This window comes from Cyrtonyx montezumae, unplaced genomic scaffold, assembly GCF_038088225.1.
Source record: "Cyrtonyx montezumae isolate F1298 unplaced genomic scaffold, pur_monq_1.0 scaffold_0, whole genome shotgun sequence".
Classification (NCBI taxonomy): domain Eukaryota; kingdom Metazoa; phylum Chordata; class Aves; order Galliformes; family Odontophoridae; genus Cyrtonyx; species Cyrtonyx montezumae.
The window spans coordinates 13683234-13755322 of NW_027071824.1; the positions used below are offsets into that span (position 1 = coordinate 13683234).

The 72089-nt window shown below is 41.0% G+C and overlaps 1 protein-coding gene across 1 annotated transcript; it reads right to left on the reverse strand.

Moving 5' to 3' along the window:
• Positions 1–14976: 14976 nt before the first annotated feature.
• PPP1CB (protein phosphatase 1 catalytic subunit beta) lies at positions 14977–45321 on the reverse strand. Its single transcript, XM_065754922.1, has 8 exons — positions 45015–45321; positions 32648–32779; positions 29747–29977; positions 29296–29400; positions 21883–21954; positions 18491–18642; positions 17274–17408; positions 14977–16742 (listed from the first exon to the last, which is right to left on the reverse strand). Exons 1-8 carry the CDS (start codon positions 45064–45066, stop codon positions 16638–16640), a joined length of 984 nt encoding a protein of 327 aa, XP_065610994.1. The 5' UTR covers positions 45067–45321; the 3' UTR covers positions 14977–16637.
• Positions 45322–72089: the final 26768 nt, after the last annotated feature.

Consider the following 72089-nt stretch of genomic DNA (forward strand, 5'->3'; position numbering starts at 1 on the left):
ATTCAGTTACAATGCAGGTCTCAAACCCATGAATGTTCTTCCAGCTGTTGAAAGAGGGGCTGTGGAAAAAAGAAATCATCTCAGAATTATTTACCTACACAGGCTGCCATGGCTGGCTGCACTAACTTGAACAGCTACAGCGTTCCTTGTAGCTGCTAGAGGATGTCCCAGACACTGCCTGCTTGCAGCAGTAGTGTCTCCAGTGAGGTAAACTCTCATCTGAAATAGGAAAAATCTGTACTCAGTCCCAAAGCAGCCAGTGGATGAGCAGGCTAGACTTACCTCTGTGAAATTACATGATAAATTCATCATTGGAGCACCATTCTGTTCCACAATGATTTCTATTTTTTCTTCTCTTTCTTGGGAGTTGAAAGAAAGGAATTAATAGGAATTCAGTTGATCTTCTGTTGTTTAAGGCTGAATCTTACTTGTTTTGTTCATACAAGGTGGTACAGAACTAAGCAGACATCTAACCTAGACAGGCAGGCTTTTATGTTATGTAAAGCATAAGCAGATTTCAAAGAAAAGCTACTATTAACCTCTAATTTCTTCTAAAAAAGACTTTTTAAAGAATTTGAAAGCAGGACAAAGTGAAGGCTGTATTTCAGAATAAGGCCTGTTAAATAAAGGCCAGTGAGATAATACAGGACTTAAGCATACTGCAATGCTTCCTTTGTCTATCTTTTCCATCGAGTTTGAACTTCTCTGCATAGAGCGCTCCCTCTTGTACTATGTACTGCACACCCTGAAATAGTGAACTCTCAATCTCTGGAGTGCCCGGGTATTTATGTAATAGCAACAATCATAACTGTTCTGAGATAGCGTGGGGTGTTACTCCAGGAAAGATTAGAGCATGATGTAGACCTTGAGTTTACTACTTAGTTGGAGAAACATTTATTGAATATAAAGAAGCAATTGAACTACTCTCTTCTTCCTTAATCATGTACTACAAGCTTCTTAGGGACATTCAAGTGATCTTGCACGACAAAATACTTTTGCTTGTATACTTTTTCTTTTTCTACAGTCATGCTGCCATTGTAATGTTACTAGCAGGATTTGTGACATTTCAGCATCCTGCCAGGAGCAGACCAGAGCAAACTAGGACAGACAGTTCAGTCCCTGAACAACGAGTGACACAGATACTGAACCCAAATTCCTCTTAGTTCCTGCCCAATGTGAGGAATCAGGTAAACACTCCAGCTCCTCCCATTGCTTCATCACTCACCACCCTGAAGAGGGCTGAGTATGGAACTCAGACAATGAAAACCAGAAGATAATGAAGCAGCCCTCCCCTTTAACAAGGATGGCAGCATTATTTCTAGATTACTGTATTCTGAGCATATACAGTGAAGCTGACACCATTGTATTATCCAGTCCTCAACAGTTGGATGCTATACTGCTACACTTTTCAGTGTGTTTGGATAAATCCTATCTTTCTTGAATCCTTTTCGTTTCTTCCCTCAAATATGTGTATCAAGGACATGATTAAAACACAATGCTTCCATAACATGGGGAATTCCAACCATGATGAAGCCCCAAGACCCTTACACTAGGATTCGTGTTTCTAAACAGTCTCCAGTTCCATATCAGCTTCAGGTAGGCACATTAAAGTAGCTCTCCCTTTAAAAATCTGAACAAGGTTAGACCTGCAGGGTGATGCCTCGGGGTGAATATTCGTGTCTCTACACTCTAACTCCCGCATTCTAACTCCTCCACCAAACTAAGTAGGGTGCTGACCTCACATTTGCAAAAGATGACGACCAACTCCAGGTATGACATTTCAAAAAAGGCTTTTAAACCTCTCTGGAAGAAGTCAAAATGCTCAAATTTATATCTGTAAACAATAAATGGCAAAAAATATTGATATTACCTTTCAAAGTGCTTTTTTTTCCTCTGGTATATACTACATAAAAAACATGTAAGATCATAATTGGAATGAAATGCTTTTGGCTTGCCAAAATAAAAACATTAAAAAGCTTTCCTTTGCATTTTAAATAGTGTCTGCTCATGTGAAATTATTCCATTTTACTCAATCAGCAATTTACAGCCCCAAACCACTTCACCTAAACATTCTGATTTCTTTTTCTTTAGTATTTTTGCTTGTCCTCTCAAGCAGCTGATGATTATTTTCCTCATTTTCTGTTGACAAGTAGGACTTAAGCATGAACAAAATACCACTGCACAAGAGAGGAACTGGCCTACTGGGTACCACACAGAATATACATGGTGCTCTGAACTGGATAGTGTGGATTACTTTTTGCTCCACGGTTCTAGTGATTCCCTTAAAAAGGCAGAGAAACAGCAAATATTCACCTAAAAAAGCTATATTGATAAAACAACGTTCAAAATTAAATTTAAAATTTCCCTTCAAATCAGCTCTGCCTTTTGTCTTTGCAATCCCAGTACGCTTACATGATGAATCATTCAGTCTACTGCTGACCTACAGAAGAAAATAGCCTTGACACCCATCCGCCCAGCAGGCTGGGCTGAGAACAGAGGTTCATTTCAAAATGCATTCTTCTCATTTCACGGTGAAACTGTGATAATATACCATGCAAAGCACATTTAAGGACTTCTTAGAAACTTCATGGGTCTGTTATATTCCATTTGCTGTTTGCTCACATACAAGCCATTTCCCATCATTTATCAGTGTTTCAGGTTAACTGGGGCGATCCCAGACAACTGGAGACTTGCCAGCATGATGCACACCTACAGGAAGGGTCAGAAGGAAGATCCAGGGCACAACAGGCCTGTCAGCCTGACCTTGGTATTGAGAAAGGCCATAGAGCAGATAATATTGAATGCGATCACACAGCATGCTGGGGACAACCCAGGGGCCAGGCCCAGCCAGAACAGATTCATGAAAGGCAAGCCTTGCTCAATGAACCCGGCCTCCTTCCATGAGCAGGTGACTCGCCTACTGGGTGAGAGAAAGGCTGGTGACATAGTCTAACCAGACTTTGCCAAAGCCCTTGACACTGTCTCCCACAGCACTCTCCTATCGAAGGTGGCAGCTCATGGTCTGGATGGGTACACTCTTTGCTAAGTAAAGAACAGGCTGGGGTGCCAGGCCCAGAACAGTGGTGAATTGAGTTAAATTCAGCTGCTAAACAGTCATGAGTGGTGCTCCCCAGGAGTCAGTATTGGGGGCTGTCCTGTTCAACATCTTTATTGAAGGATCTGGATGAAGGCATTGAGCGCACCCTCAGTAAGTTTGCAGATGACATCAAGTTGCAAGGAAAAATTAATCTGCCTGCAGGAAGCAAAGTTCAACAAGACCAAGTGCCAGGTCCTGCACATCAGTTACAACCACCCCAGACAATGGACAGAGTGTCTGGAAAGCTGCACAAAGAAAAAGGATCTGGGGGGTATTAGTCAACAGCCAGCTGAACATGAGCCAGCAGTGTGCCCAGGTGGCCAAGAAAGCCTGTGGCATCCAAGTGGCATCCTGGCTTGTATCGGAAATAGAGTTGCCAGAAGGAGCAGGGAGGTGATCATCCCTTTGTATTCGGCTCTGGCAAGGCTGCATCTTGAGTACTCTATTCAGTTCTGGTCCCTCACTACAAGAAATGCATTGAGGCCCTGGAACCGGTCCAGAGAAGGGTAACAAATCTGTGATGGGTCTGGAGCACAGGTCTTACAGGGAGAGGCTGAGGGAATTGGGATTGTTCATTCTGGAGAAGGCTCACGGGAGACCTTATTGCACTCTACAACTGGCAGAGAGACTTCAGTGAGGTGGAGGGGGTTGGGGGGGGGGGGGGAGGGGTCAGCTTCTTCTCCCAGGTAACTAGGACAATGGCCTAGAGTTACACCAGGAGAAGTTCAGACTCGTTATTAGGAAGAATTTCTTTTCAGAAAGAGTGGTGAGGCTCTGGCACAGGCTACCCAGGGAGGTGATGAAATCACTGTCCCTGGAGGCTTTCAAGGAAAGGGAAGATTTGGCACTGAGGAACATGGTAAGTGGGCAGAGTGGTGATGTGTTGACAGCTGAGCAGATGATCTTAGAGGTCTCTTCCAATCTTAATGATTTAATGAATTATAAAATTCAGGCTTAAATGTACCTTTGGCACACACCTGTCTGTCTACACAGTTACATTCTATTTTTTTTTTAATCACTAACTTGCTTCCTATCTTATGATCACATCACTGATTGGTCAAGGGGTCAATTTAGAGGCCTATAAATTATTAGCAAAACCATAGATAATAAATTGATCTTCATAGTTACACACAATGATACTGGTTTCTAAAAGGAATTTTGTAGGAATATTTAGCTTTGAAAACATAGCCCAGACAGGCACATATTCTCAGCACAGTACCCAGTGAGCAGTTCTGCATCAGAGCATCCTGGCCTCAGAGAAGCAGGCAAACATTCAAGTGTTCCCTGACCCCAGGAGCACAATGGCAGGGCACAAAGGAAGGGGTCAGCTGAACACAGAGAGCCGCAACAATGTCATGCTGGAGTTATGGCATGCTGGAGTTATGACAGTGTGACAAGCTACAGATATTACAGAAGTAAAAGCTTAAAGAATTCATTCCCCACGCTCCCCCCTGGAGCTTGAGTCTGTTGTCTGCCCAAAACAGGACTTGGCATGTGTTTAACTTGGAAAAGAGAAATGCCATAATGAGAAATATAGGGCTTTTGGAAGTTGCAGCTCACCTTTACTTCTTGCATTTTCCACCCTTGAATAGCTCTGAGCAAACGTACAGAACGGCCTCCTTTGTCCTTTTGTACACAGGGCCTCAGGAACACCCTGCTTCGCAAATCATTCCACTACGTGGGCCCTGAACTCAGCATCTCTTTTACAAGCATACAGGTAAGCAAAGAAAGGAAATAAATAAGATAAAGGAAAAAACAGACCGTCTAGCAACACCTCAGTTTGACAAATATACCCACAGAAGCTAGGAGCTTCTTACAGACAGCCACGTCCATAGCACCCCTATGCACAGCCCATGCAATTGGCATTATGCTTTATCTTTCTGCAACATCGGCAGTACACATCCTACAGTTATCAAAGAGAAGTTGAAAACACATCCTAGGCGCAGCAAAACCTAAGACAGATCCTCACCAGTAACCAGGACATGAGTAAATCCCCCATTCTTCTGAACAGTTCTTCACAGTGACAGCTCCCTCCTTCCCACACGCACACTCGCCCGCCCAAGGAAGCAGGGGGCGGGGGAAAGCTGAGCTTTGCGATGTTGTCTGGAAGCTCATCAGACCCAGGCTACTTCCTAGCAGAGAGGGGAGCAAGGACCAAAGGCTCTGCCGAGCTCTGCCAGCTGTGAACCGGCACTACACTCGGAGATGACCGCACGCACTGCCGAGGCTGAACCAGAGAAGAGGGTCCCTCGTCAGGAAATAAAGACAGGACGGGAGGGAATCCCCAGACCTGCTGAGATGGCTTGCAGCACTGGAACGCTAATTTGAACCGACAGGAGGCAGTGACAAGCAAGGCCAAGTGAAGCGCTGCGGCTCCTGAGCACTGCCAAGATGCTGGGGGTGAGCACAGAATACAGAGAGGAGATGCACAGAGCGGAGGTAACCCCGGCACTGCTGACGTCGCCGTGATGAACAGTGCCCAGATGAAGCTGCTTTGCAGCACTGCTTTTTCTTCCTTAAATGAATGAACTTACCAAGTCTGGTGTGACCCTAGTTACCGTGAAAGAACGGTCTTTTGGTAGAGACTTCAGCAACAAGCAGGAGAACATGGTGCAGGATAAAGCGTACAGTTTGTCACTTCAATTCCCTTCTAGGGTTACAGGATTCTGCGCAGAAATAGAAGACACCTAGTTTCAGCTATCAGTTTGGGCCTGAATTCATTGCAGCATACACTGAATCAACAGAATCAGCTCGATGACTAGAAATGGATCCATAAGCACAGACCTCACATCCACTAGCACTGTGACAGCAGTTGTGGCAGCCCCCTCTATCGGCCTTACCTAGCCGCTGGGTGTCACCACAGAGGGAGGAGAAAAACACATTCTCATGCTTGTGATACAGAACAACTGCAAGTTCCTACTGCCCCCTGGTGCAACATGCTTATAAAACTTCTGAGCTGATCCTAAAACCAATGGAAAAATATTGGGATGAATGAGGATGTCAAAGCACTCTGCTTCTAACTGCAACCATATAATTTTATGGAGGCCAAAGAACACTGGAGGAAACAGCCAACAGTTTGTTTTAAAGACAGATGTGTGGAATGTTGACAAAGCACTGCTTTGCGTGACTCCAGTGGACCGACAAGCTTTTCAAGAAAGCTTCAGGCAGGCACAGGCTCAAGTTACCGACTGGAGAGCATGCACAAACAGAAAAAGATGAGAAACAGGTAGAAGATGAGGACTAACATGAATGTATTTTGCTGCCATGTCAAAGAATCTCTATTTATGATACTGATTTGATTAAGTGGCTGAACACTTCAGTATGCAAATAATCCTCACGATAGAAAGGGACCACTTTCATGCTTAAAATTCAGTACACACTTCAGTGTTCCACTCAGTCAGTGCTTAAAAGGATTAAGCTCTGCTAATCCATTTAAAAACTCCCCTCTACCTTAACTACCTGAAGCCTCTACCTTAACTACCTGAAGTATGCAATCTAATTGATCTAGAAGATGAATCTACCACTGTTCTACACCGAAAGCAATGCAACACCAGCCTGAACCTGAACATAAGAGCTACTGCTTTAAAAGCAGTAGGGAAATTACAGGATGGTAGTACTGCTTACTGTTAGTTTCTGGTTTCACTTCCATCTCCAGTTAGTTCAAACATCTGTGCAAGCCTCCTGTGATATCTATTCTAGCATACAGAGAAGAATCAATGTATAGCAAAACATTTCGAATTTTAGATTACATGCTATTCCTCTCAGCACACAACTATATCACAGAAGTTGATTTCCCAAGTGAAAATCTTGACCCCTTCCTTCTACAATCTAATCCATTTGAATAAACGCTCCTCTGAAACTGATAGCTACTAAGTCCACACATGGAAAAGGCTACAACGCTTCTCCATCAACAATTATAAAGTTCCCACATCCTGACGGGTGAAACGCTGATGAAAGATTCTGCTCTCTTCAGCATGAAGAATAGCTTAGTGGGACAGCACTGCAACTTGAAGGTAGCCAGGCTTATCTTAAGGCTTCCTTCCTCTTCTTTATAGAACAGTCTCACAGGAGGGTAGCCAGCTGCCTGCTTGAGTAAGAATTCAGCTTCTCAAGGTTGTGTTGAGACTAAGCCCATGTGGCCATAGTCATCTTCCTCTTCCTCATTTACCTTACAGAGGTTCCAACAACTAATACAGTCCCTCAGAATGTGATAAGCTTATCTCAGATGCTTTCAAACCATTTTACTGACAAGTAAGAAAGCAGAGACTGCTCATGCCACAAAAGGGTAACAATACCACGTCCACACTCTATAAAAGCAGTTCCTACTTCACTAGCTCAGGCCTATTACTGATCAGCTCTACTGGGTGCCACCCTGCCAATGGACATTTCCAGTTTAAAAGAAACCCCTCTGCCTCAGGAGGATGCACCTAGTTGTTATCTCATTAGTAATCATCTCAAGACAAACCCAGATTTATATTCAGGTTGTTGAGGTTTCCAGGTAACCTTTTTCTCTGAAGTACAGGATTAGGCTTTGGGGCACCTTTCCTAGAATTCATCATGTACAGCCATTAGATGCAGAACAAAATGATTACAGTACAAGGAACAATCAAGTCCCTGCTGACAGTGAGTTGCATAGGTCACAACACGCACCTTCCTTCTAAAAGCATTAATCTTGCAGGCCTCCCAGCCACGGCCACTTTGGTATCTGAAGACAAGCAGAGAATGGAGCCAAACATTACCATACACAGCTGCTGCTACTCAACTTTTAGCACACACCTTGACACAGTCTATGTAAGCCAAAAAGCTATTTATCAGACATCTATATGCATCCTTTACACAACACAAGAGAGATTTTGCTATGTACAAAAAGTCACATGACAGGAGTCCCACAGGGCAGACTCCTCTGGGAAAGGGCTCAGCTGGCACAGGCTGAGCAAGACATCTCAGCTGAAGCCAGCCAGACCCTATTTCTCTTCAGCAGAAGTTCCAGGTGCTTTCAGAAATCCCAAGGATAAAGTATAAGCCAAAAGAAAGAAATTCAGAGTTTATCTTTTTTTTTTTTTTCCAAACAAACAACTGTCATCCTTTTATTTGTTGCTTTCTTTGCCATTATCCATTAGAAAAAGTTGTTTTGCAAGCTTCAGTGAATACACAACCTTTTTTGGTTGTGATTCAATAGAAGTTTGCAGATACTAATTATCAGACGAGCTTTAAATGATATTAAGTCCAGAAAAGTTCAGTAAAAAGTTGATTCCATGCTGCTGTGGATAAGCCTAAAGCCAAATAGATGGCTTTGCCCTTCTGTTATTTTGCATACCATTATGTTTATGACCCAGCGGGTATTCTGGCCATAAAGTTGACTCATTAATCTGACCTGCCTCAAAATATGACCATCAAAGTACTGAAAGCTTCATGCTGGGAACACTTAACATTGCAAATAAACATTTTTCAGCGCCCAGGGCACTTTGTGCATCATTCATTTCTGTTTAGCTACTTGAAAGCTTCCCACATCCATTCAATGATACACTTGCTACGATGGTAGGGACAGAGAAGAACTCAAGATGTATTGTTTTGCCATTCCTTCTCATGGAAACGAGAGCAGTTCATAGCAGCAAGGCTGCTGTGCCTTGGTTTTCCAACTCCTTAAAAAGTAATTACAGCGATCAACAGAAGCTCTTCGCTTTTTAAGGAATAACCTTTACATTTATTAATGAAATGCCACTTGGAAAGAATTGATAACTACAGAAATATACCGGTTCTGGATACAGCTATAGCGACTACATGAAAGCTTCACTACTCTGAAACCAGAATGCCTGGCAAATTAACAGATTCCTGCTCTGAAATACCTGCTAAGTAAACAGGCTGAGTTACAGCAGCATGCGATACAGGACAATCACCTCATGCAAGCTATCACTTGCTTAAAAGTCAGTACACATGCTTGTCAAATCATGGTTAAATTTATCATAGATGAAACAGTGACAGGATAAACAGGAACACGCTTGTGTGCCCAAGCAGCAATAGATGGATGATGCGTGACTGCCGTTAAGTCTGGCATCACCCAACATCAGAAACAGGGTGTAAAGTATCACAACGGAAGTATGAAGTGATAACATCTTAAACTACAGCTACAGCCATTGAAAGAGGAAGTCAGGAAGTTCAGAACTAAAGTACTAGGTCAGGGTACATAGACTGAATATTCAAGCTTTTACACCTGTTGTTCAAAACCTCTTCTCACTGCAGCATCCCAATGTTTTCATAGGAAAAATAACTCCAACAGGATGAAAAGTGTTTGGTACACAGGCCATCAGGCACTGAGAACACCTTGGTTTTTAGTGTTTCCTGAAGGTTTTTTTTTTTAATACAAATTACTGTTTCTGCAGGATACTGAACTACTGGGAAACACAATCTGGTGAAACAGTGACATCTTCTGTTAACACTCGAAGTCTCTCTTTCTGGTCAGCGTGGAAAAAACAGTCTTGATATAAGTGGTATCAGGTAGCAATATATCTTTGATACAGACCGCAGAGCTCAACTGATGAATTCCTTTTAAGCAGCAACAGAAGTTTCTACATGCTATTTTCCTAAATCACTGCAGCTCAGATAAGCTAAGGCACATCCTTCTACCTCTTCATATTAAAGCTCACGTTATCCACTTCTTTTGCCAGAATGCACAGCATCACATTTCAAAGACATTTGTTCTTGGCATGGTTCACTCTGCTGTATTGTTTTATAAACAATACCAATCATCACCTCTTGCTGAAGAGCTGTAAAACTGTAGCTTGGATACCAGTAAAACATTTGCTAAAGCACTACAGAACATGGAAACATCTCAGCAGGATAAACTGCCTTTAGCTTACATTACTGCATTTAAACCACACAATACATTGTTTTTTAAGAAGCTTGGGTGTTTAGTGAGATCCAGGGATGACTGATTCCCCAACAGCCACCTCAATTTTCCCCCCAAAGACCTACTTGCAAATTGTGTCTGTACACATACATTGCACGTTGAGGATAGCAGCAGCAGCTACAAAACAATAAACACAGAGCAGAGGTAACAGAAATAAACCTGACTTTTCAGGATGGAGGAAGGTGCATAAAAATAAAAAACATGACAAAGTGGGTAAGGAACTACCCAAGCAGCTTACTTCCCACCAGGCCTACAAAGCATAGCACTCCCAAAACAGAAATACTAAAGCTGGCTGAAGTCATACAGCTAACTTCCTGCAAAGAGAAGTCAGTCATACTGAAACAAGAAGTAAGCACCAGGTGCACCACACCACTTTCATTTTCCCTATAGGGAAAATTCTGAAGACAGTGAACTTCCAAATGTTATTTCAAAGAAGAATGTTGAGCATAAAAGCTAGCAGCAGGCTCAGATGGAAGGAGAAGGGAAGGGAATCTAGGCTGAAACAGACTGAGCAAGAATCAAGTTCTGGAGGAATTCAGAGCAAAAAAAGTAATGGAAAGTTTTATTAGGAAATTATGGCCACTGCTGCCCATATTGCATACAAGTCATATTGACTGCTATCTTTAAGTAGGCAAAATTAATCCTAACTTCAGGCCTGAGACAGAAACTCACATTTCCATTCTAATCCTCACAAACACTTTGTCAGCCCTTTGCTATTTCTGCTTTCTATTGTGACACTTACCTACTGCAAGAGTGTGATTGCACTTAAGTGATTGTTGGTTACAGGCCAGTCTGACATGAGAAGGAAGTAGGACTACGTTATATCTGCAGAGAGCAAACAATTCTTACTTGTAAAGCATTATCAGTGATATCAGCACCCAATTTTTCTTCTGTTTAAAAATTAGAACACAAAAAAAAGACTGGGAAGGTAAGTGAACTATAAAAATCCTATGTACATAAATCATAATCACAAACACAGTTTGAGTAAAAATGAAAATTCATGTCCAACCATCCTAAAAAAAATTCTGACTATAATTATCTGCTTACTAGCTCTTGAATTAGGGGATTTGCATAAAAACACTGCACTTCACCTAATGAACAGACACGGGTCACTAAGCAAGCACTGCAAAAAATGTTGACAGCAAACCCTGCCTCCTTCAAGTGGTATTTGCCTGATGCACAAGTACTTTTCTTGTGTGCTACATGGGTGCCACCTCCTGGCCATTTTGATACTTAAACTATCGAGTACTCAATCAGAGTATTTTCCATAGAGGCAGCTGTAAATCTACAAGCTGAAGGATTTTATTCCTTAGAAGTTCTCTGTCAGCAACTATAAAAAAAGAATATGCAGTACTGCACAAGTACTTCATGCCTGACAGGTATGTGACAGACAAGGTCTTCCACATTTATCAGAAGTGTCTGAAGTACACCCAACTCTGTCTCTGAAGCTTGGCTACAAGCTTCAGAATTAATTTCCTTCCAGTCTGCTTCACTACCTCAGGTCAGCACGTCAGAACCCTGAGAACACAAGCCATTACTCAACCTCAACTACCAGATATGACCACAAGAAATGAACACATCTTATAACAGACATGCTACACATCCCACGCAGATGTTTAGATATATTTCAGCAGATTTAAACATCCATTAATTCTAAGCCTAGCCTTTTGCTGAAGAACTTTTTTGAGAGTTACTCTATCCTTCTAGCTTTACACGTACCTTGTAGTTTGTGCTCTAGAAAAGTACATATCAGGGAGTCAAGTGAAGACCCCGAGTCTCTGTGGTCAGAACACTTGACTTGAACAGGAACGGCTCACCAACTGTCCAAACTAAGTTGTGTTTCCTGTGAAGTGGCCCACAGCCCATACAGAGATTAGCAGAGACAGAGCCTCTAGGAAGTCAATGGGACCTATTATCCTTAGGGGTAGGAAAGAGATAGGAGTGAGCTGAAACTACTCGAAAGTTTCTAGTAGTTCAACATGGCCTACTAAGAACTAAAAATCCAAAGTTACCACTGTGGTCTAACCAAAGGGGTGAGAATTACACTCAGTTCTCAGGGAGACCAGAAAATTAGTCAGGATCGTGTACAAAAGAAGCCTTCACATAGTAAGCATCATTCTTTTCTATGATTTCCAGGGCAGCTTGGATTTTTTTTTTCCTTAAGAATCCTCAGATTAAGGAAAAAGAACTGAGCAGACTTCACGAAGTCCACCAAATATATGGGAATTAAATCTCTCCTTCTTGCCAAACAAAGCCTTTTTTCAAGGCAGCAAGCTCCAAGTTATTACAAAGCCATGCACTGTGGAAATATTCCAGTAGTGAAAGAGAAAAGGTTTTCACATCAAGTATAGATATGCAATAAAATACCAGTTCTGCAGTAATAGCTTTTCACCCGCTGGCCTTCAACCACTAGATGGCATCTGCACTACATCAATTTTAGCAAACAAATACATCAACAGGATTGGCTCCATTTTATAACTGCTTTTATGTTCTCATACAGCATTAGTATAGACATTCTTTTTCTTGAATCTAGTTTTTCAACCCTGGACGGTAAAGGCCAGACAACCAGTTCCAGAAATCCATGGCAGATGAGAGTCTAGCAGACATGTATCACAGTTGCCCTCATTTATGGCTTATCTTGTTATTTACTGTCCCAACACTGACAGCCATGTGGTTTTACAGCGTTCAGTCCAATATGGATTGAGGTTCCTTCAGCACTGATCATCAGACACAAGCTGTAAGAGTGCTTGATTATAAACTAAGAGTTAAATGCAGCCATGTGGTTAAGAAACTGCCATCAAAACCCTTTGGTCAGCTCTTGGAATAAAGCAAACAAAATCAGTTTATAAGATGCACTGAGAGTACGTTTGAAAATTGCTACTGCTAATTAACAGCAGAGAAAGAGGTATCCAGGACTCTGCCTTGATATTTCAAGCTTGGCACTGATTCTCTGAGCTGCTTTTTTCCCTACTGATAAACAGGACTGTACGTTCAGTATTTGGTTCTCCTAATAGCCTGGGCTCTTCACAAATGCACAAAGAACTGGAATTTCAGCATGCCCGAAAACATGAACTTTAGTTCTCCTATGTGAATCAGAATTGAGCTGCACTTCCCTCTAAAGCATATTAGCCCACATTGACTCAAACATCCAACACATTGTGCTGTAGTCACCTCTGTTCCAAAATAAGATGCTCCCTGGTCCTTGCCTTCTCACTAGTCTATTTGAAGCCAAATGCTCATATTTGTCCTCATAAAAATCAGACACACCAACCACAAGTTTAAATCCAAACAATCTGAAAGCAACACAGTACTGACCGTACCATTTTGCTTCTGTGCTTTGCTAAGCTGTAATGCTTCCTGTCAAGTTTATATAAGATGTCTTCCTCTTCCACAAACTGGACAGCAAGGAACATTCCAGACAGACCAGCCACAGATGTAACACTAACAGTTTGTGAAGCAGAAATGAAACACCAGAATAAAGGCCAGGCTTTTACAGCTCTACAGAGGATAGAGCTTTTTTTGTTAACCTTAGAGCTTTACACCAAAGGCCAAGCAAAGGATGTTCATGTTCAAAATATATATTTTTTTTCTATAAATTCCAGCTATCCAAAATTGAGCTGTTTTGGTTTCAGTTTAATTGTATTTGATAGCAGTAAAGCCTTTTATATATTTCCATTATTATGGAGACAAAAATAAGTTTATCAGTTTTTAAGTACCCACTGGCTCCAGTAATTTCAGCTCACAGTATGACAGCAATATCCTCACGGACTTGCCAAAAGGTAAACCACAAACAGGATCTCTTCCTATAAAGAGTATCTCACTGCACATCAGCTCCCATTACTATTGTTTGGCAGTGTGGCAGAAATGCAGCAACTTGCTGCCTGTTCTATACCTGAAAAGCTCCATATGACCCAAAAATAAGATATCACTGACACTTCATGACAGTTCACAGTAAGAAGTTCTCATTATGTGGTTACAGGTACCAACGCTATCACAGCATCCATGTTTTCCATTATAGGGTCTTCCCTGTAACAAGAATTACACTATTAGTCTACACACTTGTGTATACAACATGAGTGTGTCAGCATTAAGTAGCACCAGTATTCCATTCACCTTTTTTTGGACTTTCAATGGGATTATAAAACTAAGATCCACATTTGTCCAGTGCTATCATTTTATTCTGATATTCCTGACTTGTTTTCAATACAGAAATTTCAGTTCTATTTGTAGGAATAAAGATTTTAAATCCAATCTTTTCTCCCCGCATAGACTGAAAGCTGCCAGCAGACATCCCAGCCATTTGGTGTGGAAAAAGCACTCATACTCTTTGCCAGTCATTGCTGCCATATGAAGCAAGCAATTCTTCCAGGATAATACCCTGAGATATGGTAAGAAATCATTTGTTAAACTGTTACTTCATTAGGCTACTTAAGAAAGTCTGAAAATTATAGGTGCTGCTGCATGAAGGATAAGTGAGCATGTCAGGTACTCACATAAATGGAGCCTTATACTGAAGACTTTTCATTATACAGATGACATTATTCCAGGAATGAAGGAAAATGACAGAAAAGTTAATTCAGTTGATTGGTAATGTTCTGGCAAAAAAACCAAACAAACAGCATTTTCAAAACTTGTACACCTAAACCTCCAGTAAGCAGTGACTTCAGAGCATGAAGTTACCTCACTGAGGCTTAGAGAACAGATTTCAATTACCCCATCACACACCAACACTGCTCTCACTCACCCTCCTGCCATCACTAACAATCAAAAGAAGAATCTGAGCAGTACAGCAAGTAATGTACCTCGATATTTTACATTGTATTAAACTGGTGCTTGCTTCAAGACACAGCAACTTAAACCACTGTTCAAAAACAGACCAGTCTGATATACATCAGCAATACATATGCTGTATTATAAAAGACAAATTCCACACTTAAAAGCAAATAGCAGTAAAATAACCAGACAGAGTTCGTTCAAATGAATTAGACAACTTTTACTAAATGAAAAAACTACATTTAAAATATGCATTTAAAACAAAAATGGAATTAGAAAAGACTTTAATCCATTTTGAAGAACTTGCTCACTGTGTCAGAAATCAATATAACTCTTGCATTATATAATGTGCCAGTTCATAAAATGCAAGTTACCAGAATTCTCAATTTAACGTTTTCAAAGACGATACTGAAGTCGAGATTTCCACATCTACTGATGCACACTTAGAACGGTATAAATCTGAAGCCTTCCCCCAAAGAATCTTACAAATTCAACAATATTCAGTAAAAGCTTTTTGTATTTATATCCAATAAGTATTGCATCCTAGAGCATCATAGATCCGTGCCTTTCATTTATCTCACTGTATTTTGTGTCTTCTCTTAATCTTGCCATTTGCCAATGTTTACCCCTTTGAGAAAGGAGAGAACTGAAAAGAAATACTGCATAACTCTCAATCATGTACAGAAATTATTGCTACTATAGTACACTACAAAGCAGAAATCTATACAATAGTATATGAAATTTGATCATGAAAATCCAAAGGATAAAATCTTTAGTGACATAAGCCTTACAATCAGGTTGGACATTCACTTAGCAGTTTCAGCTCACCACCAGTAAGCTAACTTATTGTCCATTGGTGAACATCCATTTAAATACACCCTCTTATGAAAAAGAATGTCAGCTTTCAAAGGCTTAGCAAATAAGGATCTTCATGTCCTGTGGAACTACGTAAAATGAATTCTGATACAGGTAGGGAGTTACCAGTTACCTGGAAGCTAAGCATGCCGAAGGTGTTTCATGCTAATAAAACTAAAGCCAAGGTACCACATAATCAAGTTACCAACTAATAGGCAATACCATTTTTGTCCTAAGTTAAATGATGTGCCACAGCACAGTGTAACGTCAATAATTTAAAACAGCGTAGTGTACAAATTAATGGTGTGGCAGTTTAAGTTAAAAAGTCAAGGCAGGTTTTCCTGTCTCAGTTTACGTTGGCTGTCAAGCTGTCCAGTCTGGGCATGTTGGTAATAATTTGCCTTTTAATCACTACCATACTACCAACTTTGCGTTATAATGGGGCACACATTTGCGCGGCATCACTATGGATAACATGAGGAGAGAGGGAGGATAAGAGATCAGTGGATGTTTCTAATTCCCTTCCATGTTTTAATTTCAAAGAGAGCCATGGAATATGACTAGAGACCATATTTGCATCATTCTAGCTACGAAATAACCAAAGTAAAAGCAATCAAGCAACAATAAGACCACATTACACAAATGGAACATCATGCTCTCATCTGGTTTCACTATTACATCAAGTTTTAACTGGGATGTTGGTCAACTTTAAAAACTGTGGTAAGTGTGAATATGCAGTTGCAATAGGTTTTTTAATTTTTATTTTACTTTTTTACTCTATGCTGGATATTAGAAGTTGGAGCTATACTTGTTACAATACAGTGTTGCACATCTTTCTACTAGAAAAATTAATAAAGATCCTTTACCCGTCTCTTTAAGTTAAACGTGTGACATCATAAAGGGTGTCAAATGGCTGGATGGTTTTACAGTGCACACTTAGTATATACTGTAATATGGAATTTTGTCCTTGACAGATCTGATGGTGTTTCTACATTATTCCTGTCTTCACCTCTTCTTCGGTGGATTAGCTGTGCGAGGTGGAGTGACTGGACGCCCAGAATTCAGTCCACCATACTGGTACTTGGCTTTCTTTTCAGATGGCTTCAATATCTTAGAGAAAATAAAGAAGTTCTTTTGAGTCAGTGACAGCCAAGAACATTTCAAATATCCTTAAGTCAACATGAGACCTCACTCAGAAGGAACAGGGTGGAGGAGACTAGAAATCACAACATGATCGTGCAAGTTCCTGAATCCTACAGACAATTGCAGTACGTAAACTACTTCTAAAACCCTCTAGTTCCACCAACTTTACTGCGGTGGAAGGGAGGAAAGAAAAGGAGCTGAAAATATCACATTCAAGAAGGAATAAGGAATAAAACTTGAGAATGGGTGCCATTAGTCCCTACTACTTTCTCTGATCAGTAGGTATGACGAAGACATTACTCAAATAACACTGAAATGAGCATGCAAACAGACAATTCCCTAGAGAATAAATGGTTTGCAGTTCTACTTCTAGACCATACTGCTGTGACATCATTTCTATAGTTCACCTATATAAACCTAGTCTAACCAGGAGACTGTCAACAACCACCTATAGGATCCAACACGTAAAGGAACACTTAGCATGCAAATGCACCATACCTGAAAGGAACACATCAGAGTTTCATCCACACTCATCATGCCACCTGCATTGTCAAACTCTCCACAATAATTTGGAGCTGAGAATAGGGTGACCAACTGCCGCTTAGCAAAGAATTCGTATCCATCTTCAACCACCTGCCAACACCAGAGAAATTAATACAGTTCACATAAACCAGAAAATACATTTTGAAGAAAAAGGCAAACAGTACTTCTATTAAAGACACGAGAACTCAGTAGAAGCACTTTATCATTGTCTCCAAGGAGGACAGATTCACTCTAGCAGAACAGTGAATGCCAAATCAAGCAGATTTAATTGTCTGACAATCCTAATATTAGATATGCCACCAGTTTCACCATTTAACACCCTTATACTTGGAAGTCAGTTACACACTGTCCAGTTACACACTGTCAGTTTAAGGATCCCCAGTATTTTGTTTGCAAACTTGGATACATTTGACTTACTAGATCAGAGCACAAAAGGTCCACTGATCATCTTCATTGCAACTGTAGCCATTCCGTTTCACAGTTGCAGTGTTGGTACTACAAAACTTAACAGTAGCCCAAGCATCAGCTTTTGACAGCTTCCATGGCGTAAAAGCAAGCTGGTTCTGTTGTGCTTTCTCTAAGAGCACAAAGCACCCTTAAAATACTGCAAGTAGCACAATATGTCAGCTAAGGACATTCCCTCTTCTCTAAAAAGATCCAATTTTTTTCTGTACATTTCAGCAAGTAAAACTAACCTATGCCAAAGTACTCTATAACTAAATCGAAGGCAACAGTGAAAGATTTCATGTACAGAGCTGTTTGTAGAAACATTCAAATATTACTAAATACTTCCATGAAGTCACGCAGAGATAGTATCTAGTAGCTGTGGCTTAAACTACGTAATACTGAAGTAATATTCTGTAATACAGAACTCAAACTTCAGTATAATTCTTGAATTTACTCTGCTACTATTAATCTATGCATCCCACCTCTAGTATTAATATACAATAGTTTGATCTGAGGAAATTTTAGTGTTAGCACTTTACTTGACATTAGATACTCAGTTCAGTGAGTACACAGAAGGATGCAGACTCATAGTTCCCTTATCAGGAACATTTTTTTTCCTAGAAGTAAAGCAATATGAAATAAGTTTTAAATACATCCTACAGATAACCAATGCCAAAAACACGAAGTCTAAGAAAAGTTTTAAGCTGTAACAGGATCACTCATACCTGGTGAGCTCGACAGATCAAATCCAAATCATGACGATTCAGAAATTTACTGACCACATCAGCACCAAAAGTGAAAGAGACCCCACGATCATTTTCACCCCAACCTTGCACATCTTTGTCTGGGTCAGACCACAGCAGGTCACATAGTAAGCCTTTGAAAGAAAACACAAGTGAAGATATAAGTCTTAGGAAGTAAAATACAAAGTAAAGTAGTTTTACTGTAATTGCCAGAGCAGCTTCCCCAGAAAACAAAACACACCCCAGCAACAAATCCAGCAGTATCTGAATTTTGATTCAGACAAGATGGTCTGCCTAACTCTGGAGAACATGGCAAGATTTTTTTCCCTTCAAAAATGATGATACCTTGAGATGAAAGAAAAAATTAATTATTATTTCAGTGAGTTTGTTTGGAATATTCAGCATATTTACAGAGTGCATTTGAGGAGTTTAAAAAACACTGCAGTGCATCGCATTTCCAAAGGCAACCATCAACTTCACAGCTTGTCAAGCAAGTCTACTTTGAAAGCCACTGTGAACTGTAAAATCCTATGCAGGACCAATCAGAAAAACAACAGATGAATGTGTACCAGAAACTTCTGAACATGAAAACTCTCTCAACAATACATTAAGATCTTTGACTGACTAAATTAAAATTTAATTTCATTTTCAGCTTGGTTGAACTACTGTGACTTTTTAAGAAGTCTCACACCAAGCAGTATGGAACATAAACTGGAGTAGTTCAATCTTTATCCTTTTAACACTGGGGAATGCCTTTTTCCAGCTGCCAACAAGAGGCCAACTAACACTGGAGTTAAATTTTGTACTAAAGATGATCCTTTAGTCCAATTGCAATGCCTTGAGCCAATAAGCTGCAATAAAAACAAACCAAAAAAGCACTCAAACTGTATCTCAGCTGACATGAAACTGCGCTCTCTGTCTCTGATGACTAACTCAGAAGTATTTAAGTACTTAAGTGCACTGTTTCACAACCAAAAGAAGGTGACAGCAGGGCTTTGCTACCCAGAGTAGCAAGCTACACAAAATATTGAAGAGACTATTCTTTTAATAGCAAGATCTGCAAGTAATGATCAAGCACAGCTACCGATAAAAATCTATCATGAAACTACTTTATATACAGATATCAAGTGGTCTTTGGTGACACAATGACCTCACCAGCAGAGGCCAGCACTTCACTTGCTTTTAGAAGACAAACTGGAGTATGCACAACTACATTTTAAATCAGATCTACCTAGAAACAAGCTACTGAATACAGGCTGCATTTGGAAAGAGTTTTACTCTTCAGTCCTACACTGCATGTATTTTTCAAAACACAGTTGCACTGCAGTGCCTAATGTTTTCTTAGCAGAAATTTCCAACAAGTGGCAGAAGCTGCTTGTCTGAACTACTTTGAAGTACTTCCTCTTCTACTGCCCCACCAAGATATCAGATAATTTTTAGGGCCACACACAAAAATACTGATCAGTCATAATCTTTAACTGCTGCATAGCAGAACCCTGCGAAAAGTTTGTCTCACCTATACAACTGAACTATGCCAGCCAGATGGGTTTATGCAAGGCCAACCATTATGACAGATTAAGTTGACAGGAGATATTCAATATTACACAAAGGAGGGATTCAGAAAAGAGAGAGCTACAGATTCCTTACGTATGAATAGTCAGCAATGACAACCACAATAAAAAAATACCTTAGTAGTTGCATTTTGTGAGGGCTAATTGTTACTTGGAAGCAAGTGATTTTAGTCAGAATAGAGTCAAGTTTCAGCAAACATCTTCCTAACACCATGAAAAAGCCACAACAAAGTCTTTAAACTGCAGCTGAGATTGGAATGGCTTTTTCTGTGAGACTAGAAGAATCCATTGTAACATTCTAATCTTAACTAGCACAAGCCACAAGAATATCTAATAATTTTTGCATCAACACGAGCATTCACAATATCATCCCTCTACAAACAGATAGCTTTCAAGGATCTCAACTTTCACAGTGAGACTTCAGTTTACTTTCTGCATGCTTTGCTTCTGTTCAGTCATATATACTGGTTGCCATCAGTAGGCCCAAAAGACCAAATTCTTCAACATCACTGTCATTTTAGCTCTACTGGGAAACATCTGGCTGCTTCTGAAAGTCAAATGAAGATGGTAAATCAGTGGATCAAAAGCTTCATAGCCTTCCCCCCACTCCCTTCCTTTCTCTTTTTCATTTAAACTCCCTATGCTTATTTTTAGGAGGTACTAAGAATACATCACTTTAGTGAAGTGTCCATGGAAACTGGAACTACAAGGGCAAGGGCATTCCTGAAGTGTGGGTGGCTCAAGCAGTACCACCAGCCTGTTGAATAGAACTGCCTTTTCTGAATTTCCTGATAAATGTAAAGTCTGACTCATTTATAATGACATTTACACTGTGATATGGAGTGAATTATAAATAGCCTAAGAGGAAGAACTTAAAGTGTCATTTATACTACAGAAGCACTCATTTACCAGTCTTGTAGTGCACCTCAGTTTCAAGTGTGCATATACCAGCTTGCACAGAAGTGTAGTTGATCGAGGGACAGTAAACAGACTGAAAATCAGACCCTGAACTACTCCTATGCATCAGCACTGATTACAGCAAGCAGAATTATTCTTCTTCGAGGTTTAACTATAACATTTCAAACAAAAAAGAGAAACAAAAGCCTTGAATGTGATATTCCCCCAAAGTTAACTTCAGGCTATTGCTGAAAACAACACTGTACTGCTAGACAGCCTTTTCGAACCTCCAGTAATACACTTGGAATAAATGGGACACTGAAGACTGTTAACACCATTCAAAAAGAGTACTATACAGAAAGCAATGACAATTTGCATTCAGTACCTGTAAGTAAAATATAATGTATTACCAAAAGAAAGTTTCAAGACTACTCAATGATACAAGCAATGTAATTCCAATGACAGTGAAGTTGAAGGAGATGCTAGAAATCTGAAGGGAGACACATTACCACAGGGTTCAGGTACAGAGAGGCCCAAATACTTCAAATAATACTCTGCAATCTTTAAACAGTTACATTCTTTGATATACTAAAAAGTTTGGGTGTGCCTAATCAAGGCAAGAAAAAGAATGAGCTGTTTAATTTTATTTGATCCTCTAGCAGTTTGTTTTAAGGCAGGCGTGGACAGTTTGTTATGACAAGCAATAACAATGTGGGCAGTAACCTCTAACAGTATCAGTTCACTGAGTCATCGTAAGGAACAAGATTCATGCTCTGCACAGAAATGGAGAAAGGAATACTGTACTGAACAGCGTTGGTGACTTCAGTCACTGCACTGCCTGTACAGAAATTGATTAAACCTATTTCACCTTGAACACCCACTTACAGTGAATTTCATGCCACTCACCTGTGTCAGGAACATCTGTAGGTCTCATAATTCTCCGGATCTGTTCCATTGACTGAAGATCTGGAGACAGCCCTGTAAGTACAAAAAAAATCCAAGTGATTTATATACATATTTTACCTGTTACAAAGAGTTCCAGAGAACAAACAGGTTTAAAAACAGATCATCCATTGTTTCCACTGTAATATAAACAAGAGATGGTTTTCTGTAAGACCATTAGGCTCCTGAACAGCAAAACACTAACACAAGTGAAATTAATAAGGTGCTTTAACTGGTCTCCTACTGTGGTTTCAGCCATACACAAAACTCTACAGGTAAGTATATTCTTTTCAATAGCCCATTAGACAGAAAACCACTGAAGGACAACTTCCCCATTACCTTATACAATTAAAAAGGACGCACATCTTTGCACAACCAATTTACTTTCTAAAAGCTAAAGAAAAATAACACATCCAGCTTTAAACCACCATAAGGAAAAGCTTCCTGCAGCAACAACTTGCATCACAAGCAACCGACAACATTATTTCAAAGCATAACCACACACTGAGGGCTAGAGAACCTCCACTACAAGGACAGGCTGAGAATTGGGCTCTTTAGCCTGAAGGAGAGAAGATACTGGGGGGACCTTATAGCTGCCTTCAAGTACCTGAAGGAAGCCTAAAGGAAAGTGGGAGAGGGACTTCTAAGGGCATGTAGTGACAAGATGAGGGGAAATGGCTTTGCACTGGAAGAAGGTAGATTTATCCTAGATAGTAGGAAGAAATTCTTTACTGTGAGGGTGGTGAGACACTGGAACAGGTTGCCCTATGAGGCTGTGAATGTCTCCTCCCTGGAGGCATTCAAGGCCAGGCTGGATGGAGTTCTGAGCAACCTGGTCTAGAGGGAGGTGTCCCTGCCTACAGCTGGAGAAATGGAACTACATGAGCTTAAAGGTTCCTTCCCATCCAAACCATTCTACGACTGCATCAGTAGATGCAGTCACTGGATGCTGTAAATGAACACTAAATTTTGCAAATGCAATAAATTATGAGCACAAAAGGTAGTCATCTACTACAGCTCAGCTGCTTAGTCATTCACAAAACCACAATGTTAATTATTCAAGTCACTGATCACAGAGAACACACCTCTTTTTGTACAGTTTCACTATATTAATATGCATTTGCAGCCAAAGGATGGGGTTACCAAGTTGCTCTGAACTCTCCAGGTACATGCTCCCCCCAGAACTGTTTTTACTTAGGGCAAATAGGTATGAAGGAAAAAGAAAGAAGGACTACTGGATGGATGTACTGGTATCTTAACATGACATTAACTAAAGCTTCCAAAGTGAATACTTAAATGAAATGAAATACTTAATACTCACTTAGGCTAAGACCACCTAATTAAGAAAGCCACAAATTTGGAAAGAGCATTTAGTTCTGACATGTGATAAAACAGCATTTTATACTAGTACGTCACATGCATTTTACTCAGTCCACTATGAGCATGACAAAAAAATCTGCCACTGGAAATGAATCACTACATAAAATAATCACAGCTGACATCCAGGATTGGACAACAGCAATGGATGCATTGGATGAACAGCCACTTCAACACATTTGATGTAAAGAGTGTTTTGAGAAACTTTTCAAGTAGTAAGAATTTAGATTATTAAAGTGGTCTTCTGATAAAAGTTTTCAATCCTTATCGGCTTGCAAAACCATCTTCATAATAATACCTTGAGGTTGAGAAGGATGGAAGAAACCTTACGTTAGATAACATATCAAAGGAGTTATAGTCTACTTAGAAAACAATATAAGGAGAGCAATATAAATTCAAGTTGACAGTGAGCTTTTAAAAACTCTTACCCTCCCTAAACTTTGACCCACTTCTACCCCTCAAATCTGATCCATTTGCACATAGATTACACATTAGCACAAAGGTGTGTGGGTTCCAGACAGAGCCACACCCTGAGACAGTAATGGGCAATCTCAGCTAAGTACAGCCAGTTTGTGACCTTCTTTGGTCTTACAGCTCTAAGCAGCTCAGGTTACACCCAAAATATGGAAGTCCTTCAACAGAAAATTTTCTGTAGCTGTGAAGTTCTGCATTATTTTACAGTGCTGTAAAATACCAGAACCCATTAAATCACCCAAATGTTTGTAGATCTATCCATAATTTATCAAGAATTTCCTTTGTACAATCACAAATAGCTCATGCCTGGAATCACATCTAAAGACAAAAATTGTGCATGATAAGCATCAAGCGAAGGAATTGTGAAGGTGAACAGGTTGCTATAATTCAGATCAAGCTGCTGCCTCTACAGTGACTGCTGCAAAACGTGTACTGGAAATGAACCAAGAAGTACACAATTGAATTAAGCTGTCCTGTCATAATGACAGCTAAGCATTCAGCATATTGTCTTCTTGAAGCATAAGAACACATCTTTCCTAATGGAAAACGGAAAGCAAGTTATTACTCGTGGCAAACTCATCAAATCCAGGCCACAGATCTTAAACCACTCATCAGGTAGAGCTAGTAAAGTAAGAACAGTTATACATTTTATATTATAATCCAAAAAGCTCCTCTGCTCTTAGGATACTATACATGAGAATCAAGAAGACTCCTCGCATCCTGTCAGTAATGTCACAATCTTATCTACTATATAATCTTATGTATATCTACTAAACTAACATGAGTAACATCTCAGATCTTAAATCTAACATCGTCAGCCCAATGTGATCCATCAGCATTAAAACTACAGCATGGGCTGTAATCACAAAAGGATATAATCATAAAATGCCTATAAGGATTAGAATTTGGTGTCAAAGACAACAACACTGAATACCATGCAGAGCAGAATAAAAGGAAGAAGCTAGAAATGGTTATGGAACGAGCTTTAATAAGGTGAGATGAAGATCCAAGTCAGAAGCAGGCTGTGAGGACAGCTTTGGAAAAAGGTAAAACACTAAATGGAAAGAAAGTTTCAACAGACATGGGAGAAAGAGGCAAGCTGAAATACTACTACTAAGATCCTTAGAAAGCATGCACACTTGGAGAAAGGAATGGTAGGAAAGGTTTGACTTACATTGTGATGTCTAGGAGAAACAGCTGACTTAGGATTTCAAGCTATGGTACATAGTCTGCTGGGAAAAACTAGGTGCCTTTATTTACTATGTTATGCAGTTTTGCAAAGTTTTATTACGTATCCCATAGGACAACATTTTAAAAATAAACTATGCAAAAATATGCAATATAGTAAGAAAGGCACCTACCTTATATCTCTACCTGCTAGCTTCAACCTCCAGCAGTTAGTGCTGCTGACTCACTGTTTACTACAGAAGTAACATCAAGAAAAGGTGTTGACAGTCCATTACTTCAGGGAATCTGGAATGTAGTTTGGACAGGGTTGGAAAAGAATGGAAAAAGGGTGAAGCTGAAGTGCTGAATGCCCACTTGCACTTATCTGGAGCACAGCACATTCTGTAAGCTTTTTATCTCACTGCACAGCCGAACATCAGTTGTGATTGACAGTATTTAGTATTTCAGGTACAGGTGAAACCTGTACAAGTGGATGGGACAAACAGTATTTACTGAGTAAGGGGATCCTTAAAGCATGTACATAGAAGTTTTCCAACTTCTTTAAGGAAGCAGTTAACTCCCCCAAGTATATTAGCATTTATTTTTTAGCTTGACAATAACTTCCTAGGCTTCTTGCTCATAATTCACATTTGATACTTTGTGTGTATAAGCAGTTTCATCATAGAATACAGCACTCTACTTCACCTGCTAAGTACCCTTGGTGACTTTCTGCCATTTAAGTTTAACTACTTACCTGAAACATCTAATATTTGATCACCATTTTCTGCTGTTCCAAAATAAAATATGAAGTACAAGGATGGTAAAGGAATATTTTTAAAAAAACTATGACTTACAATGGCTTCCTCAGTGCACAGGTGATTTTGTATGAGGGCTACTCTGAAAGTAACGCCTCCTATTTTATTATGTTGGCCTATGATCTAACAGGCAAAAGGTGGTGGCACGGCAGTAGAGGTTGAATCTTTGCACCAACAGTTAAATTTTGTTGCCAAGTGACAGCAGAGGGGCAATCTGACAAAGTGGCATACCATATGGAAATGTATATCAAAACCATTAGAATTCTAGGGGAACCTTTAAGATCATCTAGCTCCAACCTCCCGATTTTTTTCCGAAGGCAGAAACACTTCCCCCTAGACCAGGTTGCTCAAAACCCCATCCAGCCTGGCCTTGAACGCCTGCAGGGAGGGGGCATCCACAACCTCATCACCCTCACAGTAAAGAATTCCTTCCTACTATCTAGGATAAACCCTCTTTCAGTGTAAAGCCATTTCCCCTCATCTGTCACTACATGCCCTTAGAAGTCCTGCTCCCAGTATCCTGTAGGCTTCCTTCAGGTACTTGAAGGCAGCTACGACATTCCCCCAGTATCTTCTCTCCTCCAGGCTGAAGAACCCAATTCTTTCAGCCTGCTCTCATAGCAGAGTGCTCTAGCCTTCTGATTATCTTTATGGCCCTCCTCTGGACCTGCTCCAAAAGTCTGATGCCCTTTTGTCGAGTGTTTGAGAACTGGATGCAGTAATGCAGGTGAAATCTCATGAGAGCAGAGTCGAGTGGAAGAATCAACTCCCTCAACCTGCTGGTCATGCTTCTCTTGATGCCACCCAGAATACAGTTGGCATTCTGAGCTACATGCTCATGATGCTGACTCATACTGAATCTTTCACCAAAAGACACTCCCAAATCCTTCTCCTCAGGGCTGCTCTCAAGCCATTCTCCACCCAACCTTCATTTGTGCTTGGGATTGCCTCAACCCAGGTGCAGGACCTTGCACTTGACCTCAATGAACTTCACAAGGCTGGCATGGGTCCACCTCTCAAGGTTATCCTGGTCCCTTCGGATGGCATCCTCTCCCTCTGGCATGTCAACTGCATCACTCAGTTTAGTGGCATCTGCACATCTGCTGAGGGTGCACTAAATTTCACAAGTGAAGCAAAGGTGTGACACTGAATGGAAGAAAAGAGCACTCACTGACACTTGCTGAACATTTATGAAGACCAACCAGCAGATGTTAGCACACCAAGGCAGCAAGAGGTGTGTTTCTGCAGTGGCAAGTGTGTTGTGAAAAATAAGCCACATTCCAGACAGCCATGCACAGCTGTTATAGCACAAAATAAAGAGCATCTTGACCAGCTCATCCACGTGAACTGATGGCTAACAACCAGAAAAACTATGTACAGAGTTGAATACTGGCTTCAGTGCATTGGAAACAACAGTGGAAACAATGGAATATCCCATGAACGCTCTCACAGGAACAGAAAAAATATATTCATCAGAACATATTGAACAAATACTAGGCTGAAGGTGACAGCTTCCTGGACCACATCACTACTGGTGACAAGATGTGGTGTCACCACTACAAACTGCAGAGAAAATGGCAGTGCATGGGGTAGTGACATGAATTCCATATTGAAGAAAAAGTTCAAAATGAAGCTCTCAGGAGAGTCAAGTGAAGTGCACTTTTTTTTTTTAAAGAATAGGAAAGGAGTGATCCTCCTGGATTTCCTGGAAGCTGGAGAAGCCACACCAACTCTGACTCCTATATCACAATGTAGACTAAACTGAAGGCCCCATACCATCTTCAACATCCTGGTACACACTGGAAATCTTGGCTGGACTACCCTATAACACCCACCATGAAGCCCAGATTTGGCACCTTCCAACTTCCATGTGTTTGGGCCAGTAAAAGATGGAATGCATGGCAACATTTGACAGTGTTGCTGCAGCTGTGAAACACTGGGTCAATTCCACCAGTGCAAGTTTTTATTTAAAAAAACAAAAAACAGTAAATTAATAAACAAATATAGCATGCAAACTCTTTCACTGCTGGCAAAATCGTGTAGCAAAAGGCACTATTCTGAAAAATAATTTTTCATAGCTGAGAACTTGCTCTATCAAGTAATGCCACTGCACTCTTCATATCTGCTGTAGTTTCCACAGAAATAAGAGGCATTACTTTCAGAACAACCAATAAATATTCATATGATTATCATCTTTAGCTCCTAAGGCAAGTACCTGTTTAAAAAAAAAAAGAAAACACAAGATTCCCACTCTTCAATGGAGAATGAGATCAAGAGATGTGCTGCAATAAAAGTCATTTTCTCCAGCATGTCAATGATACCTGGAAGCTGCTATAGATTCAGTTGTCTATCACTGTATTAGTTTTAGATTTACAGAGGAAAGTAACACCTAAAAGCATGTTATACTTAACACTTGATAAGCTTATACTAGCAGGCACTGAAGACAGACCCTATCAATGCATGATGCAAGTGCAGGCTGGATCATTCCACACAGGCACAACCCTCATAGAAGTATTTGAATAAAGGCAGAGCATCAGTCAATACAGTACCACAGATAGAGAAATCCACTCAGGAATTTCAGGTACACATTTTTAAATTCATATGGAGCTGTCCAATGAAACTAAGTTTCTGCAGAGCTCTTACTGGCACTTTCTATCCTTGGCAGTAGAATTACAATACCTACCACCCCATTTCTAGATCACTTGATACAAAGCAACAAGCTGCTAAGTAAAGATAGATGCAAGGCAGTGGGAGGGGCTCTTGCAACTGCAAAAGTAATTTGACAGTGTTGCCAATTGTTTGAACTGTTGTGAAAGCACTCCATAAGGTCCTAGAATCCTCTAAGTATCACCACCCAGAAAAACACAGGGCGTTTCCTTTGACAAAGAGTGCCTGAGTAAGTCTTAGTATGGGAAGAAGTCACAGCCTTCTTGTAAATTAAACACTTTCTTCACCAGAAGAATCGTACATTCTGGGTACCTGTCCCAGTGCTGCACATTTTCCAACAGTCAATGTCCTTCGGAGTCAGATGGAGCCATGACTGATCTGATCCAATGTCAAATGCCTTACCTCAAGCATCAGGCTTGATTATGTGGTCACAGGGGTCTCTTCTACCAACATCTTACAAAAACAGCTGAAGAGATCAAGACCACAGAGCTGGGGTTACTTGCAAAGTTTTTTCTTTTACTTCACAGCTAGGGATTCCAATATCTGCTATTCATCAGTAAATAGCTTTGGCAATGAGTCATGAAGCAAAAATTAGATGTGAATTCTCACATTCAGAACCCTTCAAAGAGGGATATATATTGACAGGAATACTTAGATGCACTTGCCCCTCTAGCACAAGTCTTCATAAAAACAGGTATAAAGCTAGGAAGCACAACATCTGTTGGCCAGATGTACAGAAAAATGCAAAACAACAACCTTTGTAGACAATATGCATCATTGGCTAAACACTGTCAACTGTAAATCCACACTCTGTTTGATATGATATTAATCCTAAGAACAGGTTAGACCCAGCCTTTAAAAGTAATCACCAGTTTACCTCCATGACAACAGAAGATCTTCTCATCAACAATGGCTGCAATAGGCAGGCAATTGAAGCAGTCTGTGAAGGTCTTCCAAAGCTTAATGTTAAACCTCCGCTTACCTACAAGAGCAGTGTGAGAGATTAATAAAATGTGACTGCTTTCTTAAAGCCAACCTACAATACATATCACAACCTGATCAAGGATGTAAGCCAGCAGTCTTCACACAGCTTTATTTCTGAAACCTGAGTACGCTTACAGATTCCTACATTACTATTTCAAGGACATCAGAATAGAAAATAATTCTAAGTTTAACCTTCCCTTGATATGTTTTCAGAAAGTTTCAAAGCAGGTTCACAGAATACCGAAATCCTTACAGCACACAAATCATGAGTCATTACTAGAAGTACTTCCAAAACACAGTATTAATATACATCAGGCTTTAAAAAAAAAAAAAGTTTTACTCACATTCATCATAGAACCCATAGATCCGATTGATGCTAGCACACTCATGATTTCCTCTTAAGAGAAAGAAGTTTTCTGGGTACTTGATTTTATATGCCAGAAGTAGGCAAATTGTTTCCAGGGACTGTTTGCCTCTGTCTACATAATCTCCAAGGAAAAGATAATTTGCTTCTGGTGGGAATCCTCCATACTCAAATAGTCGAAGCAAATCTGTATACTGACCATGAATATCCCCTGAATAAAACAAAAAGTTCAAAAGATTAGTGTAACAATGTAAAAAGGAGACACACTGAGTTTAAATCAAATTACTTTCTATTATGGGATGGTAAAAAAAAATAATAATTTACATTCGCCCCTTAAAAATAGACTGACAGTAGGTAACGGAAAAGTGAAAACTATGTTAGCATTACAAAATGAAGGACTTACTAAATGCAACTAAGTCACTGTTCACACAACAGCAAGGTCAGTTTTGAAAATCTATGAAAATCTGAAAAACCAAAGCCAAAGAAGTCTTGAAAACTATGCTTAAGCTTTCTAACCATGCTCTCATCTGGCCGAATTAAAACAAAGTCAGAAAGACAATCAATAATGGAACAGTTACACAGCCAGGAATCAAGTGTATTAAGTCACATGACTTATCACAAAACCAGATCAGTAATGGAGCTACATCCACTGGAGAGAAACTGAACATCATCCTGGCAGCGAGCACTTTTGAAAGTCAACTGCTTGTCCTCCCATAAACTTAGTTTTCAAAGATTCCCATTCTCTGGCATTTTGGACAACTCCATTGAGGCAATTACTTACTGTAAATAGTAGAGACACAAAGACTGAGCACCCTTTACACAATACTCAAATCTGCAGAAGCACCTTAGGAACAGTAACCATCACATTATTCCTCACACTTCCAGTTTTAAAATTAAGATGGCTTTCCAAATAATAGCTCCGTGCAGCAATTAAAATACCACAGCACATCAACATCAGACTACGCAGAAGTAATTACCTGTGAGCTGTCCATAAGGTCAAAGGTGATACCAAAGGTGCCCTGCAGTAACCTGTACAGTAGATGTGATATATTCCAGCTGACTGTAGAAATAACTAACAAAGTAACTGAATGCAAAAGATACCTAAGAAACCTTTAGTAAAAGCTGTATGCTGATGATACAGACTACCTCTTGATCCCTTACAATAAAGCAAGTCATGAATACACTTTCAACTGTGCTGCTTGTTCAGTGGCAAAATACCTGTTTTTATTAAGCCTAGTAATTCTACGTAGATAACTAGCTTCCATGACTATAACAAAAAAAAGCAAAATTAACAAACAGAACATGCCCACACGTAAGCCTACAACTTGTTTCAGAATCTTAAACCAAGCAAAAAGACCTTCGCATCTTTTAGCTGCATACTCCAGTAGTGACTGGACAATTTATTCCTCTTTATCTTTCCATGAGAAACTCAGTATGTCCTTTAGTCAGACAGTGCTTTTAATTATTTTATTCAGGAAGGGGACTTAAATCCCACTTTCTTTTTAATGATGAACATTATCCACCACCCGACTGCAGGCCCTCTGAAGTTCTACCAGCTAAAATCACTTACGCATACACTGCAAGAAGAACTTATGTTCCATTTCATATTTAAAAATTGCCAGCTCAAGACCAGAAATCACCACAAGTCCCATCAACATGTCACCTTATTAAGTCTAGCACTCCATAACTATTCTATTAGTACTCACCAAACTTCATCACCATCAGATGTACTTATCAGACAAAAGTAAATATACTGTGGAAATACTTTATGTTCATTGTCTGAATCCACTTTCAGCTACACAGGTGAGCTGAAGGGATTAAAGGACTTAAAGGATGAAGGAACATTCTGTAGGAACTATTGTGTGAAGTGACCAAAGCATTTGATAGTATGCCATTGAAGGCACTTGATAATTTAGAATATAGCTTCATATGGGCACAAGTTGAAGCATGTAAGAGTAGAAACTACAGCTATTTTAAAATGGACACTTACATAAGAAAATCTTCCATCTTATGTTAGAACACAGCCATTCAAAAGGTAAAAGCTTATTTTGAACCAAACTGATTACAAGAAAAGATAGTTCTATGATGATTTCTCAAGCACTGCCTAAACACATTAAAGCAGTAGTTCAAAAAGTACAGCAGGATATTGTGCTTTTGCTGAAAAACATCACTCTTCCACTTCTAAATAAATACATCTTTGTTAATTTCTCTAATGCTTAACTTAGATACACCTGACGATTCCAGGTGCTATCACTTTAACATCAAATTTAAAAATAAATTTCTTACATAACTGCATTTGCTATCATATTTGACAACAGTTTGATACTTTACGTAAAGCTTGAGGTATATTTTACATGTTAGCCAATTTTAATTTATGATTTATTTATTTTTAAGTTAAAGACTAACAATGCTTTCTTCAATACTATTTTCAAACAGACTAGCAAAGCATTCCATTTCATCTTACGTAAACATCTTTCTTTAGTTTCTGCTATAAAGGGAACAAGAACAGCAGCAAACATTTACTACTCATGTCTTTTTTTAAATGCTGAGATAACAATCCTAACAGCAGCAGCTTTGTGCAAGTAGTCCCGGACAGGTTGCAAAATTTACACAAGAGAGCACACGCAGCTCTTACTGCCAGCAGAACTTGCACCCAAACAGCACCAGGAACAAATGTTAGCTGCCTTTGCTTGACTTAATCCAGTCTAAATTGAAAATGACATTTAAGATTGGGAAGAACTCAATCACTACTCTGTATTGCTCCAGACAAGGTCATTTGCGTATCTCAGTATCTTCTACATCAACTTTTCCTTTTATTCCAGTTAGCATAAAGCTAAATCAACACACCTACACAATATATACACACATTAAGTTCACATACCACAGATTTTCAGCGGTGCCTCTAGTTCCAGAAGAATAGGCTGGCTAAGAAATATTTCTCTAGATTTTATGCACAAGCCCCGAACTTCTGCCTCCGTCATCTGAACAATCTTCCCAGGACGACATCCTCGTACTGAAATGAGATGTGTAACAATTAAGATAGCTGGCAGGCAAATGCATAACGAAAGATAAAAGCAGGTGAGCTGTGTCTGAATTCTGTATCTGACAAGAGCAGGCAGCACACATCAATTTATCTACCTGGAATTGCTGGAAATGCATATTTCAGATAGTTCTAAAATTAAACTCTGATATAGTGGCAACACGCGCTTAAGTTCTGAATGCATCCTTGTTAAGTCACAGTCCCAGAAAGCAGCAATTTAAATCTTGTTTTCATCTATATTTGGATAAATAGCAACTTCAAAAAGAGTTTAAATGAATTATCGATTATGCTAGAGTATTCACAGCAGGCAAAAAACAACCCTGAGAATGGAAATCCAGAACACACGAACACAATGATCTAGGACAATTAAGTTCAATAGGGTGAGCTAAATACTGAGAAAAGACAGGTATGTTTGTGCTTAGTTTAACGTCTGTGTTAATAAAATCTTCCTTCATATGTAATGGATCTTGAGCTATTGGAAGCTCAGCATGCAAACGGACATTCAATTAGCATGAAATCAAACTCCTATATCCACAAATCAAGTGCTCCTATTCATAGTTAGTACTAAGATTTCCAAAAACATTCACACTGCACCCAACTAACATCCTCTCGCAAGGTTACTTGCAGCTGCTTCTTTCCATGAATACCTAAGTGATTCTTCTCTCAGAGGCTTTAATATGTACATGAGGCAGCAAAGCAGAACAGATGTCTACACCTTTGCTTATCTGATTCAGTTTTGCATCTTGGTATAAGACAACAATCAGATGCAAATTAATAGTGCACAATAAAGCAGTGTCTACAACAGGCTATCATCACATTCTTCCCCCTGCTTCACACAGGGCAACACTCAGCATTAAACCATGGTAGCAGCTATAAGAAAAGGCAGTATGAGCCTTTAGCAGTCCAAATCACAATGTTTTCAAATTCTAATATAGTAAGACTTAAGAATACTTGCTGCAGTTTCAGCAAGTCTTATGAAATTTGCTAACAGAAGAGCAAAATGAATGCATCTTCCTCTTAATTGCAGCTCAGCTCTCAGCCAACATACTTTGCAGAGAAGATCATCATCATCTACATTCTACATGGGAAAGAAAGGATATAAGGGGGAATAACCTGTCCTAAGTCACCTAGTATTAAGTCCAAAGTGTTAAGAACAGGAAGCTCTGCCCTGCCCATCATCGCATGCTCCCGTCAGCACACATCTGATCAGTCCAACACTTCTGTGTTGTATGTTTTCCCTTTAATTAAAATAAATAGAAACCAGATCACTTCTTTAACTGAGGTTAAGCAGCCACAGAAGAGATGAGGAGGCAAAAGAAGAATTAGTATTTCAAGAAGGGAAGAGAACAGGTGAATCTACATCTTGGGACAGCCAGCAGGAACACCACAGTAGAAGGAGGGCCAGCTTATCTGCAGCAATAATGCATTGCTCATTAGAATTCAAAAGGAACGAGGCTTGCAGAAGCAAAATATGGAGACTTCTTTCAAAGAAACTCCAAATGTGACATGCAACTCCAAATGACTCCATGTGACATTTATCATACAGTTAAGTCACAAGCCTTCCTCTAAGAATATTAGAGAAAGCAGAGTTTTTATTAACTTCGTCATTCTTCCTGTATTAAGATGTTAGATTACATGCTAAAAGAATACAAGGGCAGACAATTAGACACAAAGTGATCAGAGAACAAATGCACATAAGCTTCACTTGCAGCACATCTCAAATGTCTACTAGATTATGCACTCAGATGCATCTTCAGCCCCAGAGGGATGACTGGCAAAAAAATTAGATAAATCTGTCTTGACAGCTTTGTATAGGACTTGACTACTCCATCTGCAGGTACCAAAATTCTCTGAACAGTTCCATGCTTTTCAAGTTCTCGCACTCCAGTAGCTTATACAACTCCCTTTCGCAGACCTGAAATTCAATTGTGCCAGACACAACTGGCACTATACCTAAGAAAGCTCCCACCTGAAAGAACACAATCTTAAGAGTTTCAATTATTCTCACTGTAATTATGGTGCATTTTAAACCTGTGGTCATCTGATGCCTAGAGAACATCAAGGTCCTGCTGCATGCTTCTTCAGCCTAACTAGCTCGTCTGACACTATCAGCTTTGCTTTAAACCCTTTTAACACGCAAATGTTTTCTTCTGTATTTAACTACTGCAAATGTTTCGCAACACCAAAATGAAGCCATTTCGTAAGGATTAAAACCAAGTGACTTAACTGCACACATTATATCCATTCATAGATTCACAGATTCATAGGTTCATTAGGTTGGAAAGGACCTACAAGATCATCTAGTCCAACCATCCTCCTATCACTATCCCTACCCAACTACTAAATCAAATCCCTTAGCACCTCATCTAAACGCTTCTTGAACAGCACTAGGGATGGTGCCTCAACCACCCTCCTGCCTGACCACTCTTGCAGAGAAAAAATGTTTCCTCAGGTCTAATCTAAATCTTCCCCGGCGTAACTTGTGGCCATTCCCTCTCGTCCTGTCATTAGTTATCAGGGAGAAGAGGCCCACCCCCTCCTCACCACAACCCCCCTTCAGGAAGTGGTAGAGTGCAATAAGGTCTCCTCTGAGCCTCCTCTTCTCCAGACTGAACAATCCCAGCTCCCTCAGCCGCTCCTCATAAGACTTGTGCTCCAGACCCCACACCAGTTTTGTTGCCCTTCTCTGAACACGCTCCAGGGCCTCAATGTCCTTCTTGTAGTGAGGGGCCCAAAACTGAACACAGTACTCGAGGTGCGGCCGTACCAGAGCTGAGTACAGGGGGATGATCACCTCCCTGCTCCTGCTGGCTACACTATTTCTATTACAGGCCAGGATGCTGTTGGCCTTCTTGGCCACCCGGGCACACTGCCGGCTCATGTTGAGCCGAGCATCAACCAACACCCCCAGGTCCTTTTCCTCTCTTACATTCTTCAAGCCATTCTGCCCCAAGCCTATAGCATTGCATGGGGTTACTGTGGCCAAAGTGCAGGACCCGGCACTTGGCCTTACTGAACCTCATTCTAGTTTTGGAAGTCAAGCCCAGGAAATCTCACCATAGATGACACTGATGTTTCCACATACAGCCCCAAGCCAAGCACAGAGACCAAAACAGAAGCTGTAATTCAAAGAGAGCACTCATAACACTAACTTTGATCTGATCAATACTTTCTAGGACACCAGCACTGGTCCGCTTTGAAAAAGGGAGGTTTAAACTCGGAACAATTGCTTTGCAGAATTAAGCCATTAAGTGCTGCTGGATTTCTGCACTAGAACACATACTGAACATGCAGCTCGTGACTTCCAAGTCAGCCAGCTGCCACAGCACACCCAGAGTTGTGGTGCTAGTTCCTGACCTTTTACAATAGAGCCTTACATGCTGCAGCCCCCTAACAGGGAAGCCAACAGATCAGCAACTCATTATCACACACAGGTTCTCCAAATAAACACAGCTTCTAAAACTGCATTGAATATGTAACTGGGAGACAAAATGCTTGGTGACTGCAGTTACAGGCAGTCCCAGGGAAGGGAACAGCCCTGGGCTTTTACAAAGGTTTGTCTATTGGAATAATCAGCAGCTCTGCAGAACACACAAGCTCACTTACACTTGAAGAAGCAGAACCTGGGCATTCATTGGAAATAACCATCAAAAATATATTAAGGAGGTAAAGTTTGCTCCCACAATCCCTGACAGTCAATAAGACAACTAATGTAGCAAAAAAATAAGAAGCTACTATGACCCCAGAAGCCTCAGCACAACACTGGACTGGCAAAGGTGCTGAAAGGTTACCCAGCCAGGCACCTTGAAGAGCTGGGCCACAGTCCTGGCACAAATACATAGGCGAAACTAAGCACATCTTTCACCCACTTACACTACGACTAGAATTCTGTTTACGTTTCCTTGTCTCGGCCAGCCATTACATGGAATGTAAGTAAGAGCATCTCACCATATTTAGCTCTTTAAAAGGACAAGTCCTCAGGAACTGATTTAAAAAGAAATTAAGAGAATTGGATCAAGGGTACAAGTAGTGTTTTTCAAACTTCTTTCTAAATTACAATAGGAAGCCACTATCAAACACGCTAGCCACAAATACAAATTTTACACCACACAAAAGGCTATAATAGTACTGGGTAAATAAATCATTTCCAATGGTTGTTGTTGACCCAGAGGAGGAGCAGTACCTCAGCATTAGGTATAAACTAATTCTCTATAATGCAGACTCAGTAAACAAGTGTTGACTTACACAAAAACCTCTGTCAGGAAAAACAACTCCTAACTCACAGACCCACATGCACAGTGCTGCGCCAGAATAAACCTTCTCTGCTAGGAACTTAAACTGTACCAACCCAGTGGAGGATGAGGAATTCAGCACCACTATACACACTGTATTGTGAAGGTATTATTTTAGCACAACAGTTCCTACAATGATGCAAAACTACCCTAATTACTATTAAAACATCTCAGCACCCTACGCAACTGTTGGTAAGCAACCTTAGTAAGTCTAACAATAGGAGTCAGTAACTGGAGACATGAGTTGCAGTGCCAGGAAAGAAACTTCCTCACTAAGTGGGTTTTTTTTGCTGGTTGGTTTTGTTTGCCAGTGTCCTTCCAAATTCATGCCAGAGACCAGCAGATTTTCTAAGGCTGCCACCCCTTCTAGCATTATAACACCAAGCAAAGCAGTCTAAGAAGAACTGTCTACCAGAGGCTGTAGGAGTTTTATTCCTACCATACTATTCCATGGTGTTGAGCAAACACATTTAAGCCAGTCTGTCATGCTGGCTCTGATGTGCCTCTCACTTTAAGCTACCAAGCTTCTCATTTTGTGGTATCGCTAATAGAAGTTTCTTCTATTACTGAATCAGCTGCGGCACGCACAGCTGTTCTCAGCACTATGTTCTAACACCACACGTGTCCTGTTTACTGGATGACACTTTCAGGACATCATTAGATCCCAGACACACTTCCACAAAGTTTGAAAAAAATATTGGTGCCAGCATCATTGCTATGAAAGAACTTTCATCTTGCCCTGCACTCCCATTCTGCACGCGCACTTTGAAGGCCACAGAGCCAACTACATTGGAGAATGTACCTTTTGTTTCTAGTACAAAGCCTCAAAGAAGTTCGATCTAGATGGCTTCTCAGGCTGGAAGATGCAGCCACTATGAACTTGGGTGAGGATAAGCCAAGGAATAAGCAGCCAGTTCTGCTTCTTCTGGCAGAAGCTCCAGCCAAGGCATTTCTGAAATAATCATTTTCAAGTTCTATTTGCCAATGTGTATCTTTAGTAAGAAGTAAACAAAAACCACCGTGCAAGATTGCAAGCATGCAACTTTGCCAATATCCCACAAGCAGGGATATTCTCTCATGACAGTCTCTGAAATGTTTAATGACTGGCAACAAGCAACTAAAACATTCAACTGTCTGTCTCTCGTCCAACAAAGTATTTTGGAATATTTGATGAACCCTGAACAGCTTCTGAACAGCAGGACTACAATGGATTTGGAAACTGAAGGTACTATTACCTGTTAGAGAAAACAGTTCTGACAGCTTTGGAAATATGTTCTAACAATATCTAGCTAATTGAAAAAAAAAATCTAAGTTGCATGTTTTCACTGTTTTTAAGTCAGTTATCCCGGATTAGAATGAGAACGCCTTTCATTTTGGAAAACAAAGCTACTCTCTCACATATCTTCTATTTAATTTGTATAGCTGTCACCAGAAGCAGCCTCTCCCTGTTTTGCAGCAAAATGGAGTTAGGCCAACAATACAAGTTTCTGGGACTGTTTATTCCGGAGAACAAGAGGCTTGAGGGAAACCTCATCACTCTCTACAACTACCTGAAATGAGGCTGTGGCAAGGAGGGAGGTCAGCCTCTTCTCCCATATAACTAGTGACAGGACAAGAGGGAATGGCCTCGAGCTGTTCTGGGGGATATTCAGTTTGCATGTCAGAAAAAACATTTATTCTCCAAAAGAGGGGTCAGGCACTGGGACAGGCTGCCCAGGTAGGTATTGGAGTCACTGTCACTGGAGGTGTTCAAATATCATTTACGTGCTGAACTAAGGGACATGGTTTAGGGGGGTTATACTGGTGGTAGGTAGACAGTTGGACTGGATTATCTCAGAAGTCTTCCCCAACCCTGGCGATTCTATGGCTCTGAACTGCTGCAATAAATCCAAGGTCCAAATGGCTTTCATCCTCATACTAGCCTGCAGACAACAGTAACAAAACCAAAATGATGCCACAGCTTTGCTCAATCAAGTATGCAGCACACTGCTGAACATACAGCTACTTTGCATGTTACATAGAGAAGAAAACACTATACCTTTCATAGGGTGCACCATCTCAATACAAACATCAGAAGAACTAGCTTTTTGGGGAGTTGTTTTTTCCCTGAAGAACTACACTTTTCAGTTCAAGAAGTCTAACACTGATACATTTGTCTCTACTAGATGCTCTCAAGATGAAGAGTATTGCTGAAGAACACAGTGTTAGACTGTGAGCTCACTTTAAAATGATTTATTTAACATCATACAAAATCAACGTGAAGTAACAGACTGTCTAAACCTTCCATTTATAAACAGGGAAATAACCAAACAAGTGTTCCTCTTTCACCATAAGTTGAAACCACATTCATAAAGATCATACTATCCAGCAGCACTAATGCTCCGAGAAGCACCACTAGAAGCTATCTCCAATTGCTTCACAGGACCCTCAGATCAGCTCACAGCAATATGCAGCTGACCCTACACCAAAACCCTTGCCAGCTCTATTAACTCTTCATGAGCCACCTGCTTACTTATACAAAGGTTCCATATAGCTTATGGCCTCAGTCATTCTTCATCACATACAGTCCCAACCATTGCTAGATCCAAAGTTGAAGGATAAGAAAACAGCAGTCACTCTAGGCAAAATGTTCAACCCTAATGCTTGTTATTGCCCTATATTTACTGTGTTTACTTAGCTACATTTGAATCAAAACCCCACATAATCAGCAAAGCGTGAGGCAGAAACCTCCCAACTGTTCAGTAACACACATAGGGGTGGCAAGTTCTTTTCCAGACCACTTGCAAGGTTAAGCTAGCGTAGAAGTCTCATGTAACACAATGTCAGCTTTGTCTCAACGCTGGACTTTATTTTTCCTCCAGAACAGAGCTAACAAAATTACTGACTGGAGACAGGTGAGGGCATTACAGAGTTACTTCCTAACTCCTGATGAGTAAACAAGGAGGAAAATGGCTAGAGATGTAATAAGAAAGCTGTGGTTTAACATGACTTTTGCACTTCTAATTCCTTAGATATCTGAATACCATGGTTGCTGTGTACAACAGGACTAGAGGAAATGACCTCAAGCAATACCAGGTTGGATACTATGAAATTTTTTTTCTCCAAAAGAGCGTTCAGATGCTGCCACAGGCTGCCAAGGGATGTGACACCATCCCTGGAAGCATTCAAGAAACATTCAGATGCTGTACCAAGTGACCTGGTTTAATGAGGAAATATTGGTGGTAGGTAGATAGTTGGACTAGATGACCTTGAAGAACTCTTCAGCCTTGGTGATTCTATGATTCTAGATACACAAACTCTTTATATCAAGCAAACTTGATATTAAATTGCCAAAAGACATAAGACAGCGCCGTAAAACAAAGATAAAGGAGTCTACACTAAAAGACAAATCATTTGACACTATGTGAAGGCAGTAAACAGGGCCATTTCCACGTGAAATTCACAAGCTCCATACAGATGGCATCAGCAGTACTCCAGGCTGCAGTTCATAGTAGATTTCCCTACACACACACAGCCCGGTCCCTGAGTACACCATCTGACCTCAGTGAGCTGTAGCCAAATATAGTATGCTTGACTTCACACTGCTAAACCACTTATTGTCTTTTTTTTTCTTCTTATAAGCTACATACCCACTTTTGTAATGGCCGCTCATAAGCATCTGATGAAATATTAAAGCTAAAAAAATCCTCTTATTTACATTACATGTATTTATGCTATAATTTAGCTGTACTCCTGAACAAAGACAAATATTCTGCAGCAGCACTGACTGAAGTGGATCAGTTACTAAATCACATAGGCTTAAACGGAAGGAATACCAGCATACCTTTTCTGACACCAGGTTCTTGCCTACAGTACTATTTTTCAAGCCAACTATCCCAGTGCACTTATAAAGCCAAGGATGAACTGGCTCACATCTGCACTGTTGTACAAACTCAGCACTTTCCTTCTCTACAGTTGCTTCTTCCAGTAGCAGCAATGAAGCCCATGGAACTGTGGCACCACTATGGTGTTGTACCTGACCACCAAGCTGCCTGGGCAAGGTAATTTACTGAGACATTAACCAAATCTGAAGCTCACCGATTACAATGCATGAGCCCAACAGTGCCACATTCAAATATTAGTCATTGTCACAATCTGTATTATCTCTGACAAGAAAACAAAGCTTGTAGCTCTCTTAGAAGAGATCACTTTACACAGTGAGATCACAGTAGAATCAGCTTTTATTAAGGTGGATGTAAAAATCATTCTTTTAGCTGAAAAGCTATAACCATTTCCCATGTCTATGGGAAGCTTGACAACTCCCCGCTGGGCTTAATAACTCCCAGTCTTCTTAGAAGACTCAGTGCTATACAAATGAGCAGCCTAGCTAGCTTCACCAAAAAATAAATTAGTTTTAGAGCAAATCTATGCTAAGTTTCATTAACCACATTCAAATTGTTAATATGTTGCTACAATTAGGCAAGCGAGGGGCTTGGCCTTGTACATTTGTTCACACAAGCAAGCCCCCTTCACAGAGATCCAGCCACAGAAATTGCTGAAAGTCCAATGCAACTGGACTCATGTACAGACACCAGGAAGCCCAACACCCCAATAATAATGGCAGCCTAATAATCAACATCCACAGCACCCTTTATAAGAAAAGGCACAGCTACTCAAGCATCTCTGCTTTGCCACAGAAGGAACTTTTCCATACATACTCAAAGCCACTTACAGCCTGGGTTAAATGTAAACTTTGTATACCAACTTAGCCCAGCATTATTCCAGACATCATGGTGTTTCCCACAGAGGGACACACAGTGTACCCAGATGGGGCAAAATACAACTCGTTCCACATCTTTTGTGCAGGTGGCAATCTTATGTGTGCACATTCCTGGTCTGTTCATAGAATGGGCTGGGAAAATCCATCCACCAGATGGCATAGCTGAGAAAGCAAGAAAAAAACCAACAAAAATACTCACAAGAAAACAGCACACTTGATGTTTAAAAAAAAAGACCATCTTTTTTGTATACCATAGTGCAACTAAGCCTGATCTACATCTACAATTCTGAATAACTGTGTAAGAAAAACTCTAAACTAATCCACTGTGTTCACTTTTGTGGTCACACATCAGTTCAAAAGTGTTTTAGGTGAGTCAAAGAACTGTGGTTGTATGACTTTTAAATGTTTGCAGAATCTTTTATGAGCTATTTCTGTACTGATATAAGTCAAAAGTATCCCCAAAAATCAAACAAGCACACACCTAGAATCATCACCACTAACAAGTAAACAAGTACCAGACATATTGTAACAGTCATTGCAAAACAAGCTCTTACCATTCATTAAGCCAGCAGTGAATTCACAAATAGAAAGGATAGGCACTCAGCATATGCTGAGATAAACATGGAGAAAAAAACTAATGTCCTTGGAGACTATCATCAAGCATTAGACTATGGCTCAGCTAAGCCTTTCTGAAAACCATCCCCAATTTAACTCAAGAGCGTATCAGTCTGGCCTCGAGCACTCCGAAGACCCCAACCACACGTTCAGGGTAAGCATGCATGCACACCTGTCCAGGGTTAGTAGTTTGTCCTTGAGCAATTTTCCCAAGCAGCCCAGCTACAGGCTGCCTCATACTGACGTCTCGGACGAGAAGAATCACATGGAGGGTAAGATGATCTACCGCAATCAAAAAGCAAGTTTAAGGTGTTATATAACCCAGAAGACAAGTGGTCTTGAGCAACCGTAGTGAAAACAGTCACAAGAAATCCAATTAAGTAAGAACACAAGAACTCAGGCTAGCTGGCATCACAGCCTCAGAACAGGTGTCACAAACCAGGGGGCCAACTAGAGCAGGGGAGGTTCATGCCACTGCTTCTGACAGGCATTTGCTATCTTTAAAATTTATGTGCAGCCTCAGACAATTGCAGACTGCTGCTGAAACTGAACACTACCCATTTTGCCACAAGTAACCGAAAGGACTAAAGGGATACCTGCACACCAATTCATAAGAAATACTCTTGATTATGTTCATGCAGGTGGGTGGTGTTTTTTTTCTTCCCTTTTTAACAGCCCAAAAGCCACATTTCCTCACTGTTTTAGTCAAAATTGAAGTGCTAGTAATGGAGACGAAGAATTTCCTTTTTACAGGCTGCTCCAGGAATAAAAGCTGATAGGAACTGTTCTGCGCAAACAGCATGAGGAGGGACACATACTGTGTATCAGCACAGGTCAGCTAGGCAACAGCATCAGCTCTGTAACATGAGCTGCTAGTTGCATGAAAAGGCTTCACTGTGGAATGCTACTATTCAAACTGCAGCTTAAAATACTGTATATTAGCAGTAAACAAAAGATGTTACATGATAATGCACATGCAATGCACTTTATTACTAGCTTTTTCAAATGAAACCTGGAAGAAATTATTCCCTCTTAGATACCAGACGTCATAACAAGTACTCCTTCCACTTTAAGTAGGTGACAAAACAAGGAAAACCATTTTGTTTCCATGAAGAATCTTCCTGATCTCTACTCAAAGAGATAAACTGGCTGACAAACAGATGCAAAACTATCACAAACTTATTTCTGAAATTGCATACACGTATCCTTAGAAAATAAACTGCCATGGAAGGAAAAGCATAGATGAGGTTGCTTGGTCTCAATACAGCCAATCACAACCCAAAAAGCTAGAGTTGCAACACAAGCATTTATGGTGTAGGCAAAAAGTAACATGTATGCATTTTAAAGTTCTTAATCACCTTAAAACATTCTATTTTTAAATAACTGACAGATGGGCAGAGAGAAGTACTTCCCTATTTTTTTAAGAGCCTCCTTCCATAAATACGACCAAAATATAAGCAACCAAAAAACCACAACACTATACATATAAACACATCAGGAAGTTCCCCCCCAAAAAAAGCATACAATAAAAAAGTCAATGCTTAGTAGGTTACTGCTTAGTTTGCCTTACGCCTACCTACTAATCTGGATTTCAACATGCAGAAATTGGGGAATTTATCTGTAGTAGTAATCAGAGATAAACTCCAACTGATAACAGCTGCAGGTTTTCCATACTACACTACACATCTTGAAACACAAACATGAGTGCAATTGCCCAACACCCTCTTGGATTTTAACACATTTATCTCGTTGTCTTTAATTTACATTTTCACCTCCAAAAAGGAAAACAATTACAAAAAATAAAAATTGAGAGTCCTATGAACTCCACTGGGCAGTAACTTGACTAGAAAGGATTTTCAGACTTAGGAAACTTGTTCCCATTGCAGGGCAGCACGTACTCCTTACGTTTCTTTATATAAGCCCTCTGCAAAGCAATTTAAATACACGAGGTTTGCATCTCCATTTGTGGCAAGCCAGCGAGTAGAGAGCGCGTACCCGCGCGTAGGCTCAGCTCCAGCACACCGAGCACTGGCTGCATGCGGGACGGACGACGGACGTGAGAAGAGGCCTGCGGAGACCGAACACTTCAACAACTTGATGCGAAAGAAAAGGCTACTACAGTATCTCAGCTTCTCCACAAACACGGGTTCGCCTTCCCTCCTCGTTTTGAGCGAAACCCGCGCAAAGCCCACCGCAGCCCGAGGCTCAGGCAGAGGGCCGCCAGCCCGCCGCTCCCCACCGCGATTCCCGACACGGAAAGCCGCGCCCGACCCGGCCGCCCCCCGCCCGCTCTCCAGCGATCAACTGCGGCGGCGGGCACGGCTCCTCCGCCTTCTCGACGCCTTTAAAGGCCCCACCCGGAGCCGCCGGGGCTCCGCACTCCCAGCCCCGCCGGGTTCCTCCAGCAGCGTCCGCTCCCCGCCGCGCGGAGCACGGCCGCTGGAAGCCCCCGAGCCGCCCCGGGGCGCTGCCCGGGCCCGAGGGAGGCGCTGTCCCGGCTCCCGCCCCACTGCTCCGCGGGGCGGCCCGGCGCGGCGCTCACCTTCCAGCAGCCGGGTGATGAGGCTGTCCACGTTCAGCTCCCCATCCGCCATTTTGTGGCCACCACACTCGGTCCCGGGCGGGGAGAGGGCGGGGTGGAGGGCGCACCGCGGAGCAGCAGGAGGAGGAGCGGGCAGCAGCAGCGGCGGCCGCGGCGCAGACGGCTCCCCCCGCCCTCCGCCGGCAGTCCCCTCCGGCCGCCTGGCGTCACAGCGCTGCCAGCCGAAAGCACGTCCGCCGCTCCCTCGCCGCTAAATGGGAGGAAGCGGGCACCCCGTCCACCCGCGCCTCCTCCCCGCCTCAGCAGCTGCCGCCGCGCATGCGCCGCTCAGCTCTACCAGCCGCGCCGCTCTCCGGGTACTGCGCAGGTGCCGGAGGAGTGGCGGGCGGCGGGGCGCATGCGCTGTGCGGTTTAGGCAGTTCGCTGCGGGTGTCTTGTTGTTTGTTGCTGGGCTTTTTTTTTGGCGGGGGGATGAGAACAACGAAACTGAGTTCTCGTAGGCTGCGTGTGCCTTGTGTGTTACCCCTCGTGCTGCTCCAGCCGCCTGTGAAAGCCTCCAATCAAAAATATGTCACAACCGGAGTGACGAGCTGTGCTTTGTATAGCCGCGCTCCGGAGCAGCTGTCGGAGCAGCCCCGTAACCACCGCAGGTTGTGTGTCGTTGTGGCTGCCACAGAGTACCTTTTTGGTGATTTCTGATGATTATTTTCTTTTTAAGATGAATACTGTAGGAGCACGTTCGTTTACACACCTGCCAACAGCTGCTTGCCAAGGACCGAAATGTGTTTTAAAATGGATGTGGCATGAAGGTGCAGACTGGATCAGCGGACAAATAAATGCATGTTGGCAAAATACATAACTAGCCTTGTGCTGAACAAATGACAGGTGTTCTGGAACAAACACACCACTTGTTCATGTGCCTAAACATAGCTGTTGATGGAAAAAATCATTTCTGCAAGCTCAGATTTAACCTTTCCATCTGTCCGTGCGAGCCAGCAAAACCCCATCACCTTTAGTATGGAAACCTGATGTTTACCTCTTGATGAGGAGAAAAACAAAAGCAATTAGGAGAAGGCAGGGTGATGGTTTGGCATCACAATGGTTAGGTGTCAGGCAATGCCAGGTGTCCAGGCAGACAGGTAGAAGGATGCTCCCTTGAAATATGCAGACAGTGATTGTAAAGCTTCACTTGGATCACTGAAGGAAGAGGAAGAAATTCTGGAGAAGGAAATGTATTTTGCATCTTCCTTTGTTGGCAGCATACATGGATATATAATTCCAACTCATCTGCTGAGAGCACACCCATACCCTTCTTTATTTCCCCATTTCTGTCAGTAGTAAAAATCTAAATAACAAATCTGTCTTTTTTTAATTATTTATTTCAAATTAGGAAAAGCAATCATTCAACTCTTAAACCTTATCCTAACTACTAATTCTTGCCAAAACTAATACATAAATGGTCCCAATTGTCCCAGTTTTGTTTCTTACTTCTGATCTGCTGTGAAGATTGTTTTAAGCCATCAAATTCAGACATAATTATACATTATCATAGAACATTTTGCATTGACAACAGAATAGGGATATGAAGTTGTCTTTCACTGTGGCATAAAGATACAATTAATTTGTCTTCAAAAACTCCAGAAGATACAAAACTTTCAGATACGTTTAGCAAAACATAATTCCTTAACAACTGTTTTTACTAGGCACGTCAGCATGTTCCAGCAGTGTATCATAATATAAAAATAATTTAACAAGCAGATGCAATGGAACAGAACCCATTGTAAGAAAATGTGGAAAAATACCAGGCTTCTTTCTTTGTCATCAGTGCCACATCTTATGGCCAGTTCCTGGCCCTCACACCATCAAGTCTCCCCTCTTCTTTCTCATCCTCTTTGAACCCTTCAGTAGGAACATGGCTGGAGGAGTGTTGGTCACCAGCTGTATGAGGCTGAACAGACTCAACAACAGAACTCTACAAAGTGTGCCCCTGCTTGCTTTGTAGCTTGAGCAGGGAAATTAGTTGGTGGCTTTCTTATTTGGTGGGTCAAACTTGACAGATCCTGTGCTTTGTATCGACTTAACTACATTACAGCAAATGGAATTAGAAGATCAGAGAATGAGGCCTGTTGTCTTTTATGCTTCAGAAAGAAGTATTTAATGTGGACTGAATGCGTTGTTTTTGATCAAGGGAGATTTCAGTAACTTCTGACATTACAGCATACACACATGCAGGCCAAAGATATCTAACTGGTTATTTAAGTAGCAGGAGAAGCGGAACATTGATGATTTCCCTGTGGCAAATTCTCATTAATGATACTCATCTTTCTAAACTTCCTTTCAGTTATTTTGAAATTTCCTCCTATGTCCACAAACAGGGCTTTGCTGCTAACTTTCCCCTCCTTGGTCTCAGTGCAATTTACCGTAAATACCCTGTGTGACATCTTTCCTTTCCTTATTCACACGCTGCCTCAAGATATCCTTTAATTCAGCACTGAATATGTGAGACTTGAACAACAGAGATTTCCAAATGAGGTGGCAAAAAATTGTGAGTTATTAAGTGTTGTTCTCTAAGCTGTGGCTCTAGGCACGTCCTTACTCTGCTACTGAGACTGTTGTGTCCCAGATACAGAGCCCTGTCTTGACATCTCTGATATTGCCTGCTCTTTCCTGATTGCCTTACATGGGCTTAGTTAGCAAGTTCTTTAAGTACTGACTTCAACACTGTTAATGCTTTCAGAAACCACAAATCCTGCTTGTTCTGTCCTCAGTTACCTGACTGAATGCACACCACAGCTCACCACAGCTTATTTCTGACATGTTGTATCACCCTTGTGGAGCCTAACTTGGAGCTGACTATCACTGCTGTGTAGGTGGGAAAAGCTGCGTGGCCCATAGTTATTTTTCCATCCTGTAATTAGAGGCATATTCTGCCTGGGCGGAAGCAATGTTGCCTCAGTGGCCTTTTTCAATTTCAGATTTGAAATGGGAGTTAGTGATCCCAGTCAGCACAGGTACATGTTTTCTGAGGACATCTTGCTTACAGAATACTCACAGGTCCTGATTTTTGAGCAAGAAATCACATCCTGGCACTCTCAAAATAGACAAATACTACTGATTAATTACCACTATTTTGTTCCAAAACTTTAAATCCAGAGGCAGATACAGAAAACCAAGCAGATCCTCGCTCCTTTGGACCCTTTTTCCGTTCTCAGTATTTGCAGTAAGGCTGAATGAACAGTAGGTTTTGTTCTATACTTTTAAAGATTAAATTATATATATACTACTCTGATACACAGAGCCAAAACCAAGACTTTCTTAACTTTCCTAAGAAATGAGAAGAGAAGGATAGTCCCAAGATAACCAGTGGTTTGAATTCAGAGGCATGTACCTAGGATGTGAAAAACTTTCCTGTGAAGTACAGCATCCTAGATGAATCTCTTGTTATTGCTTTTTGGAATTGTGACACTTTGTATAAATAATTAAATATCAGCTGGAGCAGAGATGTGAGTTTGGATCTGTGTCAGATGAAAACTCTAATCATCCAGCAAAAGAGCCAGTCGATCCCTTTTGATGTAGCTATGTTAATTTCTAGAAATAGTTAAATATTAATAGAACCAAAAATGGAGGCTATTATTAAAGTAATACACTGTAAATACTCTACATACATTTCACATTTTTTCTTTCTGCTTCAAAGAGCTAACAGGTGATTCAGACTCACCATCCTCAGATTCCTGTCATACGTTTGCTCATTATTACCTGGGCACCCTTGGTGAGCTCTCAGTTTTCCTACATTTATAAGATGGGAATAATAACAAATGTGAACTTCTCCAGACAATGAGGAGACGTAACTGAAATATTTGAAAGATGTATGAGAACTGTGGTTGATATTCAGATGTGTTTGCCATCATCAGCAAAGCTTTAACAACTGTAGATTAATACCAAGGCTCAACTCCTGTGGCGTACTATATCCTGATTGCCTTTTAAGAACACTGGAAGGGCAGGGTAGGTCTAGATGTTATATTATTTTATCTGCAATTAAAACAAGAAAGCAGATTGTTGATTTCAAAGACCAGTAATAAAAAATAAAAAACAAAATTAAATACAAATTTAAATCCAGTAGGTCTGACTTGGAAGTCTAATTTTAGAAAGATCGGCGACCCCTGCCCTATCCCAATAGCTTCAAGCTAGTGTGGAAACATGGCAAGATAAAAATTGCCTTGAAGGCATGAAGGAGATCCTTCTGAGGGCCTCATGCAAAACCATAAGGTAAGATGTATACAGTGTGACATGTAACAGATGACATCATTTCTCAGCATCAGAACTATTTAAAAGTGGGAGGAGTGCTTTTTATTATTATTATTTTTATTTTTATTAGCACATGACACAGTCTCAGTTCCCCTGGCAGCCAACTGTCCTACTGCCCACAAACTATTAGAAATTCACAACACCTGTTTGTGGCATTACTCCCTAAGCAAGAAAGGGGGAGGGAAGGACTCTGAAGCAAAACAAGGAAAGTCATTTGTGCCTGCAAGATCTGCAGATCTCAGTTTGTGGAATGTCAGTTGAGCTTACTATTCCTTTGCTTTGGAGGAAAAAAGAATGTTCCTACCCTCCTGTTTCCCAGGGAGGAACAGCTGTGAGAGCTGAAAATGTCTGCATCCATTTTCTAAGTAAACACAGGACTATTTCGTTTCAGCAAAAGCAGATGGTTTGTGCCCTGTGAATATGCTGGCATTTGACACTAGCAGACAGAGTTTCATGGAAATAAAATGTACACGAAGCATTATAAAGACTCCTCTGAACTCTGGAGCCAAACTTAAGAAATGAAAGTTGTGAATGCAGTAAGAATATCCTTGCAAAAAATAATTAAAATAAATAAATAAATGAAAATAACCAGTGTTTATCCAGAGATCCCAAAGGGCTTTCTAAATATTATTCATCAGACTACATAACAGTCCGCAAAGCAATTAAATTTCTTTATACTGAGGTAGAGAAGGTAAATGAGCTCCTTCGGGTTATGCAGTGAGTCATGGTTTGGCTTCCTGCGTGCTCTGACCATCCACATTTCTCTTCTCTTGCTAATACATCTCAAGCACAATGTCTTCATGCATATTCCCATGACACAATTTTTCAGTGTGAAGCCCTTACAGTTAATAGTGCAGGGAGGAGGCTGTGGTGTATGTAGCATGCATAGCCATCTCTGGGACATCTGAGTGCTCTATGGGGAGTATATAATATGCTAAAGCGATATGCCAGCAGCCCTCCAACCTGCTGCTAATGGCAGTTGCAAGGGGTGTTAAGTGTCTGAAGATATTTAATTATTTGGTGATTTTTATTGATTGGGATTATTGCTTAACATAACTCAGTACTAACAAGACATCACTTCTCTACCAGTCTGAAAGTGTTTTCCAAACAGTAAGTAATTAAACTCTACAGTCTCAATAGCGTTTTGTTGGGCAACTGGGAGCTGAGTGTGGTTTGCCCAGGGTTAATCAGAGCTTTAGCAGCAAGTGTCAGAGGCTTCAGACATCAGAGGCACCAGTAGTGTAGCTCTTTAAGGTCTAAAAGGCATCTCTGAGTGTTGTTTTCCAGGAGAGAAGCCACACTGTGCTCTGCTATATCCCATACACTTCAGGACTGAGGGCGTGCCATACCTGCCCTACAGTTGAGGCAATGCTATAATTTAATATAATTCATGATCAGCATTTTGAGAGTTTGAATTTGCTATTTCTCCATTGTGTAATTACATAATAATAGTAACTTAACTAACACAACATAAATGGAGTTCTGCTGTTACATCCTATGTAAATTAGAGATATTTAGCAATATGTTACAAAATGGTTACACTTATTTCAGTGTGAGATGTAATAGATTACTTGGATCTGGGGGGGGGAAAGTAGCTGTTGTAGAGACCTATTTTATAAAGGAAAAGCTCTTTAGTTGTATCTCACCATCCTGTGGCTCATTCACTAGAAAGGAAACTGGAGAGCTTCAAGATATTAAAAACAATCAAACAAATCTGACTCAAAGCAAAGTGTGGTCAGAGTGTTTTCAGAGATATGCAGATTTTTAATTTAGATACAAAAAAGTAATGATATATACGTGAGGAACTTGAGGCTGAATTTGGGTAACATGAATCACTAACAAAATAGTGGTAAAACAGCCAATCTTTATTCTAAAAGAACATTTATTCTAGTTGTTAATCTGATCGTAAGAAACAAATTATTTAAAATATACATAAATATTTAAAATATACTTCAGAAGAATTTACAAGGAATGTGAAGTCAGATTTCAGTATCAAAACGTGTCAGCTAACTTGGCTTCTACCAAACTGTGACACGTGCTGGTCATTCCCATGATCTCATTTGTGTGGTACTTTTAGTATCTACCAGGTAATCTAATTTGTCCTAGATATTCCTAAAATAATTTGTCTATGTACAGTAAGGCTTGAAAGAGCAGGATCTGGGAGGGACCCAGGAAGCAAGAACATTAACTCACATTGTGTTCAAGTGTCCTGAAGCATGGCACACCCAAAACCATGCATCCTAGCCCAGCTGTGGAAACTGAGGATGGTGATGTGGGGATGAAAGGGGCAGTGAGGAGCCGGGAGGGGGACAAGCAGCCCCAGGCACTGCTGTGGTGAAACTGCCCCTGACCGTGGCCTAGCAGGAGGCTGCAGCCCTGTACCACCCGACTGAGTCACTGCACCGCTCTGATAAGCCACGGGCTTTATTGTGCCTCAGCCTGCCATCTGCATAGCACTGATAACAAAATTTAAATACTTCAGAAGAATGTAGCAAGACTTAGTTGGTGTTTGTAACATGTTTTGGACTCTTTACATGCTGTACCAGTGCAGCATCTAAGGTATGGCTGCTACAAAGCATGTTGCTCCCAGTGATGTGTCTCCTCAGTGCCCTCTGCAAATACTCTGTTCCCACACCACTCACGTTCATGAACATTGCTCAGCGTTGGTGCTACTGTGTTTTCTGGACACCTTCTAATTTGAATTTCATATTTTGATTCCAGGGTGATAACTTCGAACACCAATTTTCTTTTACTGCACTCTATGGACTTATTCCTATTTTAATGAAACCTAGCAACCATAATGTAAATTGGAAATAACTACAGCCTATTAGACTACTGAAATCCCAGAAGATCTGAATTATTCACTATTAACAGGACTTGTATAATTATAGGTTAAGATATCACTAAGGCATTTAGCATACATCGTCTCCACTGTTAATTTTTAGCTCTTGATCTGTATTAGTAACCTCAGCTGGCTAAATGAAAGGATATGCCTTCAATTAGCCTAAATTTAACATTCAAGAACACATCTCTGGTGGGATGATGCTCATAAGTTTAGAACGTCCAGGCAATTTCAGATGAGCTTTTGAGGCTCCTTCTTAAGTGGAAAATATTATCTCATAAACACTTGCAAGACTTTAACAGGGGCAGAAGTAAAAGAGCAAAGCTGCATTTTGCACACAAAGGGGTGCAGGGTTTGGCCTTCTCTTCCTGTAAGGGGATTCAGAAATCAGTAGAAGTGGTGGACCATTGAGTGAGGCAGTAAAGATGGATTCTCAGTCATCATCTACACTTTTGTTTTTTTTTTACTGTTTGATACCTGCCTTAGATGATTAGCTCACTCTACATAATCCTAAGTAATCACACTTCCAATTGTGACAAGCCCTTTCAAAACACAGATCTAGGAAATCACATGCTAAGCAGAAGCTGGGCTGAAGATCGAAACATTTTGTTGTGACCAACCTGAGGAAAGATACAGGTTTTGATAATGTACTGTCATGTATACATTCAGTAGAAGAATGTATAAATTCAATAAAATCAATTTCAGTAGTCACTAGTGAACTGATTAACGAAGGGAAATGCAGTATGCTTGGTCTGCTGTATATTTGTGTCATAAGACCAGTTCAAAAACCATTCACTAATATTGCTGAGTGTCTCTGTAAGAAAGGTCTGGGCAGTAAGAAATCCTCTTCTTGGGAAATCTTACAAATTTTTAATGGCAACCATAGCAGAGAAGGAAGAAAGCACTAAACTAGAAAATGCTATTAAAAATTAGATTAGAATCCAAATTATTCAGAGCTCAGTCATGAGTCTCACACAGCAAAGCTTGTTGCAGTACATGGATTTTAGTGAAAACAATCAGAATCAAAAGATTACACTACTAATGCCTGGTTGCATTGTACCTAGAAGAAGAAGAAAAACAACAAAATAATTTCAGATGACTATGTAGTGAGGTTGCTTTTTTTAATTCGTTTTGGAGATTGGACTCTATCCTATAAAACCTCTTGTCATGCAAAACAGTCCCTGTAGCACGTATATACTGATAGTCATCTCTCAAAAAATACACAGGTGCCTCAGTCTTAAACATATCCTTCGTGCAACACTAAATTCTCAAACTGTCATCACAGTTACCCTATCAGCCACTGAGTAAAGCTTTTGGTTGCTAAATGTCATGTGTGGTAAGCTCTCTGCATGTTCACAGTCAGCATGGATGGTAACAGCTGTTTCATGAGGATCCAATAACTGACTATTCCTTTGTTGGTATTATTCATCCCTTTTACCAGGATTATTACTGTGCTCTACATAAATAATGTACTCCCATATAAAATCTCTTAGGAGCTATGAGAGCAAGGACCAACACTCTGGTGCAGGACTTCTTGCCCACGTCTCTCTCCTCACCCCTTGACTCAAAGCCCAGCTTCATACATGCCAGCTTTACTGCAAGGAGGAAGCATTTCCCTCTTTCTCAGACTGTACCACAGGTCAAGGATTACAGCATGCTCTGAGCAGTCACACAACCAGATCCCAAATCCCATTTCCTGGGTGCACACTTTAGCTGGTAGATTTTGTTTTTTAAAACAATCCTCTTGCTAAATGCTTAGCTAAGGAAAGAGTGTGCTGGCCTCCTGAGCAGGGCAAGGCTGCGATGAGGTTCCAGTACCCACTGGAGCTGGCCCTGTTAGGGATTGGGATATGAACATGACAACTCTAGAGGTCCTGTCCAGCCTAAATTGCTACTGGTACCTTGTTGCATAACACTACCTATAGGCCTATTCGAGGCAGTCTTCTGTCTAGCATGTGGGGTTTTTGTTCACTCTGCGGTTGCTGGCTTCTCTAACTGATCCTACAGGGTGTCTGCACGTCTGTCTGGTGCTTTGCATCACCCTGTGTGGGCAGGACCTACTTTTCAGCCTCTCAGTGCCTCCACAGGAGCCGCATGAGGCAGCAGTCTGGCTCTGTCCTCAGCATTGCCTCATGCAGACATCTCTCTGAACCCTTGCAGATTTCTCTTTTAAGCCGTCAGATATTTGAGGAGTTCGGCTTTCTCTCATGTACTCTGGAATTTTAGGTTTAATTCTTTGGAACAAAGACTTCTTCCTCTCTAATCAAACAGCTTTTGCCTCAAGCTGTGTCTTTGCTTGACCATTTACTTCAAAGATTTTAAAAGGTTTTTTCTTCACGCTTTCCAGATTACTTGCTGGTGAAACCATTCATGCATTTGATTCTTTTATGTCAGTAAACATATGGACTTCCAAAATATTTGTGGCACATGATCTTAAACATATCTTTCTCTTTTCCTTCTCCTATTTCAATCCAAATACCTGCTTTTTTAAATATATAGAAAAAAGTAAATAATAGTTGTTTCTATGTCTGATTTGTATTTCTGTGAGGGGGGTGTGAACACAGAGCTCACTAAAACAGAAATACTACAGGTAGGTACTGCCCAGCTGCTGTAAATCCTTGAAATCCAGCTTCCCGCCTGCAGTCAAATGCATATGTCTGCCCTGCAAATTTTGAAAGCTGTCTAGGCTGCCAGCAGACTTAAAAACGTTAGAAGCCACAGTGAACCTGTAAGGAAACACAGAGCAAGGACTAATTTTTGCATAATTTCATGCTTGCCAGGGCACTGTTCCCTCCCTGCCAGCTGCTGGGCCAGGGCAGAGCCAGGACTCATTTATAGCCGGGGAAGGGAAGGCTTTGCGAACAAGTCACACTTTAGTAAGACGTTCTGACAGAAATCACCTCCTAGTTCCTGTTTACACTTGGAAGTTTTGTCTTTCTGGTGTTGCTATATACCTGTAAACTCCTCCAACATAAGGAGAGCACTTTTTGCCTGTCAAAAGTGATCCAGGTTGGCAAAGTCTGTAAGACCTAACAGCAAAAAACTTTAAAGCTGGTTTCATTGTGTCTACATTAGGACTTCTGTTGAAATAGTTATGTCATAAAAATCATTCCACAGGATACAAACTCAAAGTGTAAACTCAAATCTTAAATCTTGTCTACCAAGCCAGATGTTACCGTGCTTTAGAACAACTATGGAAAACCGAGGTCAACTTGGTGGATGGTGCTGCCCACAACCTCATTGTCAGCAGAGACATAGCTACATCCCATTCAACATCATATTAGCTAACCAGGCATCTGGTATGGTACAATCTGATTTGATTCTGACACAGCTGTGGTCGAGTAGGACCAGCCAATCTAGCTTAAACTTTCTCATGTATTAATAAGGTCACCGTGAAATTTGCTTTATTTGAACTTCTTTCTTATTGGCTTCACCTATATATTTCTTCCAACACATATTACTTTGGTTATTATCTCCACGAAGTCTATTGAGTCATTTTTCATTTTAGGCTTTTCATATTCATTTTCCTATTTTGACAATGTGAAATGTAAACGTACATAAGCTATCAATGAGGAAGAAATATCTGCCATTTTAATGGATGCTCCTCTGGATCTTTAAGTACCGACTGCCTAAAATTTTTTTGGTAGTACAAATTAAAAAGCTAACAACCACAAACATAATAGATCATCAGTACAAATAACATTAATGTCTTCTTAGTTGAGTATCAGTTTCTTAAAGATGTCATTAGCCAGGCTCATATTAGTTTTCCCAATAGACCATAATTCAGTCTTGAGTTTCTAATAGTCTATCACATCTTAATTACTTTTCTTTCACTTGAGTGTTGCTAGGTTTCCTCAAAAAATGCAAATGCTGCCCTTCAGGAAACAATAACACAATTTGTTAAAATTGGCAAAGCTTGGGGCCTGAAGAAGTCACATAAAGTTACTTCTTAAATCACACAGAAAAGCAATACTACATTACAGCATGAGTTTCACCTAGTGTGAGTACAAAATGCATCCTCCCGTGAAAGGCTGGAACCAGATGTGCTCTGGAGTTAATCACCTCTCTATAATGAGCCCAGAGGAGGCAAATGTAGGCCTCCATGAAAACAGTCATCTGAGACAGCACCTCCACCACCAGCAGCTACAAAGGGACTTATAGAGAACAGCAAGGACCAGAGCTGCAGCCTTGGCACATGTTCTTGATCATGGGATACACACTAAATACAGGGGATGAGGTTTTCAGAGAGCCAGGAGAGGCCAGACATTTTTGATAGATTTCAGTATTGTTTTCTGACTGCAAGAACAGTAAAGGAGTAGTGATTGGTGTTCCACTCCAGGGCTCAGTTTCCTAATAAAATGAAATCCTTGCTTCACTACTCAAGCAAACAGACCCAAGAGCAGTTTTCTAAAAACAAACAGAAGTGATGCAAATGCAATTTTAATGCTGGCACTCAGCCTGTGAGTACACTGTGCTTATTGCTTTTGCTTTGATGGGAGGCTGAAATAAGGATATAAATAGGCATGCATAGCTGGTTAAGGTCAGCCCTGCTGGGCTAACAGTGGGGTTTTCTCAAGCCATATATTTACCATCTATCAGAGTCATCAATATCACCACAGGAGAATATCGTATCTTCTTTGCTGTATGTGCATGTTGTTGTCCTCCGCAGCACCAGCTGGTTTCCAAGTAGAGGTAACAGTAAATAATACTCGCAGCAGTGACACAAAATGCACCTGCAATTTTCCAAGTGAGGACATGAAGAATGATGCTTAACAAAAACAGAAACTTTCTTCTTCAAACCATACTGTATAATTTTGGAAAATAAACAGTACAATTTAGATGAAGAAGTGGGAAGCAGATAAATCCAAAGGTTCATTTGTGGCTCTGTGCCACATACGTCCAGGCTACCGTGTCAGTCCAGACCAGGTGAGCAGTGACCGCGAGTTGTTCTGACCTGACAGCCAAAAAGAGAAGTGATAGAAATGCTTGATGTTTTTATGAACTTCTCTAACCATAATACAAAGACCTGGCACTGAGCATTGTGTGCAAGTTAAACATCCTTTCAGCTCTCAGCTAGAAGTAATCCCTTTTGATCCAGATGGAGGAATGATTGCCTAGCCTGGGAAGCTCACTAGCCTTGCTGTGGCCTACAACTGTGCCTATCGTGTGAAAAATGAGTACAGGCAGTTCCCCAGCCCATCCAAATTTAGGACATTGATTTCAGAGTAATTCACCATTTACACTGTGGAGGAATCTGCCCAACTGAGTTTATTTGCACTGAAATCAGCCTAAAGACTTTTGTGAGCACTACATACATTTCTTCAACATGACTGCTCTACATTAACATCTTTTAAAGTTACAAAGTATACCTCTCAAATGAATCACATCAGATTTTTTTTCCCCCACTCACACTGTACCAGATTTCAAACATGCACTTTAATTTACAGGAGCGAAGGACGTTGCTTTGGACTTTTTACAGTGTTTTATGGTATTTTTGCTAGAAAAGTAGTTTTGATTTTTTGTTCCCCTTTGTCTTCTATGCATGCATTTATTAATGTGGTCTCAAATTGTTTGCTTGGTTTGGGGTTTTTTGTTCATTTGTTTGTTTTTGTCCTTTTCAACATTCAGTAGCTAGGAACAAGGAACAGGACATACCACAGCACTCTGGGAATTCCCATTTCATGGCAAACTTTTATGTTTCTTCTATAAATGACATGACCCATTCTCCCTCACAAATGTGACACTGGATACAAAATTGTATTAAACTCTAAGACAAAAACTACAGGCAAAGTATACCTGGAGTTGCAGATTACAAGAGATGATCAGAATATCTTTTTAAGATATCTTAAAGGAGGAAAGCTGCAGCCTCGTTGCATAATAACAGCTTTTTCAATTGCTCCACCACACACGAACAGCAATGAACAGATTTGGGGATTAACAAAATTAAATAATCAAAGCCTCCTCCAACCCTACTCGAGCATTTAGTTATCAAGGAGTTGTTTACTTCCCATCTGACAAAACAATGGGGATTACAATGGTTGATTAAAAGCAGTAGTTAATAATTCAGAGAGTCTGGGGTTTACATATATTCCTTGACTGGTTGGACAATAGACATTAAAATAATTTTTAACAAGGGAATACAGCTAATTTTTTCCCTGACCCAGCATTTCACGTGAACTGCAATGCCCTGGTGGCTCATGTCTGCATGAGTGTAGGGAGGGGACACAAACCCACACAAGGCACATAAGCTGTCAGTGATATGTGGATGTTTTCAGTGCTTAGTGAACCTAAAGCCAAGCAGGAGACAGATTCCAGGCAAGTAGAGGTATTGCTTCTTCCTGTGGGCAGAACAGAACAATGATTGAGACTTGATGTGTCCCACAGCCCAAGGTCTGTGCTGTGATTGACCTGGACACCCTGAATAAGAGAAGCAAGAAGCAATGTGTCTACTTTTTGGTGTCCTCAACCAACATGCTCCAGAATCCCTTTTCCACCTTTACAACTGCCATTAGTATTTCACGCTAATGTGGTGTCATATATCATTTCATCTGTTTAGAGTCTTCAACACATAACATAAAATCCCATGGAATAAAAACCCAAACCATCTCTTTCTAGCCACAGTAGTAAGTGCTTCCTTGTCATATATAGAGCGTTTCTTCTGGAAATAAATATTTCTTTGCAGGGTTGGTAGGGGGGACCTATTGATCTATTGACTTCCACGTGAAATAACCTGATTGACCGTAACATCCATCCCAGGACTCCTTCATTACTGGCTGCCCTACTTTTCCAGTAGCTCAGCAATTGGAACCCTGGTGGGGTATGCACTCAAGCAACATGCAGTTTTTCCAAGTAGCTCTTTCTCTTGCAAATGCCAAGCCTGACATTTGGAAGTCCCACGCTCATCAGGACATTTGGAAGTCCCACCTCTCATTTCAGAGTGGATCGATTTTATGTCTATACTTTAAGAAGACTTGGTGCTTTGCATTGGAGCTGTGAGTAAAATTAGCTGAAGTGGCCTTAAATAAACAATTCTTAAAAAATAATAGCACTAGTAATTAATATGCATAGGGATGGGGACAGAGGGCTGTGATACAATTCTGACTACCGTTGCTTTATTCAGTTTTTTCCTTTGCTTTTCTTTTCCTTAAGTTCTCCATTTGTCCTTCTTCCTTCCACTCATTGGAGTTGTGTTTGAGAAAGCATTCCTTTCCATGGAATTCAGAGGACTTGGATCAAACCCTACAATACATCTGTAGTTCATTAAATTTTAAACAGACCTCACAATCTTTGTGACATATTTTTATTGTTCACATGCAGCAATGAAAAAAAATTGGAATTAGACTGAACAATCAATGAAGGGCTAATACTCTACACTTGTCAGAAATCACACACCAGCTCAGCTGCTTCATCTTTTAGAAGCTAAGTTCTTCTAATCAGTTTTTCACTGCTGCTACATTGCCATATAGACTGATACAATAAGTTAATCACTTGTGGAGATAATTGTGTTCAGTGAAACAGAGTGAATTCTTTACTTTCTTAGTAAGCTGCCCCTGAGAAAGAATATTTTATAGAATCTGATGTAACTGATTTAATGTTGTTTTTTAGTAATGTACAGATTCTGTATAATGACTTGCTTTTAGGAATGTTTATTTTTTGAACAGTGATCACTATATTCCTTTTACTACTCATCCAGGCAAAGGAAACTCATGGCTCACAATCCCTTGCCCATGAGTTGCCTCCCTCAGCATGCTGAAAGCATTAAGTGAATTAAAATTTATGGCTCAAAACCCATTCAACTTTCAGCACAAAAAAGAGTTGTCTTCTGACTTAACCTAATAAGTAACTACAAAGAAATCAAGAAGGGGGAAGAATGACTCAAAATTAGTTTCTCAGCATCAAACACTCAAGGACTGTTAAGAACCTGTGCCAAGATTATTGATCTGAAGATAAAGTAAGCATGAAGAAACAATATGCACTTCAGAGTGGCAAACACTAACATTACAAAAGTGAATCAAAGTACCTTGCCCGTGTATACAAGATATATGCTAGTCCAGCCTTCAGTCCACAAGGCTGAAAGAGACCTGATGTGGAGGTGGACAGTGAGTTGCTTGGTGCTTTGGCCAAAGACATTTAACCAATAATTGAATTAAAGCAATAGAACAAGTACAATTGTTATTTTTCTACAGAATCAATCAGTACTAAAATACCACAACCATCTTCAGATGCTAATGTTGCATAAGGCTCAGAGAAACAGGTGTAACGTATGGGGTCCTCCTATAGCTACACCAAGGAAATCTCCCTGGTGGGGGTAAGGGACAGCTCCAGCTCAGTGGTTCTCAAGCCAGGATTGTAATTTGATATATGGGGACTTTGATACCCCCTTCTGATTTCTTTCCCACTTTGTTTTCTTACCAGCTTTGTTATCAAAGACCTTCACCCTGTAAAACTTGTTGCCTTGAACTTGGACTTCAGAAGAAATGCATCAAGCCCCCATGAACCCCAAGGAAACAGGATTAATTCTTTTCTCATTACAACTGTGACAATACTGCTGTCGTTTCCTGATCAGGTCATACTGGAAAAAAGCTGATTTCAGCACTAGCCTGAGAAGGATTAAAACTAGATGCTCCCCAGTGATAATGCTAGGATGCTCTAGGACGTTGCTGTAAAAACAAACTGAAGCAACAGAAAATGCCCTACAAAAGCACACTCCAGGCAAGTGGTCTAATCAGGGTAACACACAACTATGGCAAATGATTCACATGTCTGTAACAATTCTTACTAACTGCGTGTGCACATTTGTTGTGCTATCCCTCTCCTTATATTTGCCAGCAGTGTTGTAAATGTCTGAGCCACTAAGCAGATTTTCTCTGCAAAACCTGTGGGCCAAATTCTTAAGAGCACCTTAGGGTCCTTACAATGAGAGACAGGTGTGCATGTGTGTGTGTAAAACTGCGACACCTTTGCACAAGAATCAGTGGAAATTTGCCTGAATAAGAGCAAAAGCACCAAGAGGTTTTTCTGACCAGTAGCTGTCTAACATTCAGAAACTTTAATATTGGTTAATCCTGTCAAAAGTACAAATGCACGTGTTAAGGCTTATGCCTATAAGCCAGTAGCCATGCCTTCTGCCTCCACAGTTCAGCTTTTCAATAGTTTATGTTCATGGAAGAGAAAAAAAAAACAATCAAATAAACACTTATGTTGTACTCCCTGGAGGTTTTTGAGTCTGGGCTGGATGGGGCCCTGGGCAGCCTCATCTGGTGGGTGGCAACTTTGGCCTCGGAAGGGAAGCTGGAACTGGGTAGTCTTCAAGGTCCTTTCCAACTTAAGTCATTCTGTGATTCTATAAACTCTAGTCTTATGTTAGCTATTGGTTTTCCGAAGATCATCTTCTCACCTTAAAATGCAGTCCAATTTAGTAGGATACTGCACAGTGAAGTATCACATACGAAAGTATTTAAAGTAAATAACATTTGGTGGTTTTGTAAAGTCAAGTTGTGTATTCCAACTTGATCAAGAGCATACTACGTGAAAAGAATGAGTCATGATTAAGAATGTCTCTGCAAATATACTCGTTCGGTCACAGATTGTTTGGCCTCGATGCAGGAATTACCAGGTTAAATAGTACAACATAAGCAGCTCAGAGCAGTTGATCATAGCAGTCTCTTAACATCCCTGAATGAATCCATCAGCGGGGTTACATGTAGTGAGATGGCTTATATGATCACCGGTTCTAGCTCCTGCACCCTGTTTTCAAAACATTCCTGAAGCAATTCCTGAGTGGTAGAAGTTCACATCCCATATTCCAGCCCTGACAGAATAAACTGTTTGAGCTTCCAGTTTCAAATACCTCAAAAGTATATCACTCAGTGCTGGTATAAGGTAGTTGTAAAGCCTCCACACAGTATCACTGGCTGAAGCTACTGGGGATGCTCCTGCTGTCTCATCCAACCAGCACCATGAATCAGCTGACTGCATTTAGGAGTTTGCTGAATGCCTGTAATTTACTAGGTTGTCATCTCTGGAGGAAGCATTGTTGAAGAAGAATGACGTAGTCCTTCCTTTTTAATTTATTGTACCAATAAAATTCATCACCATCCTCTATCTCCTAGAAAACTCTGCAGAGGAAATCAAACTCTAAATATGGTCCACTCTCATTGGAAATGGAGCAGAAAGTGAGTCATTGCACAGGCCTTGATGCAAACACAAACGACCTTGAATCAGCAGTCGAACTTTAGAAGTTCATGATTCACAGAGAACATCAACACCAGTACTTGGACTATACAAAAAATCCAATCCGGCATTTGCTTTGAGTTTGCCACCCATTTTAAAGTTGGAAGTCTATAATATGGAGACCATGATCTTGTATGCGATGCTGTTCATATGTTGGGGCATACCTTTCCTCAGTACACCCTGATCACACCTCCACCACCAATGCATTTTCAAGGAATCAGACTGAAACACAAAAGATCACAAAGAGTCTTAAGCTGATGGGCAGAGCAAAGAATGAATGCTAGGATGGTTGGTGTTAAACCTTCCCATCCTTGAAGTATGGGAACAGGTTTGTCAGGATCTGAGGAGGATAGCCCTCTCTTGTCCATGCTCCTAGCACTGCTCAGCATGGCATACACACTGCACAGGTACTGGGCCACACCACTGAGCAGCTTCTCCCACTGCACATCAAACAGTGCTCTGTTTTACTAGCACTGACATACAAAAAAGCTTCATAACTCCTTCTGATAGAGATTTTATGTGAGTGAGGTAAGTAATGTATGGAAACTCAACAGCCTTAAAAAATTTCTAGCACTTCAAAGTTGGTGTCAAAGAATTTTGAGGGAAGAAGATCAATGTCAGAGTCTGAATTCCCATTACTTCTTATAGCACAGCCCAAAACAGTGCTGCACAACACAGCTCAAACTATTTAGCTGCGTGCATAAGGACTACAGTTTTCACAATTCTTCAGAGGATATGCAGAAGTCAATAACACCATCCTAACTCTGCCACTAATTTGCTACGGTTAGGTCACTTATATTCTCCCTTATTTCTTAAAAAAATAAATAAAAAAAGACAATTCTAATGACTGTTCTTACAGAAATACTGGAAAATTTTATGAGCTATTGTTTTTCAACACTGGATATATGTATATTTAGCAAACACTGAATGTTACTACCAGCCCTTGATAATGAGGGTATCAGCACTTAAAGCAGAGAAGAATACAAGAAAAAAGCTACTTTATCAAAGACAGGATTAGGACTGAAACAGGTTCAATCATTACAAGCCAATTACCCTATCACAACTGCACATTCCAGAACTTGCCTGGAAGTCCAGACACTGTGGAGTCACCAGCTACTTTTTGCTGTTTGTAATGAAGAGGGTGACTCCCTCATCTCCTCAAATATGTCTGACCCTTGCTCTTGCTTGTTCTCCACATACAACCTGATGTTTCATATTTTAAAATCACTCTTTATGCTGAAATAATGAGTTAGTTCAAATGCTTTATGGAGGAAGGACTCACAGACTTGGTTGATAAATGCTGTGCTTCAGTCTAGTCTGTATTTCCATGGCAGTTGAATGGAGGAAAATTACCAAAATGATTATTAAGTACAAGGTAAGAAACTCAGGTAGTATAGAAATATCATCAGCGGGCCTAAGGTGGCTTATACTCCGAGGACCTGGCCAAAAGCTAAGAGGAAGCTTCCCAAACATAGCTTTTCTCCAGAAACTGTATTCGTTTAGAAGCCAGCCCAGGCCCAAGGAATTGCCACTATTAAACCCAGCTCAACAGTCCCTTCCTTTTGCAGCAGCACAGGGAAAATGTGTCCAACAGCACAATACACATCTGTAAAAGCAATTTAACTGCCCAGGACTATGATTAGTATTTCAATTTTCACACTGCACTACCAAAGATGCTTGATACTCATCTACAATTCATAAGGAAATACATTTTTCAAAGCCATCTGAGCTGACACCTTTACCAAAGACCAATTTCTGACTCACTGAAATCAAGATCCTGGTCAGCAATAAAAAACATGGTGAAAAATAGGCTTCAAATGGTGATGAAACACACAGAGATCACAAGCAGCCTAAATTCACACCCTGGCATTTATCAGAAGTTACCTACAAAGGCGTAACTGTCTTATATGTGTTCATATTTTTGCTCCTTTCTTTGATTGCACTGAGATCAGTCTGTTCACAGGAGCAAACATACATTTGATCAAATAAACTTTTATGATGAGATTACGCCCTGTACTGCAGTTTGCAAAACAGCACTGCTATGAGAACATCCAGTGCTCTGCCATCAACTGCTATTTATCTGTTCATCCATTTCACCAGATAACCTTTCCTTGCAGTGCTTGTACCTGTACTCTACTTCAAGCTGACATTAAATAACATTGTTCATCACTGTTATTGCTCTGGCTGAAATCTTGTATTAGTTGGAGAAAGATGGAGTTGATATTCTGGAGATCTTTCCTTCCCTACAAACACATCTGATGTATTTATGCACGCCACCTTGAAGTACGTCATGTCCACCTCTATTCAGGTCGGGTAGCAGGAAAAAATTCTTACATAGAGTAGTGATGGATTGGAACAGGCTGCTTAGGGTGGAGGTGGAGTCATCGTCCCAGGAGGTGTTCAAGAACCATATGGACAGGCACTGAGGGACATGGTTAGTGGGTTTGGTGGGGCTGTATTTACAGTTGGGTAAGATGATCTTTCTGGTCTTTTCCAGTCTTAATGACCGTATGATTCTAAATGCACACATACACATCCTTCTCTTATTGGTGCTCCTGTTGTAACATACAGGTCCTAGTAAGGTGATAAGTGATAGGAGCTGTCATGAGAAAGCATCTGAAAGCGGGCAGAACTAAGCACCAGTGCTCATCCTCTGACAGCTCATGCTTACTGTTTGGGTTGTGGTCACTGAGGAGCCTAGCAGAATGTTTTTCTAATTACTCACTTCAATGTAGCATTAACTTCATTAAGTTTATAGCTGTCTTAGAAAACTACAGTGTTAAACATAGATGAGAAAATATAGACTATATAAAAAAACATGTGCTATAGAAAACTTTTGGAATAATTTCTAGGTAGCATATTTTTCTGATTGCAAATCAACCCTCCTATGTCAGCCTCTATAGTACCTGTGCTTGACCCACACTTAATACTGCGACTGGTCACCTTCTGCAAGAACAGAAGCAGTCTGATTGCAATGTAGACTTGCCTGCTCCCATCCAGAGCCCTCAGCCAACCAGCAACCTGTACCTCAGCTTGAGGAATACTAATGGATGAGCAAGGTGCCAGCAGTAATGGCATCATGAGCAACAGCATCTGCTCCAGGGACAGAAGCATCAAGAAACCCAATATCAGCAGCAACAACTGTAGGACTGATGACTCAAAACCTCCTACCTCCTGAAGTCAACCTTATCTATTTACATCCTGATTTCATCTGGGATAGAGGGTCTTTTTTAACTCCCCTTCACAGTGTCCAGTGTGATGGTATGTATTGGCTTTGGGACAAAAACAATGCTGATAACATATTGATGTTTCAGTTATTGCTGAGCAGTGCTGTACGGATCCGAAGGCATATCAGTGCTACAGCTTCTTGCACTGTCCTGCTAGCAAGAGGACTGAGAGGGGCCAAGGAGCTGGAAAGGGGCAGAAACAGCAAAGCTAACTTAGAGTGGCCAAAGGGATATTCCAAACCATATGGCATCGTGTGAAAAAATTATAAAACTGAGGGAAGCCAGAGAGGCAGGCAGTAATATAATTATGATGATGATGACTACTATAATTCTTTTTTCCTTTTCTGTTTTAGTAGATAGTTACTATTTCAACTCATGGGTTCTACTTTGTTGGGTTTGGGGTTTTTTTCATTCTCTCCTCCATTCCACTGAGAGCTGAGGAGTGAGACTGTGTGGTGCTGAGCTACCTTCTGGGTTAAGCCACATCAATTTAAAAACATGTGGGGTCAACAATTGTACCAGCTGATAAAATGTAAGCCCAACAAACTAACATCAAGAAATTGATCTGCTCTCATCTTTCCTTCTACCTGCTGCATGACAGTCATTTACTTAAAAGCAGCTTTGGAACAACAGCATTTTAACCTCAAGTACTTAGAACCATTTGCAAGAAACCTTCTCTCAGGATCAGGTGAGTATTGCCCAATTTCTACCACAACAAGAGGAATAATGTTATTTGATCTCAGTCTTTCTACCTTTCCCAATGCTTTTGTCTCTGCTGCCTACTCCTCCTGTTACCCGATGCTCAGTATGCTCTTTAAGAGAATCAGGGTACATTGTCTCTGGGAAATAGGAATTAATTTTTAAACCTGTCTCTACCGAAGCCTTCCAGGTGTTGAGACAAGCTGTAAGCTGAGCACTGATAGTTTATCTCTGTTATACGGCACCGCTGTGTGAAACACAACAGCTAAACTACTGCACTAGCCTTTCTATTTTTTCGTTGCCATTCTCTTACATTGGAAAAGTGCCTTTTTGCTGAAAAAATTAGAATTGACCTATGGTTAAATCCTCCCTTTTGCCCTCTCTTGGGCAGGCATGCCTCACTGCACAAAGCCTTAGTGGTGTACTAATCTCCTTTGTTCTGTATGTACTCAGGAGCCAGAAATCCTGATTCAGGTTTAAATGTGTCACCCAACATTGGCAAGGCAGCTGACTTCTTGCAGGGTTACACATGCCTACACGTCATGCAGCTACTTTAAATATTGTCCCTGGAATGGAGTGGGCAAGGGCTGAGCATCTGCTGCAGGCAGTAAACAAAATGGTGGGGTAAGATTTTGTGTTCCAGGTATTCCAAGAGCTGTAGTGGTTGGAACAGCCTCTATGCAGTGGAGAGGAGATCTCACGTTCTTCAACCAGGCCAACAGAATAAGATTGGACTCCAGCTGAACTATGGCAAAACACCAGAATTGCCTTTAATCCCCATTTGGAACAATGGAGAAAGGCCAATCCTTCTGGGCCATGTTATACCACCATTTGAAATGAAAGAAAATTAGAGCATTAAAACTGAATGTGATATTTACAAGGCTGTGATAGAGAAATCTATAGAGAACTGAAAAACCCAGCAGGATTACAGAAAGGTGCCATCCCCAAAATAACTTTCTGGATGGGAAATGTTCCTTAGTACAGTTTGCCTTCATTGCTATTATTATTATTATTTCATGGTACACAATAAAACTAAAAATCCTTCTCAGAGATCTAAAACTACCATCTCAACCACTGTGCAAATACATGAAGAAGTAAATAGTTCAACAAGCACTGCAACACAAGATTCCAGGGGGTGTGTCTCGTGGTCATCTGAAGGTACAAATCTAGATTTTTGACACAGATTATTGTATCTCCCTTGTGAATTTTTTTGGTACCTCACAAGGTGCAACTACCTTATAGCAAACTATAATGTTTGCTACCTTTCTTTCTGTCCCTTGACCTAAGAGATCTGGTCTGCTCCAGCTCACTGCCTACTTGCACAAAACTCATAGCAATTCAATTACTCATGAGCCTGCTCTCTGTCAGCCAAATTGAATCAACCATTGTATTCAACAGTTATTTGAAGATGTACAGAGCATGATCACCCAAAGCCTCATTTCCTGAAGAAATCAGACTGGCAATTTCTACTTCTAAGGGCTGATGACTTGCAATGGCTGCATGACATAAATGAGAAAATAGGAAGAGAAAGAAGACGCCAGAAAGGCTGGAACTAGGTAACGAGAAGCTAAGCATGCTATTGTGCAAGAAAATGAGCATTAGTCACAGTCCAATGCTGACAGCTGGCACCAGCTAGCAAGGCATTTAAAGGAAGGGTAGGAAGTCAGGAGGGAGATGGCAAGGTGGCTTTTCATCCCAGATTTCCTCCTACGTGTAATACAGCATGGAGGGAAGCATCATAAGCACTCAAGAGGAAAGTAAACTAGGAGGAGGTGGACAAGCAGAAGTGGTTATGTCAAGTTAGCCAGAAGCAGCTGCTTACCCCTGGATTGAGCTGTGCTGCTCCAAGGAGACCAACGTGCCTCCAGCCTGGCCACACAGCTGGCAAGTCATCCCTACCCAGGTCCTCACTGCCCCAGCCCAGGGGATCCCACACATTGCTTCTCCTGCCTGAACCAGACCAGAGCTTCCCTTATAAATCCAGCTTGTTTTGACGTAAATGGGCTGGGAGGGGTTCTTGCAGGAAAGTCAGTCAAACTTTTTCACTGCCATGGCTGTTAGCAAAAGCAGCACGAGCCCACATCCTTCACACAGCAATTGGTCTGGGGGACCACATTTTCAGGTACCTTTATTACAAAAGCCAAAGTCTTGGTATTTCAATATGGGGATGCAGAGAGAAGTCAGCTGTGCACTGAGAGGCACCTTGACATGCCTGAGGTCCTGTTTGCATAATGGGAGATGTCCAGGCTTCCCCTTTCCTCATGGTGGGTACTGGCAGTATGAATGGAAAGACAAAGCTGGATTTGAAGAAGTGTGCTAAATCTGTGACATGTTTTGACCTAGTGAGAACCAGCAGACTGCAGAGGCTGGGGGCTGAGCAACGAGATACTTAGTCCACAGCAACAAAAGAATGGCAAGAGACATTAAAGATTGCTGGAAGACAGCAGGCTCTGAGGAACCAGAACTACTCACCACATTGGCTGTTTCATGTCCAATAAGACAGCGTCAAGTTCTATGACTGGTCATTTGGAGGCAAGCCTGGAACAGATAAAAGTGAGAATTACTAGCTGAAGCAGTGACAAACCAGACAAATGTTCTGGCACTTCTAAACCTTCAACTCTCCCTCCTCTACCTGCATCAGGAGCAGGATATGGTAAGCCCATTGCACAGCCAGATTCCAGCTCTCTGCTGGCAGCTACCTTGTTCCAGGAGATTTTTTTTCCACTGGCTAAGCCCATTGTTTTAAGGCCCATGAAGGCTTTAAAGCTGCTTATGGACTGCAAAGTGACCTTTCCAGGTTGCAGTCTCTGAGACCGACTCATGAACTGAGAGGCCCTGAACAAAAAGAGCAGATCTACTTTTGTATTTCTCAAGTGTCATGTACTCATTATAAATAATAAATGTAGCGTAATCTGCAGAACATATAAGCAGCCTATTTGATGTGCCTGTGATAAGCTTTCTATGTTGAAATATTCTGGGCATCAACCAGTGTCTTTAGCCCGGGACCTTGGGACCACCAATTGTGATGGAAAGAGTAAGGTAACTCTTTTCAGGAGTAGGACTCAATGAACATTATGGATCTCTTCCAACTCTGGATATAAATACCACACATTGCACTCTAAGATGTGAAGAGAAGGCAAGAGGTGAGCCAAAGGCAAACCAGAGTGGGGCCCCTGCTCTGTCACATCCCTGCCACCAATTGCCAACACTTGCATAAGCAAGAAATGGGTCTTTCTTTTTTTCCTTTTCAGTTCACTAAGCTCACATTTGCTGCGCCTCTGCTAGCACTAAAATACTTGAGCTGTAATGGCCAATTCTTTCAAAATGTGTATTTAATACCTCTTTACTAACAAGTCAGGCTTCTTATACAATCCACAAGACATCAATATTGCATGTGCTGGGGGACCAGAACCACGGGTACTAAGCACTGTGTTTCAAACAGCAAGTGTTTTGTTAACAACAAATAAATGAGCGAGGGAACACCCGGATTCAGAGCAAGAGAAAAACACGCGGAGGTTAATTGGCAAAGTGCCACAGCAGACATTCTGTGGGGGGAATTTATGGTTTATAAGCAACCCAGTAAAAGGCTGCATTAATCACCGGATTACACTAAGTACTTGCAAATTTTAATACCATAAACCAGTATTTTTTCTACGTTCACATAAAAAACCCTCCCATTTTAAATATAGAAACACGCAATCAGATTCCTAGAAGAGTTGGTTTTGTTGCTATTTATTTTTCCCCCCAAGAAAAATATTAATATCACAAAGAGCACCACAAACATTTCTGAGAAATTGATGTGAAGGACAGGGGGGAGGAATTCCCAGCGCTACTGTGGACCTCGGGGCTTCTGCAGGAACCCCCCAGTGTCCCAAGCACCTCGCTTCTCCCTGGGGGGTGCCTCACATGTGGAAGGCACAGCACCCAGAGCACCTCTGAGACCCAGGGAAGCTGCTGCATGAACTAGGCAGAGAGCCTAGCTGGATGCCTGTTGGAAATGGTATGCTAAATATCCTATTGTGTGCTCACACAGAATTTATAGATACCATTCATCACATGGGCACTATATGCATTAGACCCAGGTGCATTTAAGGATTGGCGTGGTTTTAGACTTCTGAAAAGGGCTCAGAAAAATGAAATGGTTGTAGCCCTCACCTTACTCCTGTGGATTCCAGCAGGTCTCCAGTGCTCAGCAGGGCTTGGTTTGTACCCAGAGTCAGCCCTGACTGGTGGTATCAGGGAAGCAGTGGGAAGCAATATCAGGTTGACCTTCTAGGCTAGGTCACAGGCCTCACAACAACTGCATCTTATGGGAGTCAAAACTTGGTGGAATACCACCAGAGCGAACACAGAGTAAAACAGAAGCAGACTCAAAACCTTCAGAACTGGCAAAAGCCACAGCAGAGCACGGAAACTCAGTCCCTGCAAGGCAGCACAAGCAAATGACCTCCTGCACTGCCACTCAGCCCTAACCCCAGGCAGCCCTGACCATAATTGGTCACAGCTGGGCTCCTCTGGTCGTCCTCAGCTGGAGGGAAGACTGCAGCAGCAAACACAAAACACATGTGTACTGCAGACCTTCTTCAAGGAGCTGCCAGCAGCAATCTTTGGTCTGGATGAAATGGCATTAAGAGATGTGTCCAAGTGTTTGCAGGAATGCCACTCCTAGGGTAAAAAGACTTGCTTTTTAGTCATCTGAACATAACTGGTGTGGCCACAGCAGATATCATGCATTCCAGAACATAGGATAGCAGCAGGCAGCACTGGCATGCTAGCCAGTGGTGCAGAAGGAGATAGGCACAATGCCTCAATGGGTCGTGTACTGTCTTATTGGTTTTGGTCCTGAGGCCTAAACTGAGTCATTTAACCTCTCAGCTTGACTTTCCCTGGCTGTTGATGTTATTAATTACATTTGTCAATTCGTCAGTGACATCTACAAAAGCAGAGTATCACTTGCAAGATGCACTTCACATTCTGCACAGCAACAGAAGCAGAAGTTAGGCATGAGGTGGCATGACCAGTTGCAGGAATGCTGCTGCTTATACTCTGCATAACTGACCCACAAGGGCAGAGCAATATTAAGTACCACGCAGCCCACAGATTTGCTTATGCATGCAAAACCTCCCCTGCACGTTTCAGTACCGTCTGCATCTGTTGTGCAACAGGGCAAGTTGTGATGCAGTTTGCTTTTTCTTCATAACAGTAATTAGATTCTATCTTTTTGCTTTTTTTTTTTTTTAATTATTATTATTTTTTGTTAGGTGTTCTGCAGAAAGTCAAACCACAGGCAGCTTTCTTCCACAAAGCAATCCAATTAGTTAAGATTGTGGATGGATTAAGATTTAAGACTCCACAGAGATGCCTGGATGGCAATCCCTCAGGTTAGTTAGCTCTTACTCAGAGACAAACAGACAGGAGTGGAGGAGAGCAGCACACATAACCTGGGCCTGCAGGGTGGAGGCTGCCAGATAATGAAAGGTCTCTCCTGTATTATCACTCTTAGCAAAGGGAGGGCCAGATAAGCCAGGACAACACCGCTTACAGAGAAGGGCAAGTATGTAGGTCACCATGCCATGCTGAAGGGTGCAGAGCACAGCCTGGGAAGCTCCACAGAGTCATAGAATCACAGAATATCTTGAGTTGGAAAGGAACCATAGGATCCAACCTCTGGCTCCACACAGCATCACCCAGCATCCAAACCCTTTGTCTGAAAGCGGTGTCCAAACTCTCCTTGAACTCCAGCAGCTTGGGGCTGTGCCCACTGCCCCA

Excerpts from the sequence above, each read along its gene's own strand:
- PPP1CB (XM_065754922.1), bottom strand. The coding sequence starts at position 45,066 with ATGGCGGATGGGGAGCTGAACGTGGACAGCCTCATCACCCGGCTGCTG. Across the intron at positions 21,955-29,295 it reads GATCTTCTGTTGTCATGGAG|GGCTGTCTCCAGATCTTCAG; the intron begins GTAAACTGGTGA and ends TTGTACTTACAG. Across the intron at positions 16,743-17,273 it reads CTCTGATGTGTTCCTTTCAG|ATATTGAAGCCATCTGAAAA; the intron begins GTATGGTGCATT and ends ATTTTCTCTAAG.